The following is a 72,089-nucleotide window of genomic DNA, read 5'->3' on the forward strand; positions in this document are numbered from 1 at the left end:
GTGATTGAAATCTAAATACACCATTCTTAGTTCTCTCAATCTTCTCTAGATTCTCAAGGAGTTGTAATCTCAAAATCTCACTGAAATTTACTTGCTCTTTCTCAATACAAATCTTGTAGGCTACATAGATAAAGCCTACTGACAACTCATCACTCTTAGAATTTGCACAAATAGAATATGCAATGATTCTGCTCAATAATGTTACATCATGTTGTATGATGGTGTTGATCACCATTGCCTTGCCATTATAAACTACTTTAGTATTGAGTTTAACCTTCTTCTTAACTAATTTCTCACCAATGGGTACACTTCCTTGTTTGCTAATACCAGTAACCTCCTGAATAAGGTCAGAAGAAATGTCAATTACATTTTCTCCCATCCAAAACTTCCCATTACGAATTATGCTTAATATAATTTGAGTCCATTCTTCATTATCAAGTTCACTGTAGAAATAATATTTGAATAAATCTAAATCTTTTAGATGTTAAAATATGGGCTTTACAATCATACCATGTTTGAAAATAATTTCCATATCCTTGTTCATAAGTTCACCTCCAATAGTTTCAAACTTGTTAGACAAATAAATTCCTATGTCTTCCAAGTAAACTACATTGTTTGGAGTTATTGATAGAGTCAAATTAAGGTTTCCTTCTAAGGGTTTCATAGGTACAACCTCCAATTTGGGTCTCTCAATATTCTCAACATTGTGAACTATTGTCATATCCATGATTTCACCAAATAGAAATTTATCAAAGAAATTATGTTCGAAAAATAATAAAATAGCTTTTTCTGAAGTAGGGTTTTGCTCAAAATCGCTTTGACAAATCTCTTCTAAGTGCTCTAAGCTTTTGAGATAATCGCAATGTGGAAGTAATCAAGTTTTTACTCTATTTATCTATCCAACTTGAACTTTCATTAATTTCGTACTTTGCTAAATTGAAAAAGTTGTTAATTGCATTTTGAAATCAAATATCTGCTTAAAATCATTTGTCTTATCCTCAAATGCTACCCGAGGGTAATCATAGCTTCCTTTCATCATGATAATGCTCCACAAAACTTCACTCCATGAAATTTGTTGTGAAAACATAGATTTTATCTTCTATCATAGAATAAACTTTCTCTGTTGTAATAGTAACTCTTATTTCCTTTGTAACTTGTTCTAATAAGCTCCAAATTGCAGGTGAGCTTAACTACAATTTAAACTCATCTAGATACATCTTTTCTCAACCTCACTACTCATAGTTCAATCTCTAAATGTAGTTTTAAATTCTAGTGTTGTGAATGAGCTTAATTCAACTTGGTTGAATCAAAATCGATTACTGACTTCAATCTTCTTTTCTCTACATCATCTAACTTTTCTTCAAATCCACTAGTTAATCCCTTTATAAATGTCTCATCAATTTCTTCTCGAAGTTCACTAACTACATTTCTTTGATCTTCATTATCTTTGTTAGTTCTAAAGTTCCTTTCATGATTCCTTCTATCATTTCTAAAGTTTCTTTCATTGTTCCTTCTATTACCAAAGTTTCTTCCATTGTTCCTTTTATCCATTCTACAATACTTTGCTATATGTCTGAAGTTGTTGTATAACTGACATACTGGGCTTCTGCTTATATGATTCTATTGATCAATGGGTGCTTCACAATTCTGGGTTATGTGTCCAAAGTTGTTATACTTATAACACATGATCTTCTTTCTTTCTTTGTAAGGTCTTCTTTATCTTCATGTCCTCTCTATTGAAGATCTGATTGAAAAGATCATTATTGAAGAAGGGAGATTGTTTGCAAAGAAGGGAGATTGTTGATAAAGAATGTTTTCAATCATTATTTTGTCATTGATGTCAAACCTACTATTTGCTAGAATGACAATTGTTTATAAAATCCAAGTACTATCACTTAGTTGATTGATGAAGAGGATTTAATCAATAAGATGTAACAAAAGAACCTAAGGGAAAGGTTGAGTTATGGTTTTGTAATGAAGTATAAGGATTAGTTAAGACAATGGTAAAATGATGTATTGATAATACACTTGAAGATACAGAGGTTGGCTACACTTAGAAACTCTAGAAGAATAAGTTGTGACAAAGCTATCTACAAGGCTTGACTAAATTCATTAGTGGGTACCCAGCAAATTAGTTCATGCTGAGAAAATTATCAGTAAGTGCCAAGAAAATGTAAAATCTAGTGTGTGCCAAGTAAGACAGAAGGTGTCAAGCAAGTTCAGGTGCCAAGCTAGACTAAAATGTAATAGGTGTCGAGCATCAGTAAATTTAGTTGATACTGAGTGAATCCACAGTAGGTGTCGAGCATCAAAAATTCAATAGTGCCGAGTTGCTGCATTATTTGAAAAGTCAAATATTCACCAGATCTAAGCTGACAAGTTTGTTACCTTGAATTTTGTGAACCAAATGAAAGATAAGGATAATGAGTTGGTGGTACAGAATTCTAGGTAAACCATTTTTGGGTGAATATAGGTGGATTCTACATGACGTTTCTAGAAGAAACAAGATAACGGGTAGATTCATTGAATCTTACTTAATCCATTTGAACAAAAAATAAGAGCGAGAAGATTAGAGTGGGAAAAGTATTCCAGACTTCTATTTAAGGAGTTACAAGTCAAGAAGCAAGAGTGGTTAGAGAGTGTGTAGTGTCAAGGAGAAGGCATCGAGAGGGAGGAATAGAGTACAGAGACTCTGCTTCAATAGGAGACCACAGAAGTGATTGCATTGGCACAATGAGTGTGGAGACTCAAGAAGGACAAAGCTTGAAAGAAGGACAAGCTATTAGAGTTGCAGAGACTAGAGGCCAAGAAAATTTGCGAGCTGAGTTGAGATCTAGAATCTACAAGTTATGTTGTGAGTTGTATCAGATCAAAAGCCCTTATTGTTACTCTCTAGCAATTGTATCAAATAAGGAAACCTATGGACTTAGGTTGGTTTAATAGCCATTTGTAAATCCTTTAACATGGTGACATTCCAAGTGAATGTTCTAAAGTCCTTTAACCAGGCCCACTTCTAATAGGGTGGTTGAAATCCTTTAACCAGGTCACATTTAATAGTGTGTTGTAGCCTTTAATAGGGCAAGCCTTTCACAAGACATCACTTCAAAAGAGTGAGAAAGGAGTAGCATGTTATTGGTGGTTTTTCCCAAATTGGGTTTCCACGTAAATCACTGTACTATTTGTTGATCTTTCATGTCTTATTCTTGCATGATGATTTTTCAGTAACTTGCTAAAATAAATGTTTGGCTTGGATGCATGGTTAGTTTAGATGGGCTCACTATACTTAGTGAAAAAGTTTTATTATGACATTTGGACCTTGAATAACTGATTCACCCCCCCTCTCAGTTATTCTAAAGCATTTCTAACACTCTCATTTGATCTTTTTCTATCTGTAGGGTTAGTATTTCCAAACACTCTACTATTTTTTTTATCATTATCATATTTAGGTTTCTTACAATCAATTGCTTTATGACCAATTCCATGACAATTATGACAATAAAAATTTTTCACATGATTAAATGACTTATTTGCACAATCTCTTTTGATATGACCTATTTCATTACATGAAAAATACTTACCTTGAAATTCATACTTGGTTTCTTTAGGAGATACAATTTTCTTAGGTCAATCCAATTTCTCAGTTTCCTTATCTTGTTTAGCTTCTTTGGATTTGTTAGAAGATTGACTGGATTCAATCTTATCATTAGATTTTTCTTTTTTCTTTTAGATCTGATCCACTTTCAGGTTTCTTTGCAAACATGTTAAATAGGTAACCAAGACCAGTCTTATCATAGGTAGGTCTTTGTACTAAGATTTGTTCATCAAACTTTTCTCTGCTAGAATAAAACTTTTTAAGCTGTAGCTTGCTCTGATTTAGTTCACCTTTCACAATAGTGTTGTACTTTTGAAGTTCTTCATGATCTACTTTTAGTGCTTCAAGTTCAGATGTCTTCTTTGCTAGATTGGCTCTAAGATCAGAATTTTTAGTCTTCAAATTAAATTCAACTTTGTTAGGATCATTCTTCAAACTCAACTTTAGATTGGTAATCTTCAATTCATGCTTCAAGATCTTGTACGCTATCTTCAATTTTGAATATTCATCATCACCAATTTTAAATTCAATAGATTCAGGCTTGGATTTGAGATGTTCAATCTTGTCCTTCAGTTGTCCAATGTACACTTTGGAGTCTTCATATCCATCTTTCAACTTATCTCATTCTTCAGTAAGAAGATCAATTTGTTCAAGTGCCTCTTCAAGGTTCTTCATCAACTATTCCATATCCATAGGGATTTTACTCAAGCTGTTAAGCCTTTTCTTAGTAACTGAGCTCTGATACCAATTGTTAGAAATAGGGAATATTGGGGGGGTGGCAGTGGTGAATCAATATTCTACAAACTCTTGTTACCAATTGGATATTATTTATTACTTTGAACCATGCATAAGAGAGTAAACAAGTAATGTTAAATAGCAAGAGTAACCATGCACAAAGAGAACTCATAACACCATATTTTGTTAACTAGGGAAACCTTGGCTAAGGGAAAACTCTAGTGGGAATGATGCCCATAATGATATACTGATATATATATATTCTTTGTTAGAGGATGGACCCTTTTTGGAGTTTATAAATACATTTAGTACATAAGAGTCCGTATTAGGAGACTTTGAATCCCTATTAGGAGATTTTCCAACACTATTAAGAGTTGTAGTACAATGGATGCAAGAAGAGCTCACTACCCAAACAAGTAATTTATCCTCTAACTTCCTCAAGTATAGAAATATAGATGTTGTTCCTTCTTTCCAGTTGATCTCTGACATCAACTCAATCTCGAATCACAAAATTGGGTTATCAAAAACTCACTTCTGCATATGATACAAAACTTCGCATTCATATCTTTTGCACTTAACATCATAAATTACTTCATAATTAACTTTCTCATAATTTCGCAAGATTTCTTTGCATAAATACCATGTCTTTTCAAAATTTGTTGCTAGGTCATCTAAGACCAAAATAAACTTTCCAATTTAGAGTAAACATCTAGGATGTCATCCCTAATTGGTCAAGTAATTATTTTGTAAACAAAATAATTCCTTTACCTTTCATTTTGATGTTCTATAAATCTTAAATATCTCTTTTCCATACAGTTTGTACTAATGTCCGAGGTTATACACATCATCATAAACATGTATATTGTTTCCATATAACTTCTCTCTCAAAAATAGCATCATATAAACAAGTTATACTTCAAATATTGTTCTTTGTTCCTATCTGATAAACACACAACTGTATTCACTAGAACGTAAATAACAAGTGTTAGAGTTAGTATTCCTACAAGAAATGCTAACCACATGTTCATCTCACTTCATTCTACCTCCATGTAACCTTTCTAGTCATAATATGACATTGACCACAAATTCCATACAAAAAATACACCGCTATAAACTAGTTTCATACTTAGACAATTTTCTGAGTACCAAAAAGCTAAGTATCTTTATTTTCAAAGTCTACTACAAGCATGTACATCATGTGTTGCTATTAAAGAAATTTTTTGCATATCTACATATAGAAAATTTTCAACATTTCCTACATTACTTTACCTTACCCTAAGTTCAACATTCGTGAGTAAAACCCAAGTTTTTATTATGATCTTTTGAATTTACAAGGGTTACATTTTATAGTTGAAAAATGACTAGATTACGATAACCCTTGATCTTTCTGAAAGATCAAGGGTCATCGTTATGTCACTTTGACAATATGAAGATTTGACTGTAGCAACATGGTGATGAAATGACACATGTCTGAGGGACCCAGTGATGGTAAAGTTTCAGAACAAGTTCATCGTCGTCAAATGCATAAAAGATCAACGAACGTCATTATGTCGCTAGTAGAAGCCATAAATGTTTTAATAATAGTGACACGATGACAAGGAGACACGTGGCATGGTGGCTCATTTTCCTTTACAACTGGTAGAGACATTAGAAAAGGTGACTTATGTCCATTTCTTATTCAGCACTCAATGAAGTGGGCTATTTTCTTAACGTATATTTGTCCACCATTGATCTCAAAAGTGAATCCACAACTATCGCTTTGTCATTATGGAAATTTTGCAAGATTATTAATCATAGTGATATAGTGAGGAGTTGACACATGGAAAGTGGTAGGGCCAACTTATACAAAGGAGTTGTCAGGGGTTTTCAGTCAGAATATTGCTTTAGCTGTCAATTCCTTATTCACAGTGGGAAAAACATAGGGAAATTTTACGTTTGGTTATAACCATTAGATCTTCTAAATATTAATGGTCGTTGCTAGTAAAAATTGCACGATAGATGCTTATGGTGAGATAACAAAAAAGAAACATGTGTTCCAGTTGGTTCGAGGTAGTTTGTAACATGGTTCATTGTCATATTGAAGATTCATCAAAGGGTTGTTATGTTGCTAGCCAAAGTTGCATGATTTTTAATCATAGTGACATAGCGAGGGGTTGTCACATGGTATGGGTGGCTCATTTGTAATAAAGATTATAGTACTATCATTGATCATTAGATGCATAAAAGATCAAGGGCCATCATTATGTCGCTAGTGGAAATTGCTTGACTCTTAACCATAGTGACATAACAACGGATTGACACATGTCTTATGACATGTAATAATAACACATCAAGTGCTAGTAGGGTTTCAAGAACCTGTGTGTCAAGGTTTAATTGGTTTTACTGCCAAGTTAGAGGGTTTGAAGTCGAATCAACTTGCATTTTATTTCTTGATCATCATAATTTTGTGAATCAACGACCCCTTTTCAATTTTAAAATAGAATGCCACCCTATTTTTTGCAACACATGTATGAAAATTAAAAACTTCTTATACGAAATAATACAAAATTGTTACAAAGAAAATCAAAAAATTTGCTTGGTAAAGGAATTGTTAATACTTTGGAGTGTGATACCTACAAAAAATTGATAAATTTATTTAGCTGAATTGCGAATATTTCTATCAACAATCTACTACAACAGTCAAACAAGAAGTAAAGTATCCAAGTAAGTAGTTCTTCCGCCTACAAGTAGAATTAACATTTTTACTTGAATATCATTCATAATGCCTCCAAAGAAGGTTTCTCTGGGAAAATTGATTGTGCTAGTGGAAATATTCATGATGATTTTTTGGAACAATTGAGTGAATCTACCAATGATTCTATGCAAATAAAGAAGTTGGTCCCTACGAACCCTAGGTTAAGAGTCACAGATGGTTTGTATGATAAGGGAAATTAGACCCGAGATGTAGTGACATCTAAAATCGGGTTACAATTATTCAAGAAATAGTTTTCTAAGAGAAAATTATTTGCTCCTCATGGTAATGTCTAGAATTTTGACCTACATGTGCTACCTTATCAAGTACCCCTTAAGGTAGGGCTGGTTGAAATTTTGTGGCAAATAGGTGGTTCGGAAGAGGTAGAATTGACTGGTAGGTCAAGGGGCTCTATTTTCCCATCCTACATTGTGGCCCACCAATTCATAATTACAAAGGGTGGATGGTTATTCTTATATAAAGTGTTAAGCCCATATAAGATGGTAGTATCCCACCCTAGACACAATGATTGTGAAGGATTTTTTGAGATTTTTAGAAAAAGGGCTAAGAACAATGCTCGTAAACTGAATTCTATTTCCCCAAGGACATAGTAAGAAATGAATTCTCCCTCCAAGAACAATAAATTAAGAAAGAAAAATGGAGAGTTTATTCTAGGTTGTTGGAATTCATTAACCAATTTGAAAAAGACTATGGTCCTTTGAAGGATGCCAAAACATCAGCTAACAACGTAAATAAGTTGATGATGACCTTTGCAGAGATGATGGATACAATGAATGAAAAGAAAGCCCTTCTCATCACTGCTCATCCTGATAGAGAAAGGGAGGTAATGAAAAAAATAGCTTTCAATCCTATAGTAGGTTTGGGACAACTGATTATTCAGAAGAAAATGGGTTATAGCATAATTAGAACTAGGAAGCAAATAATTTCCAAAGGAAAAGAGATGGTTGGATCAACCAGCATTGCTGTGGCAAGAGGATTTAAATTGGAAGAAAGGCCTAAAGATTCAATGCCTAAGAGACATAAGATACAAGAGAGGCATGTGCCACAAGGAGAAGATTACACTCCATCATAATCTCCCTTGCATATAGGAGAGGAACAACTTACTGGAGAACAAATTGAACAACTAGGATCCCAAGAGGGGAGTGTTTATTACTGTTGTAGAGTTAGAGGAAGGAAATCCTCAGGAACCTCCAATGCCTAACCTTGAACTAACTATTGCTAATTTCAAAGGAAAGGAGTTAGATCATGTAGTAGAATAAGCTAGCCATGATTTTTTATCAGATGACAACTTTGTCAAATAAAGGGTTTTCTACTGGTTTGCTTGGAGAACGAATATTGAAAACTTTAAAGAAAGATGTATCAAGAGGATAGTTGAACAACCAGAAAAGGAAGATATAATTATACAAGACAAAATAAAGACTGAAATGATGCAAGAATTTAGTAGTCTAACTCCTGAAGAAGGAAGAAGAATGATTAGATCACCTAGAGTTCTACTCTTGCCAAATTGGGATATTGCAGATGCAATGGTATTCAATATTGTCACTAAGAAATTGAGTATTGATGAGAAAAAGAAAAGGGCACTCAGTAGTGCTAAATTTATTCAAGACCATGCCACCTTAGTCATCTGGTCTCTGAAAAGAGGATCCAAAACTAGCTACTCTCAGACTAGTGATTTAAATTGATGGGAAATTTGATTGTTAAGAGAGTAGAGGATACTCCAAATGATGAGGCAACAAAATTTAATGTTGAAACAACTAACCTCACATTAACCACTGCTAGGAAAGTGAAAAGGCATAAACTGGAGTTGCAAGAAAAATATGATCAAGTCTTGGATGCTTATAACAAGGAAGTGTAGAAGAGGATTGAGCTTGAAAATAAAATGATAGGATATAAAGGACAGTCTAGAAAACCTAGGATTACTTATCCTCCTCATCCTCCAGTAGCACCTTTCAACACACTTCCAATCATAGAAATCCCAAGTACTCCATAGTAACCCCAATTGTACACAACTAAAGAACTTGAAGAAGAAAAAAATTAATTATGGTCAATGCATGTGGAATTGGGTGTGATATATGAAAACAAGATAAGAGATACAATTATGTATCTAGTGGATAGGGTAGGATGGCTCACTTTTCATATGCAGTTGTCAAAATTAATAGATATGTGGAATGAGCTAACAAATAAGGAGGTAGTTTTGAGGCCAATTGTGAACAAATGGACTAGTAGGGAGAGTGACGTTACTATTTTGTGTTGTTCACTTACTAGTTTTTCTTGTGAACAAATAGAGAAGGTTTTTGATATGACTAATGGCCTTTCAAATTTTGATAGCAAGAGAAATGTGCTACAAAGGAGGATTAGTAATTATTTTTCAGAGTATCTTGGTAGAAGTTTTGAGATTTTTCCTCATGCACTAAATGTTATAGATAAACTAAAGGACAAAGAAGAATGAGCTAAGGAATTAGATGAATTGATAAGCATTAGACTAAATAAGTTCATAAATGAAAAAGACCACATATGGTCTGCCAAGACTATTGAGGAGGTTGTGATGGTGCTAATTTTCTTTGATTCCTTCAAAAAAACATTTTTCTAAGATAAAGAAGTTAGGAGAAGATATTTTGAAGAAACAACAGGAAGTGTTGAATTTCAATTGGCCAAAGGATGCACTTTCAAACAAATGGATGATAGAATTTTCTGAGACAAATTAGTTATTGTCTGAAGACACTGAAGAAGAGGATATGGATCTAGATGAATTAAAAATAATTGATACACGTGTTCCAATAAAGGAAAGAGAAGAGGAGCAACTAACTGTAGCAACAAACAGGTGATCCAACTAGAGAAAAACCAGTTGTAACTGTGGATATGATAGTTCAATCTGATGAGCTGGAGAGAGAGCAACAATCTATAATTAACTTTTAGATATCAGAGCTTGATACATCAAGTACAAATCAAATGGTCCCATAGTTGGAAGGACAACAAATTCAACCTAGCCAATCATCAATCAAAGTGACTCAACAACAAATTGTTACAATAGAAGTGGTCCTACCACAAACAGATCAGTGAGAAAAGCATTTTGTTGCAAGCAAGCACTTTGTTTTGTCTTTTTGTGATGGTGATAGTTTTGGCCCCTTTTGTAAAATCTTTTTGTCCTAAGGACAGTTGTTCTTTTCCCTCTAAGCTCATATCTTGTTGCATCTCATGCTATATAAATGAGATTCCAAGGCTAGAGGAAGGGTCTAAATTCTCTAGAATTTTTAGTATGATGCTATTTTTGCATTCGGTCGAAGTAGTTTTTGTAAAACTTTGTGATGTATTCATCTATACAAATTTAAGAATACATGGAGTATTGAAGGTTTCAGTTGTCTAGTTTTGATTTATTCTAAGTTACACCAATATATGTACCATTTTTAAGGAAAATTAATACAAGGAAATTTTTTCCATATCTGCATCCCTAAATTTTGTCTCTATTCTTGTGTGTTGGTTATGTTGAGATTGTATGAGAAAGGTTCTCACAATTTAATGCAACTAGGATAGGTTGTATATCAATTTGTTGTTGCTTTTAATTCAATGAATTAGATAAGTGCTTCAATAAATTGATAGGATTTTTAGTCATTTGAGAGGGATATTCATAAGAATAGGATTTGGGGTTAATTGCGATAAGAATTAATTGTAATGCAATTTATTAGGTCAATATTTTACTGGATAGACTCTATGTAGCAATGGATAAGGCATTGATCATTAGTTCATATGCATATTGAAGAAAGTCATAAGGTTTCTTGAGGCACAAACTTTTAAAATCAAATCAATAATTACTTTTTGTATGAAGAGTTTAATTGTTGGTCAGGACTTGTTTGCAATAAATCTCTATGTGTTGTAGTTAGCTGTTGTAACCAAGAGTTGTTTGTAAAACTAAGAAGAATTATGACCAATATCTGCTATAGGGGATAAGTATGATGAAATAATATCAATAAATGAGTGAGATGTGAAGAGAATATCAAGTATCATTTCCCTTTTATCCCTAAGGTGAACCCGCCTAAGCCCTATAAAGCTTGAAGAGTAGAGAATCCCTAAGTTTTTGTTCATGTTGGGTCTAGATCTAAAGAAATGCATTTTGATCATAAGAAGTAGCTAACCCTTAGGCTTGTCTTTGTCTTCTAAACCTTGGTATTAGGTATTTTGTTGCCTAGTAGTTTGAAATATGAAAAAGTCTGATTTCTAGTTCCAACTAGGTTTCCTTTACCATCCAGCAACTTGGCTTTCCCATTCATGAATTCTACCTTGTATCCAATGTTGTTCAGTTGTGCTACACTCAAAAGATTGTGTCTTAGTCCATCAACCCAGTAAGAATTGTCACATTTGATTCCATTAGTTAATGCAATGCATCCTTTTCCTTTTACATAACATGGTTCAGTGTTTCCAAATCTAACACTTCCACCATCATAGTGTTCCAAGTGTTCAAACTTAGTCTTGTCACCAATCATGTGATGAGAGCAACCACTATCTATTATCCATGTATCATTCTTGCTAACATGAGATATAAGTGCCATTTTTTTTACTATCCTCATCATCTAATTCATCTTTAATAGCAATATATACCATTTCATATTTATCATCATTGTTAGAATCTTTAGCAATATAACAAGATTTCTTACCTTTATCTTTGTGGTCTTTGTAGCTCTTGAAATCATTCTTTCCTTTGTAGTTGTTGAATTTTCTATCATCTTTGCTTTCTATGTTTGGACACCTTGCAAAAATGTGACCAACTTCTTTACAAGAGAAACAAATCAATGGAATTTTGTCTTTATATTTACCTTTGCCTTTTGGTAACCTTCTTGCAAGAAAGGCTTCAATAGCTTCAAGGTCATCATTGAACCATCTTCTTCTTCACTATCAATTTGTTTGCCTTCTAATTTTACTCCCTTTCCACCAAGATTTAGTTTGGCTTTGAATATTGATTCTATGTTGTGAGAGCTAGGAAGATAGTTATCAAAGTTATCCAACTCAAAAGTTGTCAATCTTCTCACTAGTGCATCCAAAGTTATATCATTTTTGGGATCACATCTCATTCTTGAATATCTAAAACTCTAATTGCAAAAATAGGGAGAAGAGTTCTTAATACCTTGCTAACTATTGTAGTATCATCTATTTTTCCTCCTACAACTTTGATTGCACACACACTTTCTTTGATTCTTTCACTATATTTTACAATGTTTTCATCTTCATCTGATCAAACTGGCTTCTTAGACTCTCTTCTTTAGATCTTTTCACATTTTCATCTCCTCCATAGATTTTTTCTAGTTTGTTCCACATGTCAAAGGTAGTAGGACAATATTTGACTTCATCAAATTCTAAATAGTTGAGAGCTGAAGCAATGTCAATCATCATCATGTTCTGATTCTTCATATCTACCATATGATCTATAGTTAAAGGCTTTGGAGGTGCCACATATTGATTCTCTAATAAATTCATACATGTATCTCAAATGATTCCCAAATATAGCTTCGTGAGTTCCTGCCATGCTAAAAAGTTATCTCTATTAAGCTTGGGGATCTCTCTTCTATAAGACATCTTTGATCTTTAGCTTAGGGAATCCTTTCTTGTAAGCACCAACAACTCTGATACCAATTGTTGGAAATATAAGAGGAGTAATTGAGAGGGGAGGGGTGAATCAATTACCACTAAAACAACTCCAAATCCCTTAGATGTCAAGACAAACTTCTTACTAAGTCAAATCCTTGCACAACTCAGTTAAAACTAGATAAACATTGTACCTCAGTTTAAAAATAAATCTTAAGATAATGATGTGTATTAATCTTTAGTAACTTAGTTGTAGAAAGATAAAGTAGTGAGCAAATAACATGAACACATGAGACACCAAAATTTAACACAGAAACCCAATTTGGGAAAACCACCAATTCAACTAGTTACAACTTTTCACTCTTCTGAAGTGAGCCCTGTTAGGAGCCAAACCTGTTAAAGGTTACAAAACATAATGTTAAGTGTGACCCTGTAAAGGATTTGAATCACCTTGTTAGGAGTGGCCTTGTTAGAGGTCCTAAGACACTTCAATCTAGAAATGCCACCTTGTTAGAGGATTTAAAAAATGAATGTTAAATCAAATCTATTAAGAGATTTCTTCATTTCTACAATTGTTAGAGAGTAATAATGATAGACTCGATTGATGAAGCAACTAATTTGTAGATTCATATCATTGTTTTGGTTTATCCTCTAGATCCTCCTTGATTAGAATATTATTTTCATCACCTTGGATGTTTTTCCCTTAATTAGATATCCTTCTTAATTCACATCTTATTATCTTCTTACAAATTCATATGTGAATCCACAACTTGACCTTTCATATATATGAAATCCAATGTCAATTTGGATCGAATACCCTTTCAAACAAATAATTAACATCCACTAGGTCAATTTGCAATAATTAGTTAACTGACAAAAGTGTTCTATTGTCACTTAGATGATACTAAAATTGAATCACTCGGTTAACACTAAGTTCCTTTGGTAACTAACCTGACTTGGTCTACACTAAACTCTTTGGTAACCAACCTAACTCGGTTTACACTACAATCCTTCATTGACCAACCTAACTTAGTTTACACTAGATCTCTGAACTTGGTTCCTTCTGAATTATGCTTGGTTGACACTGGAGTCTTCTAAGCTTAGTTACTACTAGCAGTGCTCTGATAGAACGTGACATTTGTGTAACATCAATGACAATATACAATTGAATAATTGTTTTCAACATTATCTTCATTGTTCCTTGGGAAGGAATTGATCCTTTCCTACATTTAGTACTTCGTGGATCTTCTTCTGATTTCTTGCTTGCCCGATTACTTGTCTAAGTTCAACAAGCGATTTCCTGCCCCTTTTTTCACTTTTTCTTGCCACATCTTGGCTTCGTTATTCCTTCTTGATTGCTATCAATTCCTAGTTTGTAAATGTTGTTGGTTGCATCAGTTTGGATTTTTGTGTTGGTTCCCTCTTCTTTGTCTTCTTCTTCTTCTCTTAATTCTTGCAAAAGTTCATTGCCTAATTTGATATCTTCATATTCCATTGTTTCTTCTTCTTTATCATTTGTTAAGCTACTTTTGACATTTTCCTTTTCCTATTCCAAAGTGTCTAATATTCCAAATTCTTCCCATTCTTGGCTCTTACTCAGGGTTCCAATGTTTCATATATCCATATTATTGTTGGTCTCTTCATTACTTGTCATTATCATCCTGTTCATGAAGGTTTCAACTCCTACTGGTATGAGATGTCCAATGTTGCTTTACAAATTCTCTTCATTCTTGGTTCTTCTTGCTCTTATTTCAAATTTAATAACATTTATCTCATTCATATTTCTTAATTTGGGATTTGATGTAACTATCAAATATTTTTATCTTTCTTGTTAAAAAAAGTAGAAATATTTTATCGGAATCTTGTGGTATTGTTATTAAACAAAGATGGAAAAGATAGTTGGATATCTCTTTGTATTAGTAATTTCCATGCTTAGTAATAATAACTTTAAAGTCATTAAACAAAAAGTTTAAAATACTACGATTTTAGTAATGATAATTTTTTTTAAATTCTTTTGTGTCATCTAAAATAGATTAGTGACTATACAAACCTTGGAATCAAGCTTACCAAAAGCTTGGACAACTATCAACTACACATTCTTCTCTCGTCTTCCACACTTCCTTTATACTCTCACACCTTAGGCAAGGACTCAAGTTGCTCACACAAAACTTGTTTATCTTTACTACTCTAAGTTTTGCTACCTTTGTTGGCATTCTCTTGTTTTGCATATAATTTTTTTTATGTTGAGTGAATGGTGTTATTATTATTTATTGAATCTTATACATGTTATTAATATTGTGAAAAGTAAATATTATTTTGATTCACTACCCCTCTACAATATAACCACGTGCTTGTCACTTTGGATCTTCAAGTGTTGTGCTATTTGGTCTAATTGAATTGAAGTCATCTTATTCAAAATTTCATTTATGCCTAGTTACATTTTGGAAGTATTTAGAGTTTCTATCACCTTCATTTTATAGGTTTCTCAAGGTATTTGTCTCCATAAGAGTTATTCTTTGGTAATAAATTCTTCATTAAAAAACATCAAATGTTTCTCTCTAGAATAACTAGTTGGGTTCATGTCAACTTCTTCACCTAACAATTGTAGGTCTTCTTCAACCAACCTTTTGGTTTAGAAATACAAACTATATTTTTTAATCCATGATATGAGCCAAACTTGGATCTATGGCTTTCACAAGTTGAGATTCCACATCTCCTAATATGTAGGAAGCACCCAACCATGCTTCAAATGCGAGGTATCCATATTCTAAAATAATATAATAATTATGTTTTTTAATCCACTATACGAGGATAATTTATGGTGTACACAATATGAGACTCCCCACACTACCAATATTCAGGAGACACCTAACTATACTTCAAATGTGAGGTGTATGTACCCTGTAATAATGTAATAATTATATTTTGTAATCTCTAATACAAGACAAATTTGGACTCGTGATTTTCACTATATGAGACTCCCCATAATTCCAATATGTAGGAGGAACTTTACTACACTTCAAATACAAAGTATTCATACCCTAATTTAATATAAGAATTATGTTTTGTAATCTTCAATATGAAACTGGATTGAATTTATGGCTTGCATAACATGAAACTCCTTATACTCTTAACATGTAAGAAAGTTCAAGTTCTCTAGCAATAGACCTATCCGTAAATGTTTTATCACTTTAAATTTTAGACATTAAGATGACTATATAGGCCAAAAAGAACAACAAAACACCTATAATTGAAAGATGGGAAGTATAATTATGTTGAACCCATCTTTGAATTTTAGAGGTACAACTCCCTCATGTAAAATATACAATTAATGAATGGCGGTACACTTTTACCAAAAAGTATAAGAAAGGAAGCTAGCACATATATACATTTGCGAAAATGAATCAAGCCTAAACAAGTTGGTGAGTAAAAATGAGAAAAAGTTGGTGAGTAAAAATGAGACAAAGTTTATTTACATAAAAACTTTCCACGACACAAATATTGAAAGCCTCAAAACTCCCACTTATTATTATTCAAAGATAACATAATGGATAGCTTTCATAATCATCTCAAAATTCAAGTATTTCGCACAAAACAATAAATAGAGGCCCTAAGAATGACAACACAAAATTCTGACATGGTATTCATGTGAGAATCCAAAAAGATCAAAGTCTTTACATTGAAGACAAACTAAAATTATGCATTTTTCTTGTATTCTCTCTCCCCCCTTATTGTATTTACAAGAAACATGCTTACATAACACTAACTATCATCCCCTACAATGATGATTATAAAATAGAATGAAAACAGTTATATTTCTATTATCAAGAAAGGTGGCACTTTAGATCCCATTTTCTACATTTTCTTCATCTTTTGCTTTCTTTTCCTTGTCCAAGTTTGCATGCAACAGGTTAAGGAGGTCTACCATAAAGTCTAGAGCCCTTTCCTCTTCCACTTCAACCAATGTAAATTTGAATTCAGCATGATCTCTTTCTCCTTGCAACTTGAAAATATCACACTCATAATGGGCATGGATGGTTCTCAAATCCCCGACTATAGTGAGCATGCTAGTGATAATGTTAAATTGTTCCATTTGTACTTCTATAAGACTAGGTTGGAGCATAGGCTTGGGCTCTTTGTTATTGTATCCTTATAGAATAGAAATTCCCATCTTGATAGAAGAGAATTTTAGCTGATATAACTTGCAAGATGATCATCAGAAAATAAGGTAGGCAAACAATGAGTCTATACTTTATTCTTAACCACTTCATTTAGCTATTAAAGTTGGTAGTTCATGAGAAATTTAAATCTTTTACTTCACTACCTTATGACAAGGTATGTTTTACACCAAGCTCAAAACTTTTTCCATTACAAGATTGTGTTAGAATTGCCTCGTTCAGTGCAAAGTAACATCATGACGATCATGCTTTGAGAAACCCACCATCAAACAATTTCTCACTTCACGAAGTTTTAAAGCTTTGGTTGAAAGTTTCTAACTTCAAGAAAAGGTTGATTAAGTGACTATATCACAGGGTCATGAGAATAGGAGGAACCTGACTATGCTTCAAATACAAAGTATCCATACCCTAAACTGATATAATAATTGTGATTTGTAATCTTTAATATGAAACAAGTTTGAATGTATGGCTCTCACAACATGAAGCTCCTTATACTCTCAATATGTAAGAAAGTTCAAGTTCTCTACCAATAGACCTATCGGTAAATATTTTCTCACTTTAAATTTTAGGTATTAAGATGACTTTATAGGTCCATGAGAATAAAAAAACACCTACAATAGACATATGGGAAGTACAATTATACTAAACCTATCTTTGAATTCTAGAAATACAACTCCCTCATGTAAAATATGCAATGAATGAATATCGATACACTTTTAGCGAGAAAGTGGAAGTAAGGAAGCTAACATGCACACACACAACCATAGAAATGAATCAAGCCTCAACAAGGTGTTTAGTGCAAATGAAATAAATTTATTTATATAAAAACTTTCCAAAACATGAACAAGTAAGATAACCTCAAAACAATAAAAAATTGTGCAACTTTGATAATCAACTAAAAATGGAAGTAATTCACACAAAACATAGAAATAGAGGCTCAAAGAATAACAACACAAAATTTTGATATGGTATTCATGAAAAACCCAAAAAGATAAAAGTCTTTACATTATAGAAAAAACCAAAATTATGCCTTCTTGTATTCTCCCCCTCCTCCTCTTGTATTTATAGAAACATGCTTATATAAAACTAAGTATCATCCCCTACAAAAATAGTTACAAAAAAGAATGGAAGTGATTATGTTTCCATTATTAAGAGAGGTGATGATTTAGATTTCATTGTAGAAGTTGTCAATCCAAATTTATGAAGCCAAGATCACCTGTATGTAAAGATAACCTGTCACCAAAAGAATTTAATAACAAAGCAAGGGTTTGGGCTCTGAAAATATGAAAGATTATATTATCCAATCAAACAAATGAATAAAGTATACAATGATCAATCCTAATATAAGAGATTAGGTAACCTAAAATAAGAAACCCTAAAATACAATCATTTAATAATTAATCTAATTATTAAATGTCACTAATGTATAAAGTGCTATCTTAAGTGAGAACTAAAGGTAACTTGATGTTCAATTCAAGATTACTTTGTTCTAACTCCCCCTAAAGATGAGTGACAATGCAACTACAAACAATGCATGAAAAGAAAAGGAAACTACAATGCAAAAAGAAAATTTGGGTCCCAACAACATGGTTTGATGAGGTACTCACTCATAACCAAATCTCTATAAATTAGAGAAATAGAGAAAAACAAATGGTTAAAACTCTACTCCAAGAAGAGATGGAAAGAATGTGGAAAACTAGCAAAGGATTGCAAAAGCCTCCAAACTAGAGAATGTCCCAGAAAATAGGAATAAAAAGATGATCAACACTGTCAAAAGATAACTACTAATAGAAGGGTATATTAAGAGAATATTAAGACAACATAACTACATAAGGGTATATGATAAAAATAAAAGAGGGAATAAATATAGAAGGGAAAATGGTAAAAACAAAAGATAAGGTGATAGAATTTTTTTAAGAGAATCTTTTATTCAAAGGAAAGTAGCCACTAATATGAAAATGAAGATGTTGATGATTCAATGGAACACCATTTGTAGCTATGAAAGTGGATGATAGTAAGATGTTCAATACTTCACATACTAATGGAAATAATGAAAGAGCTTTGATTTTGGGTTAGGTTCATGCAAAATCCTAGGTAAATTACAATGTATGCTCAAATCACATGACCGATGACAAAAGGAAGTATCTATATCTTGAAAAGTGGAATGGTGGATCTATTGAGTTTTGTGGTAAAGAGGATATACCAATTTGTAGTATAGGAACTATAGACATCGATGGTAAAACTCCTTTGACATTATATACTAAAATAACATATTCATAATGAATAATAATCATTAGTTAGCTGAAGTGATATAGGAGCATTTGGGTCACCCAAAAAGAATTCATGATTCTTAATAAAAAACATTGATATATTACATCATTTTTTTGTTCCATATAAATCACAAAATATTTATAGAAAGCATGTAACATAATTGTTATAGAAAACCACTTACAACAATTTTCTCACACTACTTTATTTTTTCTTATTTTGCATATGTTGAAATTTCTAAAATTTGTAAAATTTAATGGCAATATAAACTTAGAAAGTGCATTTATTATTTTTCTTTTCAAAGGCTTTAATTATTAGGATTTTTAATAAATCATTTGTGCTAAATTAAGGTCCAAGATAAAGTAGTCGCACTTCTAAAACCAAGTTAAAATGCCTGGTATTCAAACCTTCCTTGAAGAAGAGTAGTTCCTAACTATTCCTAACCACTCAATGTGGAAGCAATTGATGAAGTGGACAATTCTTGACAAGCAATGGATACACACAAAAAGCCTACTTTCACATTGGAAATGACAACCAAAATCAAAACCAACAACTCTGACCTAGAAGAGATTGACATACCTTTTTGACAAGAAACCCAAGCACAAGAGTGATTACATTCATCTGCAACTTTTCTCATCTTCTTTATATGATAATAGAAATATTGGGGAGTTCATCTCCAAGGTTAAAAAAAATTGTAATATAAGTACTCAATATCTGGATTTGGAACACTAAATGATCATCCCTCATCAATGCTTGAAATCTCAACCCACACTTTGTAAGATGCATTATGTATTGACAAATACCTGATCACTGCAGAGACATAGATCACAAGGTCACAACAAGAGATGAGGGTGTGAAATGGATGATTTTGGAGTACTTCATACACACACTCAACATTCAGTATGAACATATCATCATTCGAGATCGAATGGCTATGTGGGAGCCCTTCCTTTTCATTATCCCTTTCTTCCTTCTTGACCACTTAAAAAAATCACTGCAAAGATGCAAATCACAAGGGCACAACAACAACAAAGATGTTGATCACAAGGGAATCATAGGAGACAAAATACATATTCACTCCCAAATTCTAAATGACTAGAAAACAAATTGAAAAAAAATAATCGCATTTACATGTTGATGATGTTTTGGATGAATTGAAGAGGCATTGTCGATCTGGTTTTCGTGCGAAAGTGATTTCTTGTGGTTTTATTTATACAAATTGAAATGAGGGCCTTTTTCTTTTTCTTTGTAACTTTATTCTTTGTAACTTGGGTGGTAATGATTGTACTACTGATGTGGCTATTGTATGTGATAGAAACTAGTGTGCAAAGAATAACTAAGCATTCACAAACTAAGATCAAAGCAAACAAATATGATAAACCAAAAGGAAACCTAATAATACAAATGCAAACCTATGAATCTTTGTGTAGCCTCCTTGATGCTTTGATATGGTCTAGTGATCGTGGATGTATGCTTAACAATGGATGAAAGTGGTGATGAATGTATGGAAAATTCAAGTATAATAATAGTGCTTTGATAATAATTAGCTCTCAAAGTAGTATAATAATCAAAAGGTGAATGATTTGTGAAGGATTAAGGGTTCAACTTATAGGTAATTGGGTGAGGAGGAGATAAGAATTCTTGACGGATAGTTAACTAAGTGAGATGTGAGATAGGCTTCAATTTTTTGTGATAGGTGTAGGAGATGGACTTTTGCATTTAGACGTAGAAGATAGAGACATGGTAAGAGAGTGGACTTAGGCTTGAGTCAAGATGAATAAATTGTGCCTTGATTTGTGCAAGTGATCTAGAGAGGGATTTTAGACTTGGATAAGGAGGTGATGTGTCTCAATTAGGGTGGGTGAGGTGGCTCAGTTGACTGGATGATGTGGCTGGTGGGTGAATTGTTAAACAAAAGGTTAATAAAGGATTTTGAATAAATTAAGTATTAATTAAAATGAGTATTATTGGTGCATGAGTTGAGTTTGGTTAACTACTAGTTTAGGGGTGAGTTTGTGTTTGGAGGGATTTAATTAATTGAATTAATTATATGGAAAGGAGTTTTAGGATTAAATTAAATGGGTTATTCATTTATTCATTTTAATAGAGAAGGATGGAAATGATTAATAAGTTAAACTATTGATTATTTGTTAATTTATTAATCAGACTATAATTAATTAATTAGGGGATAACATTAAAATAATTAAATATTAAAAATTTATTTTAAAATGTCTTAGAAGATGACTAAATGTGATTACATATTTGTGTGATCATATTTAGGTGTCTACAACTACATCTTGACATGGTATACTCGCTTGGCAAGTGGACTGGCATACAGAGCTGGCAAGATTCGCATGGCAAATGGGCTAACATAGTGTGCATGCTTTGTCAACATTTTTTTTGATGAATAGTCCTTTTCTATTAATAAAAAATATGTTAAATTGCAATTCACAAAAAAGGGTCAGGGGATACAAGATCACCCATGAAAGTTCAAATGGCCTCAGCTGGAATCAACAACTCTTCATCAAAAAAAAACTTATAAGAAACAACCTCAAGGTTTAAAAGTAGTGCCAGTTAAGGGTGGTGGTTCATCTCAATCATGGAATCCCTAGTCATCCTTGGGATTGATAAGCATGTTGGGAATAGTCCAGCCATTAGTAGCATTGTTGAGGGCCTAAGCTTCGTCCTTGTTATCAACCTATGGGGGCGAGATGGCTAGATTTAGGCAAATGGGCCATTTACCAGATACAATATGTTGAGCACCAACTAGGGGAGCCACCGAGCCAAGAGACCACCCTGTGCCACCTTGGGGCAGAGAAATTGAGTGGCAACCCCAACCGCCACCACCACCACTAGGAGAGTGATGACAGGAAACCCATGAGCAAGGTGTGTGTGAGTGGTGGCCCCTGGGTGGAGTAGCATCAGCAGAGATATTAGGTGGAACTTTGGAAACTATACAGAGAGCATTACCCTAGTAGTTAAGTAGCTCTTGGAGGTGGGCCACTTTTAGAGCCACCTTGTTGGCTTGTACTTGAATATGCATCATTACATTATTACAAATGCATGCTTTAGTGTACATAATGACATTTATGTCAAGGAAACTATGAGTGAAAATAACAACATTCCTATCTTTCCATAAAGTAAACAAAATGTCCATACTAAAGGTATGCCAGATTTGGGTAAACTTCTTATGAAACCTGGGGGAATCACCCAAAATAACCATATGCCAAGAAAAGGGTTCTAGCTGAAAGGGCTAAAAAAAAACATAAATCCAGTGCCAATACTGTTGGGCACATCTACAGAACCAAAAGAGATGCAAAAATGTCTCCGGTTGCCCATAGAAAGAGCACCAAGGATCTGAAACCCCAATATGTTTGATTCGAGGCCTAAGGGGAAGGTCTTGAAAAACCAGACAACAAGAAAAGTGAGCAATCTTGGGCTCCTTAATGAAATTCCAAATAGTATCAAAATGCTTTCTCCACTAACAGAGAGAAGACTACAAATGCCAACACTGGTTGAGAGTATCCACCATTAACAAATCGGGAGAAAGCCATTGATATCCCAAGCTGGGCTTATAGCTGGCAAAGGGAGTAGCAGATACTATTTCTATTCAATCCACCAAGGACAAACAAAGTTAATACTCACCTTGTGAAGTAAATGATCTGGAATTGCAGCAACCAACAAATCAAAAGTATGATTATTTGAATGGGCAAGACGAACTGAACTTGCATATATTCCCATGATCTAAGGCTCGTAGTGACCCTGGAGAAGAGGTCCTTAGGGATCTTGATGCCACTTTTTAAAAAATGCAGAGCACATGCACCTTGACTCTTGGCCAAAGGGATACCCTGGGTGGCAAACATAGAAGACCACCGAATGTTCTATTGCTTTAAAGAGAGTCCATCCCAGAACTCATCACCAGACCAGCGAAACCAAGGCTTGACAGCTTCCCAAGCTTTCTAGATGCTCTTGATAACAAAAGAGCCCTATATATGTATAGGTTCCCACATGATGAGAAGGGTTTGAGAGCCAATCCCCTTCCATGTAGGTCTATTGGTAGGAAAGCCAGAAGAAATGCAATGTTGAACCAAAACTTTTCAGGCTTCATCTCTAGTAATGGCATGAATGATCCATTTGGCACAAAGAGCAAGCCCTTGCTTTTGAATGGAAAGAAGGTCGAGGCCTCTAGACTCTTTAGGGAGGCAACAATAGTCCTAAGCCACTCTATGGAAGCCATGATGGTCAAAGCTAGTAGACCAAAGAAAGTCATGAAGTAATCTCTCTAATTTCAAATAAGAGGCTTTGGAGGGGGCCCAACAAGAGGAATAATAAACATGCATAGCTGCTAGAACCTTTGAGCAAATTTAGAATTTCCTCACAAGAGAAAGGGTTTAGTAAGATAATAGTCAAGCTTCTTTTCAATCTTGATAAGCATAGTGTTCCACAAATCAACTAGCAAGGCTTGAAAGGCAAAAGGAATGCCTCGAAATTGAAAGATCTCCCTGTGAGTGACCCATTTCCATTGGAACTGGTCAAGCCATGGCAATGCTAGAAGAAAAGATTACTAATAACAGAGCATTTTGTGCCATTGAATAGCTGAGCTAGAAGCTTGACAAAAGGTATCTAGACATTGCAAGGCATTAGTGATGTTTTCCTCATCCTCCAAAAGAGTGAGAAAGGAATCATTACCAAAGTTACTAATTAAGAGGAGGAATTTGGTAAACAAATGCCATGCACCAAACCAGAAGAAACAGAGTGGGCTAGTAAGTATCCAAATCCTTCAGTAGCAAGAACATATAAGGATAGAGCTAGAGGGAACCCTGTTGGATGGAACGAAAGAGCATAAAGGCTTCAAATTGAGAGCTATTGATAATAATACAAGCTTTAACATATTCAAAAAGCATTTCCCCAAACTGAAGAAAATTGGGGCCTAAACCAAGATCTTGAAGCATAGCCAAAATGAAAGGCCATTCAATCCGGTCCTAAACTTTAACAAAGTCAATTAAAAAAATTAAATTAGTTGATTGGACTTGTGAGCCCACTCCATGCCCTCCCAGACAACAATGATGTTGTTAAGAATATACCTAGACTTAATAAAGCCAGTTTGCTTTGACTGCACAATTAAGGGTAGGAGATGGCGAATATTGAGAGAAATTGCCTTAGCAATAATCTTATAAGACACATTAAGCAAGGTAATGGGCCACCAATTATAGATATCTTTGATATATCCAACTTTATGTATGAATTTGATGTTTCTATATTAATAATAGCTCCTAGGCTCTTGGAATGATAGGCTTCAAGATAAACTTTATGCAGGTCTGGACCAATAGCCTCCTAAAGATGTTTGTAAAATTCACAAGGGAACTCATCACACCTAGGGGATTTGTCATCAACCATAGAAAAAATTCCTCCTTGAGGTCTCAGATGGTGAGAAGCTACTCACAAAAGGCTCGTTGCTCGACCGCTAGTCAGTTTGGAGTGACAATAATACACTTTCTGAGGGCTTCCTGCCGAGCAACTGAATTTCCCTACGAAGCAAACACATTTTCACAGTGGTGCACAAAAGCTTGTAGGATGTCAGGGAGACTGGAAAAAATAGAATTGCCTTGTTTAATATTTTTAATTCCAAAATTGGTATGGCAGGCTCTAAGAGCCTGAAAAAAATTCTTTAGAAGCCTTATCACCAACCTCCAACCAATGGAGGCAAGCTTTGATTTGGGCCCTGCGAGCAACATAATTATCTGTAACCTACTTGTCATGATGAAGCTTGGCAAGGTGAATTTGCAAATCAACATTAAAATGGTTGAGGGTGAGTGCTTCAGAAGCTTTTTTGAGAGCCATGGTAGTGGATTCATAAGAATGACATCTGAAAACTGCCAATTGTTGCCGATAGATGCACAAAAATCTGGCAGTTCTAGTGATGGCATCATTCCACCATTGAATCTAACTAGTCTGGGAATCCAGACATGGCTCCAAGTTATAGACATGTAGGATGTGGGCAATAGTGGAAGCATGCATTAGCACTGAAATATTGAGAAAAAACTAAGTCTTGACAACACGTTGGACAACTGTATGCCAAGAGATGGAAAAATAAATGGGATAGTGGTCTGATAATGTCACATCTGGGAACAGAATGGTAAGTAGTTCTCGATCCTCATAAAAAGGAGAAAAAAGATTGTGTAGTAATCATAGCACAATCAAAACATTTTAGAATGTGATCAGAGCCAGCTCAAAAGTTGGACCAAGTGTGCCAAACTCCACTATGCTAGTAGCAGTTAGAATTTGGATCACAAAGGCCCAATTTATTATGCATGTAGTAGCAGGCTTCCTTGTCCCCAACTATCCAATGAAAAGGCAAAATTCCATCTTTGTCAAAGGCCACCTCAACCATATTGAAGTCACCACACATAACCTAGATAGCTGGAGGCAAGTTGTCAGCCATCCAACCCCATAATTGAGATCTTTCCACAACATCATTGGAAGCATAAACATTAACTACTCCAAAGGAATGATTGTTGATAGAAAGCACAAGCCAAATTATTTTGTGTGTGGGGTCAAAACCATGCAAAATAATAGCAGAATGAAGACGAGATGATAACAAAGTAACTACACCACCTTTACCAATTTTGTGCTGAGAAGAAAACATAATGCCATCCGACTAAATGACACGACATGCAAAAGAAATCATGAAACCATAACTTTTAACCTCTTGCATGCAAAGAAAATCTAAATTACCAAATCTCTGATGGGTATCCCTAGCAATACTTTCTGGAGAGGTCTGTAAGACCTCTTACATTCCATGATTAAAAAATCATGAAAACTCTTCCATATCTTCCTCGTCCTCAAGAGAGGAATAGCTATTTTGTAGGAAGGTGGAAGCTTGGTTGAATCCAGTAGGAAAATCCTCTGGGTGGATGGCCCATCTTTTCTCTGGTGTCTTAGCACATTTGAGAGGACTGTGAGAATGCTGCACATTCTAGGTCATAATGGAAGAGGTCGCAAGAGGCGTGTGAATCACCACAGAAGTGCTAGCCCTTGTAGCCATCTTGATCCCCTGTGAACTTCTAGGGTTTAAAACTTGGGAAAGGTTAGGGTTTGAATCTAGAAAAATGGCTTTGATCCTACAACGACTGGAGTTTGCGCTCCTATGGCAATAGGAGGAACCAAAATAATGACCCCATATGTCTATTTTGGAGTTGAGGGAGCTTTATCCTTGCGCCCAACAACAATCCATTCATCTTTTTGTTTCCCTTCTACACATTTAGCCAGGGCCTCATTAAGCAGGGCTTTAACCCATGGCACAGCCAAAGGGCAATCCATGATCTTGTGTTTCATTGATTGACACCTATAACAGGTGTTGGGCAGGTTCAAATAGAGGACCTTCTAAGAGAACATTTGAGAACCAATTTGGATTTCCATAGAATCCTTGAGATCCTTGGAAAGATCAACCTCAATGCATACACATTTCTAAGGATGAGCATTGAAATTTTTTTCATGTTCCTTAGTGATAACTTTGCCAAGAGTATTGGCAATAGAATCGATAAAAGGCCAACATGACAAGGGTAAACTTGGGAACTCAACCCACATAGGAAGCCTAAGCTTGTTGTTGTTAGAGACTGTAAAGTCTCTTGACCATCGTTGGAAAAAAAATAGGTAAGAGTGCACAGACCAAAGGCCATTGTTAAACACAACGTCTGCTTGAGACGAGGTAGCAAAATGAAACCCTTTGGCAAGGTTTTGCATTGGACTCTATTAGGAGTCCAACTCTTGTTAACCCATTCTTGGAACATAGCTTTAGGAGGAGTCCTACCCACAAAATACCCTATCAAGGTGTGTTGTTCTAACCAATCACAAGTAGCATCAAATTCTTGCAAAGGAAGGATAATATCAGGATTACCTCGTGAAAAACCTTTGGGACAAATTTGAGAGGATGTTTGTTCAGAGATGGTGCCATGGCTAACTAAAGTAGCAACATGAACACCAGTATCAACAACTAGGTCACCACTGGTTGGGGCCGTTATAAACTAGCCTAAATAATCTTGTAGTAAATGCGGTTTGATAGGTGGAAAACACAGAAGGAAAGCTCAGACAAAGAGCCATACACAAGGAAACTCAAAGATCGCATGAAACCCTAGTAGAGCCAAAACCAAAACTTCTTTTGAGACATCAAAATTGCTTTGTCAACATTGACATAAGTACTGCACATGTTGCTGATAGAAAAGTACTTCTTAAACCCAAATAACACTTGCATGCATACAAAATAACCTATCACAAGGAATAATGGAGCAAAAGGCAAGGAGATGGCTCTGAAAATAGGAAAGATCTATATTTCCAATAGTAGAATTGTATTACAAAATTCAAAGAGTCAATCTTTATAAAAGGAGATCATAAAATCCCAAAGGAAAATATTTAATAATTAATATAATTATTAAATGTGACAATGTATAAAGTGAAACCTTAAGAAGGCCTAAGAGGTAACTTAATTAAACAATTAAGTTAAAACCTTTACCCTAACACCTCCCTTAAGATGAGTGACAATACAACTACAAATAATGCATGAAAAGCGAAGGAAACTACAATGTAGAAAGCAAACTTGGGTCCCCACAACAAGGCTTGATGAGGTACCCAATCATGACCAAATCTCTATAAAGTTCAGAAATAGAGAAAACCATATGGGAAAAATCTACTTCAAAAAGAGATGGGAAGAATGTTGAAAGAACTAGTGAAGGATTGTAGAAGCCTCTAAACTAGAGAATTTCCTAGAAAATAGGAACAAAAGAATGATCATGAAGAACATCACTGAAGCATGAAGAAGCTACAAAATATCTAAAAAGATAATTTTTAATTTGAAGAACCTCCATTGAAATATAACCTAATTATATAGAGAGGACTATAATCTACATGAGTTCCCTCAAATGACTCTACTCAAATCAGGGGGCAAACAAAGGCAAACAACTAAACTCGAAGATACAAATACATAAAACACCAAAACATAAAGAGTTGATGTATCGAACATGGAAGGTTGCACCCAAAATAGGAACGAAAAGAAAATTGTTCATATGGTAAATGATCTATCTCACTGAAATGCACATGTACCCAACCACTATATCTGTCTAATACATTGGAACAAATAGTGTATAGATAGATCTTTCCATCAAACCAAGAGAGCATAAGAACCAACAAAAGAAACCCCCCAAATACAAGAAAGGGTGAGGTGATAGGAAATTGAAAAAGTGGGCCAACAAGAACTACGTGTCAAAGAACCTAGAACAACAAGATGCACATAAAATACATAATAGTGTCATGAGGTGATCATGCCCTTAACATAGATCATGAGGCTATATCATGGAAGGAACACTCACTCGACAAAGGTAGATGATAAACAATGCAAACAGTAACCTCCCCATGATAATTTATCAATAATGCATGTATAATAAGGCATAAGATATGGTAGATCCCAAGAATACAATAATTTGTATGGGTGCCCTTAAATGACACTACTTTATTCAGAAGGTAAGACAAGGCAAACAACTAAAGTAAAAAATACAAATAGAAATATGACACATTTATCTCAGTGTATCTGCATAAATGCTTAAAAAAGATGTCAACATAGATTAGAAGAGAGATAAGGTTAGTACAACATAAAGTACAACCCAACATGAGTCATCCTATACAACAAAAATAATCCCAAACCTAAAATATCCAATATATCTATCAATGTGCAAAATTTCAAAAATATGAATAGAATATACTTGAAGTAGAATGTGAAAAAATAACCAAGGTCATTGGAAAGAGAACATAACAAGCTTTCCAATGATATAAAGTTTTCCCAAAATGGAGATTGAATGCTCAAGACATGTCTCCCAAAGCACAAACATGAATCCCTAATTTTGATAGTAGAAAAAACCATTAAAAAAGTATCAAAACTCAAAAATACCTGTACTACTATGACGGGCTTGGATGCACTTTCTAATGATATCTCATTTGCAAAAATTGGAGTTTGTATGCACAAGATGCAAGTAAAAAACCACAGGTAGGTCCAAATAGAGCTAGAAGGGCTAATAAGAGGGTGAGTGATACAATGCCAACATCGTCATTTCTTGAGATTAAATGTGATGGTCAAATGGTTGTCACCATAAAAAAACACTAGATGGTGGAAAAAATGTTAGAAACGAGCATCACATATTGGGAAAAATCCATGAACTGCCAAACAACAAGAAAAATGCATATGGAGGCGCATGAAATTGTCTTAAAATTGTCTAAACCACCTTTGAGCCGACAAAACCACCCGTTAATGGTAAAGTTGTCTTTCAACATAAAAAATCATTAAAAACACCACAAAACTAATGTAAGAAGTAGGAAACCACTAGAAAAGTCGAAAACTACCAAATAACACCCAAAAAAAAAAAAGTGGCATGAGTTGGCGCTATGTGGCCCCAAGGATAGGTAGAGGTGCATGAGCGATGCCCACAAATTTTGTAGCTCCCATGAATGGGTGGTACAAGGTGGGTCACATGACAACATAGAAGGTCGTGGTTAGAGCCATGATTTGTACAGGAGAGCACACACATATATTGTCATTGGTGGGAAAGCTCTAAGGAAGGTAGGCAATACAAGGTTTGTGTAGTGTAGTCTAGTGCTGTAGATACAGGAGCCTGTCACCTGTGGGTCCCCTTAAAAATTGCTCACCAGTGGGTCCCCTTAAAAATTACTCACCCTTTGCTCTCAAAGCGTGTGCTTCTTCCTCTAAAAAAACACATGCACCACTAAATTGTTTTAAAAAATAACCATGTGCCAGCGCTTTAAAAAATATGAAAGAGTTTTTTTTTGGGGAATAAATAATGAAATTATTGCCTCAAAAATCGTGCCCAAGGCTATACGACCTTGGGCCAATTTTTTTGCCTAAGATTTTAATTGGGTCCAAACTAGACATATTTTATATGAAAATGAAGGTTTTCAGGCGCTGTGAATCCAACCATGAGGTTCATTTGGGCCCAAAGTGCTATAAAAAGGCTCATCTTCAACTATAATAATAAAAAACCTTTGAAACCATCAAACCCTTAAATCTCCAAAATCCTTCAAAACTAGAACAAGCTACGATAGGTCAAAGCTCCGATACCATGTAAAAGTTGAGAAATACAACTTCACATAACCCAAATAACACTTGCATGCAAAATAACTTGTCACAAGGAAGAATGGAGCAAAAGACAAGAAGATGGCTCTACAAATAGAAAAGATTTGTTGTTCAAATAATGGAATTGGATTACAAAATACAAAGGATCAATCTTTATAAGTAGAGATCATGAAACCTTGAAGAAACCCTAAAGGGAAAATATTTAACAATTAATATAATTATTAAATGTGATAATGCATAAAGTGAAAGCTTAAGAAGGCATAAAAGGTAACTTAATAGAACAATTATGTAAAACCTTTTACTATAATGTCCATCCAAGTCCACCTTCGCATTCTCTTCATCTTTCACTTCCTCTTCCTTGTCCACGTTTGCATCTAATAGGTTAAGTAGGTCTACCATAAAGTTCAAATTCATTTCCTCCTACACTTTGGGCCAATATAAAGCCAAATTTAATGTGATCTCTTTCTCCTTCTAGCTCAAAAATATTGCTCTCATAATGAGTGTGGCTGGTTCTCAAATCCTAGGCGGTAGTGAACATGCTGGAGATAATGTTGAACTGTTCCATTTTTACTTCCGTAAGATCAGACTTGAGCACAAGCTTAGGTTCTTCATTATTGTATCCTTTTGAAACAAGAACTTTCATCTCAACAAAAGAGAATTGTAGCCGACATAACTTGTAAGAGGATCATGAGAAAACAGGGTGGCTAAAGAACAAGTGTGTACTTTATTTATAACCATTTTGTTTATCTATTGAAGTTGGTTACTCATGTTGTACTTCACCACATCATAACAAGGCATGTTTTATACCAAGTTCAAAAATAAGTCCCATTACAAAATTGTGCCAAGATTGCCTCATTAAATGCAAAGTAACATCAGGACGCCACATAATCAATGGTTGTCAACATGGGGTATATGTAATCTACTCCTAAAGAAGACCACTAAAAAATATTTAAACTTAAGGAAAAATAAATAAATTCACAAGACTTTTATAGCATTCACAAATTCAACAAGTGACGTAAGCGTCATAGTTCCTGCCATTTGAATTTTTAGTTTAAACAAAGTAGTAGCAGCAATATTCCCATTCAAACATTGATAATTACATGAGACGGTCTATGGTGAATCTTGATGTGAGTGACTTACTATTAAATATAAATTTGAATCTATTAAATTGGAGGGGTGCGAGAAAAAGAATAAAATAAGATATTTGGTGAGTAAGCAAGAGAGGAGGAAGAGAGATTTGATGAGGAGATGACATACGGTAAATATGAAGATAGGAAGAGTTGGGAATAGAGAGAGAAGTAGAATCCATGTCAACATTAACTAATATATGGTCAAATGGATTTAAATTTTTAGTTAGATTGGAAAATTCAAAGATGCATTAATTAATAAGAAGTCATCTCAGCTACTAGACCATATTAGGAACTCATTGACAAATGCAATATTTCACAAACAAACAAAAAGGAAAAAACACAGTGGGACAAAATTTGTAACTGCTCCGATTTCTATACCAAATTTATGCCAGTTTTCAATGTACAGGCCTTTCATCAAAACAGTTCATGCTCAACCTTTTGAAGAGTTTTCTAATTAATATGTCATTGCACCCATCTTAAACTTTAAAGTTAACATCAATTGATATATCTTTTAACTTCTACTCATCTGAATCAATGACTATCCAAAGCCCAATTATCTTGAAAACCTATGGCAGTTCCTTCCAATAGCTCAACTCTTTCATAGGCTGTAGTGTAGGTTGAAGGTATAATAATTCTTTTACCAATGATGATCTGTCCTGACAGCTTTGCCTGTCTTCCTAACTGCTATCTTGGACTAGATTGACTCTCATTTTGTTGCATTGACCACCCATGAAGGCTAGGTGGGATTTCTTTGAGCGTTGCACCTTTTTACTTGCATTGTTGATTTAAATGTCCAAAAATAATTAAAATAATTGTTTATTCTTCCTACTGTGACAGCTGTAATAAGATTAACAAAATATCATCAAAAAAATGAATCAACTCCCTCCTCAAGACCAAAACCTTCCTTCACAAAGCTTATAGAAGCTTGGAAATGTGTTTGTATGGATTACAGAGGGTATGGCTTCTCCACAATAGGCAGCGGGTAAGCTTGCGTAAGGCTAAAAAAGCTTTCATAACATAAATCACCCTTTTTAATTAGTCTTTAATGCCTCTCTAAATGGTATGGCCTCTTGGGAACATCAAGGTCTACAGCTGGGAATAATATAATATTTATCATTCCTTATTTAACTATTTCCTTGAATGCATGTATTGCAGTTATTCCTTAAAACTTTAACAAATATTAAAAAGACAATTTTATTATTGCCTACAAGTTTCAATAAATTTTAACTCCGAAATTCAAAACCTGCAACTAATTATATACCCATACTTACTGTCTCCCATTCCGTAGTTTAGTTTAGAAGAACTTGTGGCATCTTGCCAAAAGTGCATGTGTTATCCATGCTACACGTTTTGGATAGTGTTTTAAACGTGGCAGGTCAATTAATTCACAACATAGATACAACCTTATATTAGTTTAAAAAAACAAGTAGAGAGGAGAAAGAAACAGAGTTTGCAGAAGAGGTATGGACAGATGAATTTCATGTAGAAAAGTATAGATTGAAGACTCTAGAGGAAATTTAGAATATCGGTGGACTGGGGTTCTTGAAGGTTGCAGTTGCAAATGCCCTGGTAGTCTGTATGCAAAATGTGGAAGCAATTAAGGGGGAAGCCATTCATTTTTGTTCTGCACCGATATGGTGCTCTCGGGTCTTTCGGGCAAGCTGGAAGCTTCAGGAAAAAAAGAACACCCCTTTTGCATGGATTTGGTGGTGGATTTGTTGGGGGAGGATTATTTTTTTGATATAATGTGGTACTGCATTAAGATCATGAATGCAGAGTGGATTTTGTCGACGAAAACCTTTGCCTCTGTGTTTGGGATCTATGTGAAGGCGGGGTTCAGATTGACGAGACCATCATGACATTCGAGGTAATATAAAAAAATTGCTTTCTATAAACAAAGCATAAAAAACATAAAGCAAAGAGTTAATCCAAATAAAAGGGTAACTGTATACCTTGATATTTTCGAATCCCCTCTTCTTTTCTGAATCAATAACAATGTCGAACACAACATCTGGCGGCATTTCCAACTTGAACAATAGCCTTCAAATTGTAGAGAGTGCCTTTAGGGGTACTGCAGGCTCGTCAGAATTTAAAATTCCTCATGGATCCGATGTCGTATGAAGGGCCTATCAGATTTCCAGGGATTTTTATCTTTGTTATGGTTCTGTTATGCTTCAGAACAGTGCGGGCACAGGACCAGGGACAATCACGGGCCAAATGACGAGCCTGTCCAAGATGATGTTGATGCTGCCGTTGAATTGAAGATGAATGATTTTAATAGTACTCTATCGGTGGCTTCATCCTCTTGGGCAATTGTAGAGTTTTTCGCATACTGGTGAGCCAATTTCCTATTTCTGTCTCTTTGCCAAAGTTTACATACATATTTGGAGCAACTGTATTAAGCTACTATTTTTTTTGGTACTGTAAATTACCTTTTTATTTTTTGGTATTACAAGGCCATCTAAAAGTGTAGTGAAGGATATGACATCGAGAGGATGACGTTGAGATAAGGCTGAATGGAATTCATCCCAGGCCTTGTTTGTGTTTCCAGATTTGGGCAGTAATGTGTTGATTGAAGTGCAGAGATATGGCGGTGGATATGATTTTAATGAGAAGAAAAGATTTCATAAATCCCTAGATGGCAATGTGGTGAAATTGTGGTGGTGCTCAGAATTGCAAGCTGAATGTTTATTAATGCACATTTAATGCAGAATTTTTCGTTTGATTTTTTGTCTGGAAAAAATAATTTTCACCTTGCCTTTTTGGATATGACCCAATCAGAGCTCCAATAAATAGCTTTATACTAATTTTAAAAACATATAAAACGATCAACTTAAAATAACAAACTTTAGAAATGAATTAATTATAAATTTTGATTGGCTAGAATAATTGATTTAATGCGCTCGAACGAAAGCATAAGTATTCCTGTACGGCAGGAACTAAAAAACGATATTACCGCTTGGCTACGAGCATTTGTTTATTTTCAGGCCCGTTAAAGTTGTTAAGGCAGATGAGAATCAACAAAAAGCTTTTACATAGACGTCAAATTTAAACGGTCGAGGAAGCAACTTGGTATAGCTGCACAAATGCAAAGGCGACGGTAAAGCTGAGAACAGTTTCAATGGTGTACTTTCGATTCCCGATACGAGACGAAACTTATATATAATTGCCTACCAGAGGACATGAACACAGTTCGCGTATACCTTTCGAGCCGTACTAGATGGAATGGCATCCTCCGCCATTCTGCATTTACTCCATTCGCACAAAACCCTTGTAAAATCCTCACTAATCATACTGTTTTTCATAGTTTCTCCGCCATTTTATGCCGAAACAAAACCCCACAGCTCAATCCATAGCCGAAGGGCACTGGTAGAAGAACACCACGCCAATGCCGTCGACGTCACAAGCTCCGGTGCCAATTCCTCAGAATGCAGCAGCGCCAGCATCAGGGGGCCGCTCTTCAATTACGCTTCTCTGCACTACTGCTACCTCAAGGGCTTTACGCCATTGTCGGTGACGATTCTGGTCGGCGTTGTTGTTCTGCAGTTCTATGTTCTGGCGGCGGCCGCGGAGCTCCATTTCTCGCGCGTGGTCTCGCGCTTGGCCGCGTTGCTGCGGCTGTCGCCGAGCATGGGAGGGGTTACAGTTCTGGCGCTTGGAAATGGTGCTCCGGATCTTTTCGCTTCCATGGCGGCTCTGCGTTCAGACAATGCACGAATCGGGCTGGGGGCCATACTTAGCGCCGGCGCCTTCGTCTCCGCCTTCGTTGTCGGCAATGTTGCGCTTACCGCCGCGCCTTTCTCCGTTAAGCCCTTCCCATTCGTGAGAGATGTATTCTTCTACTTAACGGCCGCCACCACGCTTTTTTATATGTACCTCACCGGCGTCATTTTCCTCTGGCAGGCCGTCGGGCTCGTTTTCTTCTACTTTTTCTTTGTTGCCGTGGTTTTCTGGACGGATCGCGTGGAGGAAAATGGCGGTGGTGGTGATTCTGCAGTGGAGATGAGTGGAGGAGGGTTTGATTGTGCAACTAGTATTGATGAGGGTTTTGACAGGCCACCGAATTGGAAGAAGGTGATGGCGAATGAGGTTTCGTTGCAGGCGGATTTGGCAGAGGAGACCAAGGCCGGAAGTCCCAGTTCTTGTTGGATTTGCTGCAACTTGGGAAAGGTATGCTTTTGTGGAGAAAAATTTAAAATATCAGGACCGATTTTTCTGGAGTATAGTAGTCAAGTTTGTTTTGTTCTGTACTTTTAAAGCAGTTTTCTTTCAAATTAAATCATCTGAAAGGAGTGCTAAGTTTGACCAGTTATAGTAATTTGGTATTTTAGTATAGTGAAAGAAATTATAATATTAGTATTTTAGTAATGTGAAAGAAATTATAATATTAGAACTGATTTTTCTAGAGTCAAGCTTGTTTTGGTCTGCATTAGTTAAGCAGTTTTCTTTCAGATTAAATAATTTCAAACGAGTGCTAAGTTTGACCCAGTAATAGTAATTTAGTGTATTGAGCCTTAATATTGTTAAGGAATTTTCTTTCAGCTTCGAAGAAAAATGATAAAATGTAACCAAGCTCTCTTAGCTTCAAATTTAAAGAAACTGATAAAATGAAAACTTCAGGGAATGACTCTCACAGGGTTCAAATCCCGCTGGCAAGAGACCTGCATTCTCAGAGAACCCACTGTGGTTGAAGTCGTGCTGGGTTTAGTTATGGTTGGATTTGATCTCAAGGTGACTTTGACAAAACAGATTTGCTCTCATTGCGCAACCTCAAACCCAAACTGGGGATGAAACATTGCAATCACCTTGCATGATGCTCCTTAATGAAAACCTGTCAGATCACTAGCCTATATTGTAATATTTTGGATTCTCTTTCTGCTAGTCCCGGTAACAATCATGACCTTTCTGGTAATCATTAATCCTTAGTTCATATTCAACTAGGGAAATAACGCAACAATAATAAATATGTTTGAGACATTTTTGACCTTTTCAGCCCTAGAGGGGTTTCATCCTCAAGTTGTTTTGTCGGGGGTTCATATTCCACAATGGAAATAATAAAACAATAATAAATATGTCGTCCCCAAAAAACCTCTTTCACCTCGCTAAATTCTCTTAAATAGAATCTTGCTCCAGCAATCGCCATTCTTCTAATGCTGCTGGAAAAATAAACTTAAATTTTAACTCCATCAATTAATTTGAGGGCTGCCTCTAATCTTCTGTGATTTCATTTATTTGGAATCTTTTTGCCTGATAAGTAGGAGATAATTTCCACAACAAGTCAAACTGTGATATTGCTATTAGGATTTAACTGTGTGATTTTGAGTCAGACTCATTGACCCATGTTTCATGAGTAGTGATTCAACATGCATCCATCTCTCATTAGAATAAATGGGACACTTGGCACTCATTGGATCTAGCTGATTCTCGCAGGGGTGAAGCACTGGGACTTCCCGGGAGGTCACCCATCCTAGCACTACTCCAGCCTGAGCACCCTTAACTACGGAGTTTCCACCATGGTTAAACCCAAAGCTTGCAACTGCATTTGCAAAACCTTCACCAAGTGTTGTGCCTTATGAACGATTCATTAGAAAGCCCCTTAAGCTCATCAATTGATAAGTAGGAGATAATTTCCACAGCAAGTCAAATTGTGATATTGCTATCAGAATTTAACTATGTGATTTTGAGTCAAACTCATTGACCCATGTTTCATGAGTAGTGATTCAACATGAATCCATCTCTCATGAGAATAAATGGAACACATGGCCCTCATTGGATCTAGGAGACTTCTTGGGAGGTCACCCATCCGAGTACTACTCCAGCCTGAGTGCACTTAAACTATGGTGTTTCCTCCATGGTTAAAACCAAAGCTTGCAACCCCATTTACAAAACCTTCACCAAGTGTTGTGCCTTATGAACCATTCATTAGAAAGCCTCTTAAGCTCATCAATTGATAAGTAGGAGATAATTTCCACAACAAGTCAAATCCTAATATTGCTATCAGGATTTAACAGTGTGATTTTGAGTCAAACTCATTCACCCATGTTTCATCAGTAGCAATTCAACATGAATCCATCTCTCATGAGAATAAATGGAACACTTGGTACTCATTGGATCTAGGTATTGCTCACAAGGGTGAAGCATCGGGACTTCCCAGGAGGTCACCCATCCCACTACTACTACATCTTGAGTGCGCTTAACTATGAAGTTTCCTCCATGGTTAAACTCAAAGCTTGCAACCCCATTTGCAAAACCTTCACCAAGTGTTGTGCCTTATGAACCATTCATTAGAAAGCCCCTTAAGCTCATCAATTGATAAGTAGGAGATAATTTCCACAACAAGTTAAATTGTGATATTGCTGTCAGGATTTAATTGTGTGATTTTGAGTCAAACTCATTGACCCATGTTGGTGAAGGTTTTGCAAATGGGGTTGCAAGCTTTGGGTTTAACCATGGGGGAAACTCCGTAGTTAAGCGCACTTAGGTTGGAGTAGTATTGGGATGGGTGACCTCCTGGGAAGTCCCTGTGCTTCACCCCTGTGAGCATCACCTAGATCCAATGAGTGCCAAGTGTTCCATTTATTCTCATGAGAGATGGATTCATGTTGAATCATTACTCGTGAAACATGGTCAATGAGTTTGACTCAAAATCACACATTTAAATCCTAATAGCAATATCACAATTTGATTTGCTGTGGAAATTATCTCCTACTTATTAATTGATGAGCTTAAGGGGCTTTGTAATGAATGGTTCATAAGGCACAATATTTGGTGAAGGTTTTGCAAATGGGGTTGCAAGCTTTGGGTTTAACCATGGAGGAAACTGCGTAGTTAAGCGTGCTCAGGCTGGAGTAGTATTGGGATGGGTTGCCTCCAAGTCCCGGTGCTTCATCCCTGTGAGCATCACCTAGATCCAATGAGTGCCAAGTGTTCCATTTATTCTCATCAGAGGTGGGTTCATTTCTCATTAGAGATGGGTTCATGTTGAATCACTACTCATGAAACATGGGTCAATGAGTTTGATTCAAAATCACACAATTAAATCTTGATAGCAATATCACAATTTGACTTGCTGTGGAAGTTATCTCCTACTTATCAATTGATGAGCTTAAGGAGCTTTCTAATGAATGGTCCAGAAGGCACAACACTTGGTGAAGGTTTTGCAAATGGGGTTGCAAGCTTTGGGTTTAACCATGGAGGAAACTCCGTAGTTAAGTGCGCTCAGGTTGGAGTAGTACTGGGATGGGTGACCTCTCCGGAAGTCCTAGTGCTTCACCCCTATGAGCATCACCTAGATCCAAGGAGTGCCAAGTGTTCCATTTATTCTCATGAGAGATGGATTCATGTTGAATCACTACTCATGGAACATGGGTCAATGAGTTTGACTTGATAGCAATATCATAATTTGACTTGCTGTGAAAATTATCTCCTACTTATCAATTGATGAGCTTAAGGAATGAATGGTTTGTAAGGCACAACACTTGGTGAAGGTTTTGCAAATGAGGTTGCAAGCTTTGGGTTTAACCATGGAGGAAACTCCGTAGTTAAGTGCGCTCAGGTTGGAGTAGTATTAGGATGGGTGACCTCCCGGGAAGTCCCGGTGCTTCACCCCTGTGAGCATCACCTAGATCCAATGAGTGCCAAGTGTTCCATTTATTCTCATGAGAGATGGATTCATGTTGAATCACTTCTCATGAAACATGGGTCAATGAGTTTGACTCAAAATCACATAGTTAAATCTTGATAGCAATATCACAATTTGACTTGCTGTGGAAATTATCTCCTACTTATCAATTGATGAGCTTAAGGGGCTTGCTAATGAATGGTTCATAAGGCACAACACTTGGTGAAGGTTTTGCAAATGAGGTTGCAAGCTTTGGGTTTAACCATGGAGGAAATTGTGTAGTTAAGCGTGCTCAGGCTGGAGTAGTACTAGGATGGGTGATCTCCCAAGAAGTCCCGGTGCTTCACCCTTGTGAGCATCACCTAGATCCAATGAGTGCCAAGTGTTCCATTTATTCTCACGAGAGATGGAGTCATGTTGAATCACTACTCATGAAACATGGGTCAATGAGTTCGACTCAAAATCACACAGTTAAATCCTGATAGCAATATCACAATCTTTTTGTTCATTAATGCTGATGTGATTTGTGTCATTTAACATCTCTAATTCCTTTGGCAACTACTAAATTTAGTGGTAGTTTCTAAAAAGTAACCCTTCTTCGTCCTTTAGGGGCTCGTAAATGGGGCTTTCTTCAATTGCCTTTACAAATTTATAATTTAATAATTTAGTTTGGGTTTATCGAGGGCATTATATGCCATTTCCCATTTTTTCATAATGTCCATTTTTCATTGATCTCCATGAACCAAAGATGCAATTGAAACTTTTTAGTTTGACCAATCAATTACCATATAGAGCATAGTAACATGAGGATGCACCCCTCGCCCCCCCATTTCCCGGAGACGGGGACTCCGTTCCCTCGTCCTCAACAACACCACCTCCACTGAGGATGGGGGGATGTCTTGGTGTTGACTATTTGCCGATTTGACTATTTATGTTCAATGTTCCAATTCAATGCAACATTCTAGTATTTACTTTTTCACATCTTTATATCTTATAGTGCAATACATCTTTTCATAACTAGCATTTTAAGTACCATATGTATAGGATATACAACACCCCGTACCCCATTGCTGTCCCCCCACCGCCCCCAAATTAAGGCCCCTTTGTCCCTAGGTCCCAGAAATTTGTCCCCTTGTTCCATCGTCCCCTAGGGCCGTGTAACTATGATATAGACAGTACCATGTACGGTGGAATGGAGGACATCACTATCCCAGTGTTCATAGTATCATAAAAACAGAGAGCAGTTTGGAGAGGCAAATTACACCGGTCCCTCTAAACCTAAGCACATTTACCTCTTTGTATGAGAGTTGATTTCACTCAATACATCCTTAATATCCTCATCACAACAGCAATGGGAAACATTGATTCTAGCCTGAGGTCAGGGCTTTACTTGGAGACACTTGGCTATGTCCTCCATCACATGCTGCAGCCTACACATGTTTTCTTTCAGCTCATGGAAATGCTCTAAGGGAAAATTAGAGAAAGCCTCTCCTTGAGTCTCTGATCCTTCATGTCATCATCTTTCATGCAAGTTCTTGTTGCCATGGACAACATTGAAGCACAAACTAAAGATTGCAGTGTTAAAAACATTTGCCCTTGCAATTGATTGGCTAGGGTCTAGTAGAACATTTCTCCTTGTAACTGATTTTGAGGAACTATGTAACTCAAAAGAAAGAGAAAATGGCTATGTTCCTAATTTGGGCTTAGGTTTGGTGGTTTGGTTATTTAGTTTTTCTTGTATTTGGTATGGCTGGATATTCCAATAGTGAGCACTAGGTCATGGGTTCCAATCTTGGTTACCCATGATGCAGGGGAGGTGACTTATGCTGCCTCTATATTGTGCCCCAACAGTACACTCTTGCAATTGTAATTGGTTTAGGTTCCAATTTTTCTTTACCCATGGCTTGGGTGTTAGGCAACTTGTACTGCCCCAGGGCATCAATGGTAATTGTAATTGGTTTGGGTTCCAATTTTTCTTTACCCATGGCTTGGGTGGAAGGCAACTTGTACTGCCCCAGGGCATCAATGGTGTCCATTCTTTGAATTTTGAGCTGGAAATGAGATTTTCTAAGCCTGCTTCCGTGTCTTTGGGAGAGGAAGTGGATACAAATTTTCCTCAAAAAATACAGATGGAACAGAATCATGACCAAAAATTACTCCCAACAATAATTTCACTCTAAAGTATTGATATTTCAAAATTTCTCCTATTTCCTCCCTCAATTTAAAGGAGTCAAGTAGTATTAGGGCCCACAACCTATTACGCCCAACTCTGGACCAGCTAATATATAATTCATAACAAATGCTTCCCAAATGAATACAAATATCCTTTGTACAGTTGTAGATTCCATCTCGAATTCACCCCTTTTTTTAGAGAACTAGGTTTTCATCCAGTTCTACTATCAAACTCCTGAAGCTTTGTGTTTGCAGAAGTTATAAATAATTGATCGGATCCAAAAACATCAGCAATCCATCCATCAGTAGGAACCCCCTTATAATGGTCTCTAGAAAGTATCTAGAAGATAGGCTGACTTAGAGATATAGTTAATAAATATTAAGTGACATGATAATTTATTATTATTTTATTGTTAATAAAATTAATTAATTTTAAGTCATCATTTGAAAAATTTATACTTTTTTGACAACTTTAACAATTAATTTAATAGATTGTCATTTAAAAACTTGGGGACGTTACAAGGTCGAGTTATTTTTACCATAGCTATCAATAACAAAGAGTATATGTTGTCTATTGACTGAAATTTAGAATGGAACAATCTTTTGCTGCTGCAATATTTGAATTCAAAGATTTGGCAACATTGACAACTAGTACAATGTTCTTGTTTCATTTGCTAGTCAATGGAAGCTATTCTAAAAAATGCAGTGTTCCACTGAGTTTCAGGATAGGGGGGTTTGGCTTTAGGGGCGGGGAATGAAGGGCCTAAGCTCAGGGACAGTGGGGGGTGGTGCTGATATACATACATCACTTGAAAAAGTAGTTATGGAAATTAAATTTCAAATGAAACTATGGCAAATTAGTAAAATAGTGCATTTGCATATACTAAATAGTAAGATATGAATTGTATGTTTCAAATATGTCAAATTTGACTGCTGGTTATGACTGATATTATATGGACCGTGATACTGTCTTTCATCAATCTATATGAAACCCTTGTACATTTAAATCAGCCATATATGAAAATGGAATTGGATAATAAATTGTTGGATACATATGACAGTCACAATAAACATGGAAACACCAACATAGAAACCTCAGTTCTGGGGTAACATAATCAGCAATAATGTATGCAATAACAACTATAAACCCTCATAAATTGCCCATATTAGGCTTTCAAATGATCTGAAAATGTACTTCAATCAGCAATAGGTTGCATGCGGATACTTAGGATATGGGTGCAGGTATGGGTCCGTCTATTTTTCAAATTACAGGACGGGAGTACTTGGTATGCCATTTAAAAAAGATCAATTTTAATATTTTTAGAAAATCTGAAAATATGAGTCCTGACATTTCAAACCAAGAACAGGGATGAAGTTTGCAGATATAATATATTGTTTTCAGTTTCAAATCTGCAATATGTTTGTAATAATAGATATGCGAAATATTTAGATGCATAACAGAGAAGGCAATCTTTAAACATGAACGAGACAATCATAAAACATACAATGGCATATTACAAATGATCATACAATGGCATATTATAAATGATAAACTTCTGACTTGAACAGTCATAATATTTATTAGTTTTCTATTAATCAGTGCTGTATAGAAGTTCAAACTGATTACATATTGATTTAAGCTTGATAAACAAGAAGCTGATAAACAAACAAAAATCATACATCTAAATCTAGTGTCTAGCCTTATATGCCTTGATCGTCCCCAATAAGGTCCTGAACTATGATGCTGTCCAAATAGTCATGCTCAAGTTCCTTTGTTGGTAGAATAACAAGGGGTAAGTTAGTAAGGCCGTCTACTGCAACCTCTCTATCCGTCCACAAAGACAGAAACTTCTCCATCGGGCAGAATTTGGTCCCATTTTGTGAAGGGCCTTCATTGTATCTAGGATCTGCATGAGAGAGAAGATGAAGTGAGCTTTGAATTTACAACAGATTCTCTGCTTTTTTGACGCCAATCAGTTCCTTTTAGTGAATGAATGAACCCGTAAGTACTACAGTTTCTCTCACAAGATGAGCTAGCTATTTGTGAGTGCAATGTAGCAGCTTCACCTCCATTGTTCCACCACCACTGTAGGATCTTTCTTTACCTTCACATCATATAAAGCTTCCATAGAACCAAAATCACCTTGCCCATGTGAAAACTTATTCCATTGACTCCTCAAAATTGAAGCATCCTCACCTCAACCATAACTCCTTTCTTACTGCAGCCCAAAATCCTTTTATTACCTCTATATCTTGATATGGATGTGTATATCATACTATTTAGGATCAAGAGCATATGTAACACAATGAAGAGGTGTGTTAAGCTTAGTCCATCTTCCATTTAACTTCTCCTATATCAAAGGATATAGGGAAAGATCTTTTGTATTAGTTATTGTGTTGACTCTTTCACACGTGGAGACTGTTGCGTCATAGATTTCTCCCAAACATGCCTTATCTGAATCTGCAAATCTGATCAGCTCACATATGGGTGTAATAAACTCCACACCAAATTTTAAATCATCCCAAAAATGCTCATCAAGAACCATACCGCTCACATCAAATGCAGTATCTAATGTAGATTAGATCCGCTATGGAAGTATGCTGATCGTGTTGACAGACTTCAACATATTTCCATAAAAGATACAACTGTTGCTTTCCTCTGCCCAACATTCTATATGGAAAAATGAAAAATATTACACCATTAGTTTCAAACAAGAAACTCAATTGAGAGCATATTGTACTTAACTATTTTTTGATTATGCAAAGAAAATAATTAAATGGCTTTGTATTTGCATACTAATCAGAAATATGTGTTTTTATTGAAATTCAGCAGTGTCTGAATTTTAGAAAAGTGCATTCATGTAAAATTAATTAAAATTAAATATGAATATATCAATATAGTTTTGTGCTGTTGGATATAATTTTTTAGTTATTAATATTATTTTCTATTTAATAATACAAATTAAAAAATAACATTATAAACTATAAAGCATAGCTTAAAAATTAATTGTTTGATAATATTTTTTAAAGTTTTATTTTCAAATAATAATTAATAAATAATAATAATTTAATTAAAAAAAAAATCTGTATCGTAACTTACATTCATAATCCTATAAGTTATATTATAATGAATGTAAGTTCTGATATGAATTTTCAATTAATATATACTATTTAATCAATATACAACATAATATAACTATACAATATACAAATTGAAGCATTTATTTTACAATGAATCAATGTATTTCTAATTTTGAAATGCGAATGATGCAATATTATTGTATTTAGAAGCACAAATGCAAATGGTGGAAATAATTTTTTTTGTACAATTGAATGGTAGTCGGATTGAAAGTTGAAACCTACCTCTGTGCTCTAAAAATTGTTTTCGGTCTTTGGAACATCGAAAAGTTGAAAACCCTTTTTGTCTTTTTGAATGACCAAAACCCTTTCAGTTGTCTTTGCAATTGACGAATGACTTAATTTTGAAAACCCTTTAAATCTTTGTCATTGTTGAATGCCTAAAATCTTGTTATCTCTGGGCAAACAATAAAAATCTGTGTATACTGTTTTACTTTAATCTTACGCATTTCACCTTAGGTGTGCGTCTACGGTTGACATTTAGGGTTTTGTGGTCGCAATTTCCTAGTGCGAGAATTTTCTTCACTTTTGCCCTTTTTTTGAACAACGTTGAAATCAATGTATTTCTAATTTTGAAATGCGAATGATGTAGTATTATTGTATTTAGAAGCATAAATGCAAATGGTGGAAATAAGAAATTGTGTACAATTGAATGGTAGTCAGATTTAAAGTTGAAACCTACCTCTGTGCTCTAAAAATTGTTTTTTGTCTTTGGAACATCAAAAAGTTGAAAACCCTTTTTGTCTTTTTGAATGACGAAAACCCTTTCATTTGTCTTTGCAATCGACGAATGACTTAATTTTGGAAACCCTTTTTATCTTTGTCATTGTCAAATGCCTAAAATCTTGTTATCTCTGGGTAAACAATAAAAACCTGTGTATACGGTTTTACTTTAACCTTATGCGTTTCACCTTAGGTGTGCATCTATGGTTGACATTTAGGGTTTTGTGGTCACAATTTCCTAGTGCAAGAATTTTCTTCACTTTTACCTCTTTTTTTTTAACAATGTTGATGTGGTGTAATGAAGTCATGGATACATACCTCAACAAGTACTTGGTAGTCAGTATGCATCCCAACGGTTTGGGTACGGTACTTGTGCAACTAATATATATATATATATATATATGTGTGTGTGTGTGTGTGTGTGTGTGTGTGTGTGTGTGTGTGTGTGTATAAGGATAAACAACAATAAAGAAGAATAAAATAAGTGCAAAAGACACAAGATACTTATCCTGGGAAAACCCTTCCACTTGAAGGGTAAAACCCAACAACATTAGAAAATATCTTTTTTATTGATAATAAAGTGATTGAGTACAATGCTTTCCACTAAATACAATATATATAAAGAATTGAGAAACTCTTCATCTCACAAAACAAGGTCTCTTCAATTTCTAGAAATAGTTCCTTTCATATTTCCAAATGCATGCCTCTTTGCATGACGCATGACACGTCTTCTTCATATAATATTATCTTCAATAAATATCTTAATTATCTTCTCTAGTTGTAAATACAATATATTTGTATTATCTCTTTTTCAACATATAGCAAAATTAGACAAATAAGGGTCACCCTGCTCTACGACACTTTCAACGAAACAACCATTATTTATAGTGTTACCCCGGCGCGGGGGTGCGGGGGGACGTCGGGACGAGTTTCGGGTGCGGGAAAAAAATAGCCTCAATTTGGAGACGACGGGTAGACGGTGGGGGTGCGGCGGTGGGGGGGTAGGGGAGGAGGGGGAGTGGAGGGAGGGGGTTGCATAGTATATATATAATATATATGAGTGAAAATGCTAATTATGAAATGATACTTCAATATATTATATAACATTAACATACCAAATATAGTTGAATACAATGAACACAAAAAATTGAAATGTGATTCACAAACCATAAGTTCAAACTTGAAACTTGAAACCTCATAACTATTAGTCTATTACTAATGACCATTTAACAAATTAACTTAGCTCAAGTTGCAAGATTCAAAATTCATTCTTCAAATATGATTCTATGAATATCATATATCATAAAGATGCTCATGATGACAATGAGCCGAATAGCATGAAACAGTGAAATAATAATAATGTATCATAGCCATATCAAAGTGAGTACCCAAGAAGCACTCGGGAAGCACCCAGGAAGCACCCCATGAGCACCTAGGAAGTACCCGCGCACCCTGGAAGCACCCAAGCACCGCGTCCCCCCTTGGGTGCTTGACAGGTGCGGCGGGGGTGCGGCAGCGGGAAAACTCCCGATGGGGGTACTCAGGTGCGTGACGCACCTGCACCGGGTCTTATGCGCACCGTGTGCGTCGGGGTTTTGACCCGGGTGTGCGCACTCGGGTTACACTGATTATTTAACCAACTCACAAACATGTTAGTGAACTTTATGTAGGGTGTCATTGCTTAAAAAAATTCCTTTTAGAGAAGCTAAGAAACATTTAGGCACCATTTTACAATACATCAAAAATATAACATCATAGATAGAACTGTACTGTAGACGTCATCTATCAGATCTGATGCCCTAGACCTCCTAGCGAACGAATTAGATATTAAATTTTTTTTTTTTTGTCAGAAAATGGCCTTTATAATTTGGAAACAGAGAAGCGCCAAGAATTAACAGTTGTGGTGCCATGTCAACATAATCTCACAGATTAAAGATTAAACTCGTAAGGAAAATCATGAGGTTTAATAAAAATGATACTCCATATTTAGTAGAAATATTTAAAGCAACTTGGTGGGTTTAGCAAATTGCTGAACACTCCTCTTCAGGGATTGTGACGGGCCATGATTGACCAACTTCTTTAGACATTTGATGCATCTTGAACATCCTTCCTGTTTCCAAAATCTTCTTGCGAATTATCTGCACGATGTTTAAGAAGTCGACATTTGATTCTTTGATGCCATTGCTGTATGTGATGGTGCTCGTCCATTCGTCCGTTGACGACAACCTGGCAGTGGGGTTGGAGTGTTTGGCCTTGAGGAAGCTGCACCATGCTAGGATTTTTAAGCATGGAGACAGCTCTCAGATCAAATGCATGGAATTCGATCTTTAGTTTTCACAGAAACTTCAACATTTTACCTCCCTTGTTCTGCTTGCTGCCCAGTTTCGATTCCTCCCACAGACTGAGAGTTGAAAAGTCATGAATGACTTTCACAATGTCCACTGAACGACCACTTACAAGAATTTCTTTCAACACATGAAAAATAAAAACATTATTCTCAAATTCGTTTTTGTGTGTATGTGATCCAGTTTCGAAGGTCTACACCTTCTAAAAGGCCATTATCCAAATTTCAAACCTCCTGAGATTAAGCCGACAGACAATTAACAAATTTTTGATTGTTTTTGAAGCTGTTGATCCACAAGCTGGTGCAGATATTAATGCCTTCTTTATCTAAGGAACAAGGTTCTTCAGAATCAAAAGTATATTCCTGTTCCTGTTCCTATTCTCATAAGCATAAACCTTGTGACAATTATCTCTTCCTTCAAATGTGGAGGTTGTATAACTCTGCAAGAGATCTAATGAGATATTCAAAGACCTTTGTAACAAATTCTTGCTAGCTCTGTAAATGTCTATGAATCCCAAGCAAATGCACAGAGCCCAGATGGTGCATCTAGCTAGCCAAAAAGCTTGAGCCTAAATATCAATATTTTCATTCAAAACTTACGAAGCATGAAATGCCATAATATTATAGAAAATTACCACTGATTCTTAGTTATGTAAAAACCCCCAAAAAACTTTGGCCTAATATTCACTACTGATCACTGTATCGAAACATAAAAGATCCAATGCAGAGAAGCTACAAAATTAAACACTCTCTTTATTGCTGATATATAACTACACTTTGATGCTATGTTAATGTTTTGCCCATAAAATAAGGATAAACAACAATAAAGAAGAACAAAACCCTTCCATTTGAAGGAAAAAACCTTTTATATTTCCAAGTGCATGCCTCTTTGGATGACGCATGCCACATGTCTTCATATAATATTATCTCAAATAAATATCTTAATTATCTTCTCCAGTTGTAAACTATATGATTGGCGTGCAAATATTAAAAAAAGACTTTAAAAAAATACATGTCTCAGATGGTGTTGACAAGAGAGTTTCAAATACTTGAGGGCGGTTGGGCCTCTTGGAAATGCTTGGATGTCTTGGTGGTGGTGGCGCAGCAGGGGGATGCCTTGTCTCCGTCGTAGAGATGTCCCCATCTCCAAAACATGATGATCATAGATGGAATACATCCCCAAGTTTCACAGATTTTTCTGTAGGACTCTGGGATTTTCAAATCAGTAAGTTAAACTCTCTGGGATTTTCAAATCAGTAAGTTAAACTATGAACTAGATGGGTCTTGACCTTGTCAAGTTCGGGATAATTAATCATACCCTCCTTATAAAACATCTTTAAAGGAAAAACTGAGTCTAAAATACAAATGCCAAATCAATAACTAATGTGTAAATAAAATGTAGTTTGCAAAATTTCGTTATCCAAGTGATGAACTTTGGGGTTTTTAACTTAATAAGGAGGTTCAATCAAGTTATATCCTCATTCAATGGAACCCCAAAATAACCTAGTGTTGTCTCCTCCTCATCAACCTTGGTCCACACTTTGAGGATCAACATCCCACCAAAAGTTAGAGTCTACCTTTACTTTTTGAGTCTGATGATCCTGAAGTGGAAGAGCACTATGCATGATCACTAGCTTCTCTGCTCATCTAGAGGTAAGTCTTTTCCTTTTGAGGGAGTTGATAAGGGCATTTGTAGACCAATTCCTTTCTACAACAAAGGAATTGGCAACTTGTGCAAGTGGGGGAGAGACAATCACCTTTAATTGTTCTGTATCTTTCGCATGCCATCCCCACCACACAATAGGATCTTTTTGTGCCAATATCACTATTCAACATTGCTTGTGGTTTACTTAATGAGGCCACAAAAGTTTGTGAAGTCAAGGAGTTGTGTGTGAAGTATGGAAACTTACTTGAAAAGATCTTATCAATGCCTTGTAAGAACCCATCTAATACCTTTGGGTTATTACATGGAGGCACTCTTCCATCCATTTTTGCACACTGTTTGGGATTTGGAGTGTAAGGTTGCATATGAAGTGGGGTATTCATTATGTTCTACCTCCTTGTCACAATGGGCCTAATGTGCTGCTCATATAATCCCAAAGTAGGATTCCTAGTGAAATTTGGTTACTTCATCTTCCCTAGCATATTGTCAAATTCTCATATATCTCTTCAAGACTAGGAAATGACAGAGCAAAGATATCTGCAAAATGCAATCAAAAAGTTGAAAGAATTATAAATTTTAATTCAATATGGAAATCATCAATCTAAAGATTAACATTTAATTTTAATTTGTAAATAAAATCAATAACTTACCTCATTGTGGTACACTAACTATTATGAGGTAATTGGTAAAATACTTGCTTTATATTAACATAGATTGAAAGGTCAATATATACAAAAGAACAAGACGATGTTTCTTTAGGAAACAATCGTAAAGAATAGAAACATTCTATTTTAGAGAAAGCAAAAAACGAAAGCAAATTAAAGCTTAAGATATTTACAATAGATAACCATTAACTAATAATATATGACTTATCTATTTATTGTAATGCCCTCCCTTAATGGTTAATCTATCTAACACACCAAGCTGTCCTTTGAATTTGACAAACTTATTAGGACCAAGACGCTTGGTGAGAATGTTTGTAGTTTGATCTGTGGTAGGAACATACTGCAAATCTATAGTCTTGTCTTCAACCAGCTGTCGTATGTAATGATAGTGAACATCCACATGCTTGATTCGTTCATGGAAGATTGGATTCCGTGCTAACTTGATAACGCCTTCGTTATCAACAAACAGAGTAGTCGGACCGGCTGGTGACATCTGCATACCCCCAAGCATCCGACGAAGCCAAACAACTTCACATCCTGCTTTAACAGTCCCTTTGTATTCAGCCTCTGTAGAAGAGAGAGAAACTGCCTATTGCTTCTTGCTGGTCCATGTGACTGCACCGTATCCCAAACTGAACACATATTCAGATGTTGACTTTTTATCATCAACAGAGCCTGTCCAATCTAAATCTATGAACCCACTAAGTTTAGGATTAGAACTTCGAGAGTACAGAAGTCCATAATTTGAAGTGCCCTTCACATAATGAAGCACACGCTTTGCTGCTATCCAATGATCAGCCTTAGGAGCTGTCATAAAGCGTGAAATATAGCTGACTGCGAAGTTGATATCATGCCTAGTAGTAGAGAGGTAGATGAGGCTGCCTACTAGTTGCCTGTATGTAGTATCATCAATGGAAGGAGAACCATACTTTGCTGACAACTTGAGACCTTTCTCCATAGGTGTAGATGTAGGTTTGCAATCTTGCATTCGGAATTTGTCTAACAGGGCCCTGACATATTTGGATTGAGAGATGAATATACCAGAAGACTGTTGCCAAACTTCAACACTTAAGGAATAATGCATGAGCCCAAGGTCAGTCATATCAAAAGACTGGCATAAATTCTGTTTGATTCCCTGAATCAAAGATGCTGAATTGCCAGTGATGATCAAATCATCCACATAAATAACCAAAAGGATGATATCACTGTCAGTAGTCTTGATGTACAGATTTGAGTTTGAGGAACTCTTCTTAAAGCCTTGACCACTGAGGTACTTATCAATCTTGATGTACCATGCCTGAGGGGCCTGCTTCAAGCCCCTAGATAGCTTTTACTAATCTGAGAACCTGATGGTCTTTACCAACAACCTTGAAACCAGGAGGTTGCGTCATGTAGACCTCTTCACGAAGATCACCATTCAGGAAAGCACTCTTGACATCTATCTGATGGACCTTCCAACCAAACTGTGCTGCCATGGCTAGGACTAATGTGATGGTGCTCATCTTTGCAGTAAGAGCAAAGGTCTCCTTGTAATCAATGCCCTGACGCTGAGAAAAGCCCTTAGCCACTAAATGAGCTTTGTACTTATCCAAAGTACCCTCTGATTTGTATTTGATTTTGTAGACCCATTTGTAGCCAATGGGTTTCTTCCCTGGTGGAAGATTAGAAAGGACCCAGGTGTTGTTCTTCAGTAGGCTTTGGTGTTCAGATGTCATGGTTTGTTCCCACTCTGGAATTCCTTTAGTCTCAAAATATGTTTGAGGTTCAAACACACTGTGAATGTTGGCCATGAGAGAAGTTAACAGAACTTGTAGTTTTCCTCTTTTTCCGAGCAGTTCTCCCATCAATGAGGTCATCATCACGAAGATTAGCAAGTGTCTTAGCCCATCACTTAGGTCGGATAGGAGAATGACCAATAGTAGTACTAGGAGATGCTTGATCAGCAGGATCCTTATCAAAAGAAGCTAGATCAAACTCAGGTGAAGCATCTACAAAGCGAGGTGATCTTGCAGGAGAAGCCAGAGGAGTCTGTACAAGTATCACTGGAATAATTGGAGCTGCAGGAGCTATTGGAGCCCTCCCATCAGGTGGACCTAATGGAAGCCGAACTCCCAAATCGTGAGCCATCATAGGCTGGTCTGGTGGATTAGGAACAGGAGAAACAAGCATGAATGGTCCTCGCTGCTCATGGAATACTACATCATGACTGTAGATGAGACGAGATGTCTCAACATCGATTAGGCAGTAGGCTTTGTGAAGACTGCTATATCCAACAAGCATTAGTTTCTGACTCTTGGCATCCAACTTGGTGCGTGAAGCATTAAGGACCCAAACAAAAGCAAGAGAGCCAAAAACCTTCAGGTGATTGATTTTGGGCTTGCGACCTGATCAGGCCTCTTCTGGAGTTTTACTTTGACTGTCACTATGGGTGATCGGTTCAACAGATAAACTGCAATGTTAACTGCTTCTGCCCAAAACTGCTTCGCAACATGTCTGTGTTCAAACATGGAACGAGCCATCTCAGTGATTGTCCTATTCTGATGTTCAACTACACTGTTCTTTTGTGGCATGTGGGGTGTGGTTAACTGGCATTTGATGCCATGTGTATCCAAGAATTTGGAGAAAGCATTAGAGCAAAATTACTCCCACTGTTTGATCTAAGAGTAATAATAGATTTCCCAGATTGTTTTTCAACTAAGGGTTTAAACTTCTGAAATTCAGTAAATGCATCTGATTTTTTTTTAAGGAAATACACCCACATTTTTCTACTGAAATCATCAACAAACAACAGAAAATACCTGGACCCAAGAACAGACGGAGTGGCCATAGGGCCGTAGATATCGACATGAACAAATTGAAGTACCTGAGAAGCTCCCCAAGAATCGCCACTGGTGAAAGGTGTGCAATGTTGCTTCCCAGCCTGACATGCATCACAAACTCCAAGCTGTTGAGTCTGAATCTCTGGCAATCCAAGAACAAGCTCATTCGGAGCAAGTTGTGAGAGATAATGCACATTTAAGTGCCCATATCGCTGATGCAAAAGTGTGTTGACAGAAGATTGCCAAGCACCCATAGCTAAGTCCTGAGAGTCACCATAATCAGTAAGTCTGAAAAGACTATGATCCTCAAGACCTCATGCAACAATAGACTTAGTTGCCCGATCAGTGATAGTGCATTGATGTGAACTGAAGGAGATAGTGCATTGATGTGAACTGAAGGTGACTGCCAAGTGTGGAGAATGTTGCAGCAGCTGACTCACTGAGAATAGATTTAGTTCCATCCCTGGAACGTAGTACACATCAAGGAATATGAGATTCCTCCCAACAGACTGAATCTGAATGTTGCCTTTATTGGCAATCATGTACTCTTCTTTGCCACTAAAAATAACAGAATCTGAATAAGGTTGGTAGTCAGTAAACTAGTCTCTGCGGTGAGTGAAATGTCGAGAGGCACCTGAATCAATGTACCAGGCATACAACTTCACATGATTTGCAGGTCTTTTAGCCATGAAGGCGTAAAAGGCAGATTCCGCTTGCTCAGTGTTCTTTGCATTGTTCACTTTGGGTTGCGAACCTGACCGCTTAGATTGTGCAATTGAGCGTTCTCGATATTCAACCTTCATGTGACCAAACTTGTGGCAGTAGTTGCATTGAATGTTCTTCTTTTTGGAACCATTTGAAGCTGGAGCAGAAAACTTTTGCTGAGATGGTTGCTAAAGCTTGCCTTTATTCTTCTGAAAGGATTTCGCAATAAAAGCTTGCTTTGTGGAGGTGGAATTGGAGCTGCTATCGAATTGTTGTTTTCACCGATCTTGTTGAAGTAGTAGGGTGCAAAGATCAGTGAACTTCAGATCAACACCAGTAGATGTGATGTTGAGAGTCTCGATAAAATGCTCATAGGATTTTGGTAAACTCCGAAGAGTGATAACCACAATATCCTCTTCCTCCATCTTGCGATTGATGGCAAGTAACTGATCATGAATTTTTTGAATCTGATTCAGGTGTGCTTGGAGTGAGGTGCGCTCATCCATGACAATAGAAAACAGAGTGTTTTTCAAAAAAAAGGCTCTACTCTTGTCGGAAGTCTCATGAAGACCTTTGAGATGTCTCCAAATTTCGGTAGCTGTCTTGCCTGATGGAATCTGAGAAAGCTGATCATTAGCCACGGATAATTTGAGAAGCATCACTACCTCTCAATTGTTCAGATCCCATGTATCTTGATCAGGACCTGGAGAAGTCCGACGCTTTGTAACACCCAGAACAAGCTGATCGGTATTCCGATATTCGAAAATTGTGATGATGTGTTGCTTCCAGGGCCATAATTGCGATCATTGAATTTGGAGTTATGCTCAAGCAGAATATTTGTCAGAGATGCCATGGCATGTTTTTCAATGAAAAATTGTGAACATCTGTGAAGGCATGTTCTTCGAGACAAAAATCTGGAAGACCCTAAAGAATCAGAGTGACCTAGAAGTGAGCTCAAAAAACCCAGAAGGAATATGCTGTTGGTTTTTGTATCCGCTGGCTCGAAAATTGAGGCATGAAAAACGAGACACCCAGAAAAAACGGATGACAACCCAGTTGATCTCTCCAAAAACAAGAAAAATTTCGGACTCCAAAAATTTTTCCGACCCTAATTTTTGGCAAGCATTAACCCCATGGTATGCAATACGCAAAATGTGTGACTTCACCCTTGTATAGCTGCCCCTAAACTCATCATTACAAACATGACATTCCTACACTCTAGTCCCTCCTAATTTTTTTTCTTTACATCATGTTAAAAAATAAAATCCACTACCATAGCATTGGACACTGAAAAATTGGTAAAAAGAAAAGAATGTCTCAGTGATAATAACATGAAGCCAGTAATTATATCTTTTAAAGAAAATTGCAGCAGGTCATACTCCAAAATACTTCCTGAAGAAATTTAGGACAGATGTAAATATGAGGAGAAGCTTTTGGAAGCTATGATTCCATTAACAGAGAAATGATTGTAAAACTGCAGTGGCACCATTTGTACAAGTCCCTTGCTATTAAAAGAGAAACAGCAAGATATGGCAATGTTTCTTTATAATTTTTTTGCTTGTAAAATGTGAGGGAAAACAGTCTGTTTAAAAACGATAAAATAATCTAAAAGAGACATTTTTCTGCATGAGTACTGTCAGATTCATTATGGGTCTGTTCATTGCAGGTGCTGACACCCAGGTCATATATCCTCTTTTCATGCAAGACCTAGATTCAGAGTGGGTATCAACCGGAGCTGGATCTGGGCATGTCCCTTGATGAATGGGCAACTTAGGTTTTTGTACTGTTTAATTTGAGTAGAATGCTTCTTGATTTTTTTGTTTGATTTGTATTAAACATTCACAGGTTTTCCAGAAGCATTTTGCTCAATTCTCATGAACTGGGAAAACCTAACGTTCGTCTAGTTATTTTTTAATTCTGTAAGTTCCCTTTTTAACATTTCAAGCTGCTGACATCCTCATTAGTAGTTTTCTTAATATGTGTTTTGAGGTGGTGATATTCTGAATTTTGATTGTTGTGGCCTTTTTGCTTTAAAAATTCATTTTCATTCAGTTTATTTTGCTTATTTGATCTTGGTCTATAGCATTTGAAATTAAAAAAGTAATCCATATTTGCATCTCCTATAAAAAACACCCTATTTGTACCAAGTGCAGAGAAGCTGTGAAAACTGCACATTATTGTTGTCCCTGCCTTCTCTGCTTACCTTTAAGGATATCCGTCTCTGACATATCAGCCATTGCTTTGTAAACTTTATCATTGATTTTTACATGGTATACTATTTATATTTTGAGATACAAGGTTGGCTGATATGATGTTTTTTCTTTTGTACCAGTTTACTCAATTGTGGGAGCTGCCAGTTAAGTTGGTGCTGAAGCTTTTAATTCCATCTATATGTACATCAGAATGGAGCCGATTTTACTCATCAGCCAACATTGTATTATGTCCACTTGCATTGTTGTACTTTTGTAGCTCGTTTGTCCCTTTGGACTATCCTTTGGTGTTTATAATACCAAAATTCCCTTTCCCTTTGTGGATTGTGGTTCTAGCACAAAGTAGTTGTATAGGATTGACACATTATTTAATTGTTGATGAACCACCAGATGGAGAGCAGATATTATCAATAGTGGTGGCATTTGTGATGAGTGTTTGTTCAATCTCGTTTGTAGCTGGAGAGCTTCTAGGTTGCTTGGCAGCACTTGGTATCATATTAAAGTTGCCACCAGCTTTATTGGGTTTAACCGTGTTGGCATGGGGGAATTCTGTGGGGGATCTAGTGGCAGATGTTGCAGTTGCAAAGGCTGGACAGCCAGCCATGGCAATGGCTGGTTGTTACGCAGGACCAATGTTTAACATGCTTATTGGCTTTGGGCTTGCACTTGTGATTTGCACAGCCCACACCTATCCTTCTGGCTATTATCTTCGCTTTCATGTTAGTATTGTTGTTGCATTTTGTTTTTTATTCATGAGCTTGCTTGGCTCACTACTAGTTATCACTTGGTCAAGATTTCAAGTCACTCGTTTGTGGGGATTTTGCCTCATCACTTTGTACATTATCTTTGTTGTTGTAAGTTTAATGATTGCGAAAATGATATGATAAAGCACTCCTACCTACTTTTAATTAGTTCATTCACTGTTGTTGTAGTTTGGTTGCCCTCAAGATGCTTGACATTATATTCTGAACTTATATTGCTTGCCCTGCCTGGGTTCGTTAAATAGCATGTAAGGAAACCATTTGAGAAATCTTCACTTCTAACTTGCATCCTATTTTTCTTTGGATTCTAATATCAACTAGATAATATCCTGGTTCACAACAGTGCCTTTTTTGCCCTTTTGAAAAGTCAGGACTTGAACATCTTGTCTTTTAAATATATGAATCTACGATCTGCTCGTTATTTCCAGTTGTGGGTTGATTGAATGCAATTTTGATGGCTGTGCATTGGTATCTTTTGTGGGGAAATCATTATTTAGTTTGTATCCTGGACATGTTGATTCTGTGGCTATATTTCCTGATAAAACTCTCATACCAGGGCATGTATCTTCTGTATGGAAAGCATTATTTAGTTTGTATCCCGGACATGTTGATTCTGTGGCTATATATCCTGATAAAACTCTCATACCAGGGCATGTTTTTATCATTTGCCTAACTGGTAGATCACTCTGGACTTCTTATCTTCCATTGACATGGATCTTAGAGAGGTGCTAAAAGCTTAGTTTCCTCAGGAAAAAAACAGATACGTGGCAAGTCTGAATCATTTGAAATGCATACCAGAGTTAAAATGAGCAAAAGATGCTCTAATGGCAATAAGGCAAAATAGGGTGAGCAAATCAGAAAACTATCTAAACTGGATTGGAGATCTTCCAGAAATGTTCATTATGAATTTGACTGGATTTCTATTTTAAGACAATGTGGGTATGTTTTGAAATCTTACAAGGATATATACTCAACAATGTGGTTTTTTTTCTTTCTGGTAATGCTGCATTTTTGCACACATTTCTTTTAGTACACTGGGTGTTACTTTGCAGTTGTTGAGCGATCCATGTTTTGGGCTATTCAAAAGTTTTTTGACTTCTTCACTGACGAAATTGTGAATGGGAGTTTTTAATGCATTGCTGTATTGAGTTATTTGGTATGTATTTGAAGAGGGGCAGTTTTAAAGTTACTTCTATTGCTTTTTATAGGACATTTTTAATCCACCAGGAATATTTTTTCGTTTTAACTAAATAAATGGGTGACAGAATCTGGTGATTTCAGGGTGGATTTATTTGGAAGCATGATTGAAATTTTATTTTGATGATTGTTAACTTCCAAACTCTGGTGATAGCAATATGCAATTTTCACAGAATGGAATCAAAAGCTGAAGACCAAGAATGAAATTTAATAAAGGTAAGTTCTATTTGCAAAATGAGAGGACTGAGTGGGAAGGAGATGCTGAATTATGTCTCCCTACCTTGAACCCATAAATACATTCTTTTGAGGATTCAAAAGCTCTGCTGCTTGCTCACTTGACAGTTAGTTGCACAAGATAAACAAGATGCAAGATGCTATTGATTCCTGACAATGACTGAGGCGATTGTGTCCTTTTTGGACCCATTTGACCTTGTGGTTATTACTAATATGAGAGTGAAAGGTTACACTCAAAGAAATGCTTACTATTTGAAAAATAGTTGCTGGAAGTGGCGACATTAGCTCTAAAAAATTCTTCATAAATTGATATCCTGCGGAAATACAATATTTTGAACATGAGTTTCCAAAAGTAGTCTTCATGGACAGCTTTGCATATTTTGCTTTGGTAAATAAATGACAGGTGGAACATAATATGGAGAGAATTACTTCGTAGTTCTCAGAAGGTGCACATTGTGGTAGGAATAGGATGCATTACATATAAAAATTAAAATTTGATGGCAAGGCTTACAAACCAGAACAGACAAACAGAGATTAGATATCTACAGACAAAACAAGAGAGGGTTTAGACAAAGGAACAAAGATAAATTGATTGATTGAATTCTATGGTTAAATCCAACTGTGCGCTTATTGATTCTCAGGTCTACGGTGCACAGGATCAGATTAGCAATCAGTGAATGATTTCTCAGAGCACAATACTCCTAACAATTAGTCCCGGCAACAAAATTGGGACAGAATAGGGATACAGAATTTCATTTCCAGCTCTACAGATATCTAGAAAACGTTTGATCATTCAAGGATCAATTTCATTTTCAAACAGTCCCAATATCCATCACACACTGGCTATGCCAGTCCACAAGTGGCGACTCAGCAAGGAACTATTAACTTTTCCTTCTGTCTTGCCAATCTGTATGCTCCCATTTCCTACTGCCACATTCCTCCCAAGATTTGTTTGCTGGCAATGATCTGCCCTCTCCTGTCGAATTGCTTGGTCTTAACAACCAATGACAACCAACTAGTATCTGATGGTCAGTTCTGTAAATGGCGGGTTGGTTGTACCTTCTTTCCTGTCTCTGCGGCAACAAGAGACTTTTAACCTTAAACAGTTGCTTTATTACAATTAAAAAATGTAAAAAAAAACCTACAATTGAAGATCAAAACAAAGAGCAGAGAACAGAAAGAAAATGAGGGAGAAAATGATACCCCTATATCAAAGTCCCAGGGCACAATTGCAAGAGCAGCTCATGAGCTTGGTGATAGAGGAACCCATCTTCACAATATCATCTTCAATGATTGCTCTATTTCACCAAGTACCTTCAATAGGGTGATTTCTCTATTTCACGTGGTAGTAGAAATATTCCTCTAGTGAGTCGTATTTACCAATTGCATGTCTAGAATACATTCTATTTGGTGCAGAGTAGCGGTTGTTCCAGACAGATTCTCAACAGATTGGTCTGCTGTTTCTGTATTGCCTTCTGTATCTGATTTGTATGGATACAAATCTGCTACATTGATTATGGGAGAAATGTTCAAATCCGCAGGCAAATATATCTCATATGCATTAGCAGAGAATTTTCTGAGAACTTGGCAAGGACCAATCTTTTTCATCCTTAGTTTATTGTATGCTGTTGGAAATCTCTCTTTCCGAAGGTGAGCCAGTAGAAAGTCTCGAACCTGGAGTTGTGGTTGTCTCTGCTCTTTATCAGCATATTTCCTGTATTGCTGACTACTGTAATATATTTTGTTTCACTTTACTCTTGAAAATAATGCATGACTTGAGCAAAATCTTCTTTATTTTATGTCCTGAACTGCAATTGTCTATTCTTTTAATTAGCATATTTCTTGTATTGCTGATTGCTGTCTGAAATATTATGTTTCATCTGCTACTGAATATCATGAATGACTTGAGCAAAATCTTCTCCATTTGCACTTGGCTTCTCTATCCCAAAAAGATCTTGGAGTTCATACACACCTTGTGAGTGCATAGAAATGATTGAAGCCTATACTTTTATTCAGAAAGTCATTATGCACAAATTCAGCATGTGCCAACATGAGATCCCAATCTTCTGGTGAACTACCAATGAGACATCTCAAACTGTAACCAAGGCTTCTATTTATCACCTTGGGTTGACCATCTGTTTGTAGATGGTTAGCAAGAACTACAATTCAGTTCCCATGTCCAACTTCTTCCATAGTATCCCACAAAAATAATCCACAAACGTAAGTGCTCGTCAGAGATTATACTTTTTGGAATTCCATGTAACCTTATTACTTCCTTTGAAGAACAAATTTGTAATGTTAGTGGCATCTTTGTTGTTCTTTCAAGTTATAAAATGCACTATTTTTTGAAAACCTATTGACTACAATAAAAAGTCATTAGATCTCTATGACATACATCCATGGGTATTGCATTATATAAAACACTATCTTTATATCCACCAATCTAAGAATCAGCATGAGCATGTTCACTTACTAATAATTGATGACCTTTATCACGACTGTGATGGTGGCTACTAGGGCTTGTGCTGGTGGGTTAGTTGGCGCTGGAACTGGTGTTGGCGTCAGTGTTGGTGCTACAGTTTTGTTTGCTGGTTTTGTTCTTGGCTATGGCATGGCTAGTTCAAGGGTTGGCACAGGTTTTGGGTCGGCTACTGGTACTGGTGCTGGTGTGGTTGCGGGCACTAAGATTTTCTCCTGTTGGCTTTGGAGCGAGTAATGTTGTGGTCATTTGTGGTAGGGTTTTGTTGACCACTTGAGCAGTGGCACTAGCAAGTGCTAGGGTTCAATTGTGTGTTGCTGGGTTTGGTGCGACTGGTTTGAGTTTTGGTGCATGTGTTGGTGCGATTGGTTTAAGTGTTGGCGCAGGTGGTGCTCGTACGGGGGTTGGAGCTAGGGTTTCTGGTGCAATTGGATATGTTGTTGGCATGAGCATTGGGGTTGACATGGGTGCTGGCCCTAAGGTGTTTGATGGTTCTTTCTTGTATGCTACTAGGGTTGCTGCTGAGCCTTTGACTCCTCTTCCTAATAGCGGATCAAGCTTTAAGGTGAAGGATACCTTTCCTACTTGTTCTCCCTTCTTGCTCCATTTGGAGGACATTGTGGATGCTTCTAGCAATCTTTCAGAGCATGTTGTGATTTGTCGCTTTCGAAGCCTATCACTGAGTCATTCAAATTTGCACGTGTGGATCTCCACAGAGTGGGAGCCTATTTTATCAAGTATTGTCCATATTTTCCCAATGGCAAAGGGTTTTATTATAGGGAAGTTTGATGATAGTGAGGATTGAAGGAAGATCCTTTGTGGCCCTTCTTTTGCTTGGTCAACTTAACACCACTCATTGATGGTGAAATCATGCCATGCTAATTTCTCCCCTCATATTGAATCTTTTACCAAGTTCTCGATTTGGGGGAGGGTTCCTTACCTTCTACTTCATCTTTACGCTGATTCCCTACTCAAAGGCGTGGGCGAAGCGATTGGTGATTTCTTGATGGTTAATGAAGACTCATCAAATATCTTGCATTCCACTTACGCAAGAATCTTGTTTTAGCCCTAAATTGAAAATAATTGATGACCTTTTTGTAACCTCAAAACCGTACAAGGAAATGGATGCTTAATTCTTGTGTGGGCCTATCTTATCTACCAACTTAGTTTCCACAATGTTGTATGTACTACTACTATCTGTAACAAGTTTACAAACTTTACCTTTGGACTTACATTTACTTTTGAAGAAGGCTTTTCTCTAGATTGGTTTTTGGCTTTCTTTCTAAGCATTGGTGATTCCCCTCAATTCTAGTTCCTTATTGTGTTAAATAGGCGACTACACACTTTCTTGATTAGCATGGACAATTTGACTATAAATTCATGTGGCTATATTGGTTAGAATTGATACATTTTCTAGCAAACCCTCTACCTCTGCTTTGAGAACCACCACATCCATAGGATCTTCCCCCTTTGTTTTGGTAACTTCCTATATCATTATTGGCTAGCCACTAGGACTTCCAACTCCTTTTTTTTGATGTTGTTGCACTCTATCAGTTTGCTCTTCCCTTTTTCTAAAAACTCTTCCTCTTTTCCTCTCTTGTGACTTTGCCTCTATAATTTATCTTCTTCTTTTAAGGTAAGTTGATAATTCTTATCAAGGCTTCTAGGGGTCTCAAGAATGTTAGAAAGACTAGGGTTGTCGTTGCACCAAAAGATCGACCTGTCAATGCCTGATACAACCAATAGTCTTATAGAACCATAGGAACCGGTTATGCCATGTCTTATTGAACCACAGGAAGCAGTCGAGCCATGTCATGAATCCTATGGGGACGTTGGCCCATTGCCAACAATTCGCTCCCAATGTCACTCATCGTGGCTTGCGAGATTTCAACATGTGACTAAGCTCTGTTGCCAATTGTTAGAAAGGCTAGGTTGCCGTTGCACCAAAAGATTGACCTGTCAATGCTTGATACAACCAATTGTCTTATAAAACCACCAAAGGTAGTTAAGCCATGTCGCGAATCCTACAAGGGACGTTGGCCCACTGCCAACAAAGAATTAATTTGTCTTGCAAACTACACTTTGGACCATTCATATATCTAATTATTTCTCCTTATTTTTCTCACTATATAGTAAAGTTGAATTAATAACATATAGAACTCTTTGGTGTAATTTTTGATTGTTATGTCTTTCTGTTCGAATCTTGTAATCTTTTGAAGAAATGTATTTGATAATCTTTAGGAAAAACTATACCTTGGACCATTTATATATCTAACTATTTCTCCTTATTTTTCTCACTATAGCCAAGTTGAATCAATAACTTATAGAATCTTTGATGTAATTTTTTATTGTCATGTCTTTCTGTTCGAATTTTGTAATCTTTTGAAGAAATTTATTTGATAATCTTTAGGAAAGAACTTTTACTTAAGCTTTGTCTCCAAATAATCCCCATGATTTGATCTTCTCCTTATTCTTCTTTCATTTCTCCACTCAGACAAAATCTTACCATATTACAACGTGGTCACTCAATCTCATATAAGCAAACTTGACTTTCTTCTCTTCTACCACTTCTTTAAATTAAAAATTGATCATATTCATTAATCCACTCTAGGAGTTCTTCTCCATTGACGCTTCCCGAATATATAAAAATTTCCACCTTAGGCTTGACTCCTACACATGATTGCTCTTATCAACCTCTCATGATTGCTTTGCTACCAATTTTGGAATGACTCCATTAGTTTGGGGTTCCTCTTCTTCAATCACCGCACTTCTTCTTTATACCCTTTTCATGACATCCAACCTTTCCATTATGATCTACATCATCTCAAACATGCTCTCTTCTTGGCCTTTTCCTCAAGCTCCTTCGCCCCTTCTCCTTAGATGTATTTTGTCCACACAACTCAAGCCCAATCTCTTTCAAGCTTTGATACCAATTTGACAGTTGACAGAAAGGGTTACAAATCAAAATAGAAAACTTGAAAAATAAATAGAGATTAGATATCTATAGGCTAAATAAAGAGGGTTAAAATAGAACACCAATTGAAGGTTGATTGTTGGAATCCACTATTAAATCCAAAAATTTCCTTATTGATTCTTAGGTCTCCAATGCACAAGATCAGATTATCAATGAGTGAATGATTTGTTAGAACACAACATTCGCGATAGTTAGTGCAAACAAATAACATAACAAGGGTACAACTCTTATTTCCAAGTACACAAATGGTTATAAGATCTTTCATCCATCAAGGATCCTTTTCAATTCCAAACAATCATGGTGATATATGTTTTATGACCTACCAATAATAGAGAAAAATATTTAGATATCCTATCTTCTGTTGATCAAAATCCTATGTATTCTTAGATTGTAAAAGATGATACAATTGTATTGCTGATTACTTTTCTATTAGGTCTTGATTGTGGATAAACTCAATGTTTTATGTGATATGTTGGTATCGCGAGGGCCTTATGCTATATTCCTCAAGTTGACTTCAAACAATATTAGCCATTAGAGCTTTCAAACGATACTGCAATAACAATACTTTCTTTTGGATTTCTCACAAATATGCTAAAAGTAAAAGAGATTAGAGAATGACTCTCTTCACCTCTGCATATGGTTGTATCAGATTGATTGGAGTCGAATGAGTCTTTTGAAAAAACATAGAAGTGAAGTAGTCTAAAGTTACATAATAAATAAGTCTTGCTACATCATCACCTATGCGGTAAGGATCACCCAATCTTGAATAAGCTTTTTGAAATTTGTTATTGAAGGCATCGATTGGGTCATGCTCTTGTCTCTTATCTCAATGAATTGCCAATACAATTTAGTTGGGGTGATTGGTAGCCTAAGCTTTCTTAGAAATGCATGTTTTACCAAGTTCAAATTGAATTGGCGGGCATATTGATGTATCGGTGAAATGCTTTATCACCCAATGATTATGGAAAGAGTCTATAAGCAACATCTTCTACTTGAATAATTTTGTTTTGGAGAATATCTTCAAAAATCTTGATATGTTCATTTGCTCTATTAACATTAATGACAAGGAATTTGGAAAAAAAGAAGCTCAAGATTTTGTGACATATTATGATAAGTAGTAAATGTTGTGAGCGAAGATGCATTTTATGGACCCAACTGCTAGAATTTGATGTTGAATGACTATAACTTCTTGTGCAAGTACTTGAGTTGTTACTTGTTGAATTTGTGTTGCACTTTGTTGACCACTTCTTTGAGTCAATCCTTGTTGAGCGGTTCCTTGTGCTTGGTGTTGTTGTTGTGAAGTTTAGAATATTCTTGTAAGATTTGCTACATTTGGCGAACTTTGACTCATTGTGCTTATTTGTTGCTACACTCTTGATCAAACATTTAACTCTTGTATTTCTTTTGCTATGAGTGTGGATCTCATGACCCTTCAATGTACCTCTAGAGATAATGAATTAATATGCTCCTATGTGAAGCTTTAAAAAAAATTGTCATAAAGGTTTCAGAGGCCGTTGATTCCCTTAGATAATCAATACTCTTTGAACAATTGCCTCAACCTTTTTAACTCTCTCTTCTTCTTCCTCTAACACAAATTTCACTCGAATATACTCGATCATGTTTCTCTTATTTCCAAGTGAGAGTTGAATCTAGTGATGATTTCTTTTGGTTGTCTTTAAATACAAGATTTGGTTGTAGAATTGGTATGATCTCTCTTGAGTAATACCTTTGCATTGGGTTCTCCTAGCACTAATCTTTGTTGGTGGCATGGTGATGGAGGGTGCGTCTTAAAATAATTTATAACTTTGAGGGTTCATCTTGTTTTTGATGACGTGAGATGATCCATTGTTGATGTTCATGACCTCCTACTAGCACTAGTTTGTTGATGCATGTTTTATGACCTACCAATAATAGACCAAATTATTGAGATATCCTATCCTCTCTTGATCAAAATCATGTGTATGCTAAGACTGTGAAGATCATACTATTGATTTGGTCCCTTTTGTATTAGCTCGTTATTGTGGATAAGCTCAATGGTTGATTTGATATGCTAGTATAACAAGGGGCTTTACGTTATGTTCCTAAAGACGACTTTAAACAATATTGGCTATGGGAGCTTTTCAAATGTTACTGCCATAAGAGTACTTTTTTTATTGGTTTTTCATGAATATGTAGAATCTAAAAGATAGCACGGTTGATGAATTCTAATCTACTACAAATTTGAAAGACGAACATTACTATTATTAAGTCTACCAAACATAGTTTTGCTAAATTCTACAAGTACACAAAGTTGGTGCAATATTCAAGGGTTGTATTGAATACCCTATCCTCCCTTGATCAAAACTATGTGTATGCTAAGATTGTAAGGATCATACAATTGATTCCAAAGTTCCTTTAATGTTAGCTCTTGATCATGGATAAGCTCAATGGTTGATGTGATATGTTGGTATTACAAGGGCCCTTTTATATTCTTAAAGATGACTTCGAACAATATTGGCTATGAGAGCTTTTCAAATGTTATTGTAATAAGATAATTTTTTTCCTTTCACGAATATATAGAAAGTAAAAGATAGTAATGTTGAGGAATTCTATTCTACTCCTACAAATTTGAAAGATAAATATTGTTATGATGAAGTCTACCAAACTTTGTTTCACCAAATTTAACAACTACACAAATTTGGTGCAATATTAAGGGCTGTGCAAAAGATTTTAATGTCCCCATGAATACTGTTATAATGAACAATATGCATCAAAGATAGAAGTAAAGTATCCACTCAAGGGCTCAAAGCCAACCTTACATTGTGCTTAAGAATCCCTTAAGAACAAAAGTTATGAGCAAAGTGACTTCATCACAACAATACTATCAATCACATTCATCTAAGTACTTGAAAACAAATTTAGTCCAAGGGAACAAAGAAACATGCAACCACCAAGATACATCAAGAAATCACCAAACTTCAATGACAACTTTATTAGCTCAATAACTCACATCAACAATCTCCAAATTTCATACCTTGCAACTAAGAAATTAGGCTTTTATATAGGCTTTCAATTACAATGAGTGGTGTGAATTGAAACAAAATTGATGGCCCAATTTGTGCCACCTCAAGATCTAATTAGGGGTAGGGATAAGAAAGATAATATACAATTAACGCAAGGGTCCACACAAACCAATCAAAAGAAAACTACCTCCTTTGTGGGGTAATAAATTCTAACTATAGTAGCCCATTGAAGAGGAAATGGGCAATACAAGTGCACACTACGTATTAAATGCTCATTCGTTGAGAATGACATGTTCTTAATTTTGTTCCCTAAATGCTCACAATTTGGATAACACTATCTCCAACTCATCTACATTGACACTTACATCGATTCTTGCTTGAACTCCAAAATACTTATCTCTTGTTCACACTTGCTCAAATTGTTCTCCCAATAGAACAATGAGTCTTGGGTTGTGTGCATGAGATTCAAGAATATGGAACATTTCTCAAGCTTATCCTTCCTAAAATCTATTTATCGAAAAAACTCCACCAACTTACTTCTTGGGTCATCTATAGTCATGTCATTCTTGATTACTTTCTAATCTATTTATCAAAAAAACTCCACCAACTTACTTTTTGGGTCATCTATAGTCATGTCATTCTTGATTACTTTCTATGTTAACAAGGTTGCAACCATGTTGGAGATTCTTTGCTGAATTGATATAGAAGCATTTAGGATGTAAGACTAATCTTGCATCACCAAAAATATTGTGTTTTCAACAAGGGTTGTCTTTTATGAAGGGTTACTATTTTTGGCAATAGTATATTTTTAGCAAGTTGTTCATTTGAACACAGATTGTTCTAATTGCTTCCTCAGAGGTTCATTTTGTATATATAAGCCCCTTGTTAAAGGTACATGGCAAGATCAAGTATGGTTTGAAGATATTAAAATTTTGATTATGGCAAGGTGGTACAAAAATATTGGATTCAATTTTAAAGGCCTTAGAGGCTCTAAAAGGGGGTCAAAACTTGATTGGCTAACAGTTTGGAAGCACAAAGCTATAAAGCACATTGAATGTTTTTCAAGAAGTGGTTATAATTGCAAATCATGTCCATGGTTCACAAAACATGGCCCACGAAAGTTGTGCTACTTTAGGAGGAAAAACAAAATCCCTTCAAATACTCAAATGAGTGTCGAAAAATAATTGGGGCAATATCCTCAATATATTCCAACATAAGGAAAAATATTATAATGGTTTTCGACCAGTCAACTTCTCAACATAAAAATGATAACTAGGGTTACCAAGGGTAGTTTTGATGGTGCATATGGTGGCTCTGGCTTGTAGATTATTATAATGAATATGCTCATATGGCTATATCATGTTATTTTTTGAATATTGTAGTATCATTTAATTGGAAATAATAGAAAATAAGTGTTTTTGTTCTTGCAATTGTTTAGTTCTCTTATAATTCTCTGTATATCTCTTTTTGTGTTTTTTGTGTTTGTGTTATTGAGGGGAGTACCCTTAATCAATTGTATCAGAGTAGAAGTTCTTGGGTGTGTAGACAAACCATTGAATGTGAGGCAGTTTACACTAGGACCATGGTTGTGGGTATAAGAGACAAGTACATACTCCACGAGGAACCTGATGAGAAAATAGGGTTTTAGAGGCATTCAATCACAAGGGCAAGTATTGTAAGAGGAGTTGCATAGATGAGTTGACATTAGGGCAAGAGGTGAAGGTGGGGATGATTTTGAATGACGACTTGAAGAAGAGCAATAAGTGACTAGAGACTTGAAGGAAGATAAGTTTTTACGGTCATTTCTAAGATTTGAAAGAGATCAAATAATTGAAGTTTTCACATTTCTTGTAAATCTTAATCTAGAAGAATTGATCGATTGGATCAACGATATGGAAGAATATTTCGAGTATGAAGACATATAAGATCTCTAGAGGGTCAGTTTCCCAAAGGACAAGATGAAAGGTCATGCTAAAATTTGGTGAAAGAGGTTTAGTTAGAGAGAAATATAAGAGATAAGGAGAAACTAACAAGATAGGATTGGATGGTGGAAGAATTAAAGAGACAATTCATTCGTGTTGACTACGAGCTTGGTTTATTGAAGAAAATGCAAGGGTTGAAACAAGCTGGAAGATCTATTGAGGCATATATAGAAGGATTCTATCAAATTCTTATTAAAATAGGCCATTCTGAAGCCATTAAGGAGAAGGTTCCTTGTTACATAAATGGGTTGAGATTGAGTATCAAGAAGAGTTGACAATAGTAAAAATGTACCATTGAAGATGAATATCATTTTTCTTTGAATTAGAAGAAAAATTGACCAACTTTGTCAATAACGTTCATTGAGTGTTGATTGGTTTCACGTTGATGTTTGATACTTTGTGTTTCAAGAATGAATTAGTCGTATAAGATCAAGTTTTTTGGTTTCAAGTGTATTTGTCATTGTATAAGACAATTGATTGATGAGATATTGGATTGTTGATAAGACGAGTCTCATGAGTCCATTGTCAATTTGGAAAGCTCATTATTTCGATATGAATGGTTGTTTGGTCGTCAGAGATGATTTTATTCCAAAATTTTTGATGTGATTTGGTTTTTTTGATTGTTGATTTGTTCAGGAAAAGTTCTGATATTTTTGGTCCATCAAAGGTTTTATATATTTGGAGTTGAGGTATGTGTTACTGTCATGAAAATGATGCCTATCACAGACACCGCATGCATTGTCGCCTTTGATGAATTTTTGACATCTTATTGACTTTTTAGGATTATTCTAATATCACATATGATGTTTTTGATCTTTTTACCTTGACATTTTGCAATGTTTTTATATTTTTTTAAGGCTTGTTTGTTTTTGTTTTTTAGGACTTTGTCTAAATATTTGTGACTATTTTAAGAATATTTTCTGAATGTTTCTGCATTATTTTCATGATATTTTTCTCTTTTAAAGAACTTTTTCAGGACATTAAGAATGCCCCAGTGCCTAGTAAGGCAAGTAAGTTATTGATTGATGGATGAACCAATAGATGGAATAAGGTCTAAGGATTCTTAGCATGTCTTGAAGCTATTTGGATGCTAAGGACTATCCACACGATGTGATAACATGTTTTTACCAAGTGTAGGGATTTTGCATGACAAGATAGGGTAATGATATGGTGCACTGAATGACATGTGATGCATAGAAATGGATATGTCAAGAGATTCTTTGGAAACTTATTTATATTTACATTATTTTCTATTAAGATAAGAAAGGGGTTCAGATAGGATATGAATAGGGAAAGCAAGACCAAGAATGGACAAGGGCAAGGGATATAGATTGAAGGGTGTGATAAGATAGGTAATATTAACCAAAGGGATATGGATAAGATAAGAGATATGGACCAAAGGGATGTGGATATGATAAGGGATATTTTTAGCCTTATCAAGATCAATGTTGGGGAAAAGGAAATATGGATGTTGAGAAGATACGAGATATGACAAATATAGGATAATAGAGGAAATAAAAGGGATATGATATGATAGGATAAAATGGATGAAACCTAGCCCAAAGTATGAAATGCAAGAAGTTCATAACTTCCAATGACACTTATTTGTCAGGTTTTCAGTATTGGATGGAATTATTTCTCTTTACTCCTTTTTGTGTTACCAAGATGCTTGATTGTTAGGTTTTCACCAAGACAACAAATATTTTATTCTTTTTTTGACTTTTTTCATTTATTTGACTTTTTTGTATTTTTTTCTTATTTTGTTTGACTTTTGGTGAAGATGATAGACCCGTGCTACAACATGGAGGAGGGACAAAGCATCTTTCTCTTTATGTAGTGCTCTTAAAAGATACATAATAATGGACCATGGATTTTAATGATACTCAAAGATGTTGGCAGGGTAATGACAATGGGAGATTAAATATGTGGGATGAAGTGGGATAAGTGTTTATGGAAAGGAGTAGAAATAAGGTGATTTGGAGAGTTCTCCAATGTTTGGGAACTCAAAACATCAATTTCCCCAATAGGTTCTGCTCTAATGCGGATATTGTGGCCATGTTTATAGCAGTTGCTAGACATTTTTATGTTGATAATGACCTCATCGCTAGCCTTTGCTGAGAGCTATTTGATGAACAACTATTGGGGGACCTTGACATTGTTCTTATGAATATTAGAGGGGACCTCCCAACTTACCCATTTATTTTCACCGAAGACCCATCTGGTTTATGGGAAGTTAGGGAGGTTTACCATAGAAAGCTTTGATTGCTCCTCTTCTTCTTTTCCATTTTAGACCCCATTGAAGAAAACTGGTTGGAAAGTTACTTTGAGGAGGAAGGGATTCTCCATAGATCCCATAAGAGCTGCCATTGAATATTTACGAGAAGCTTTTAGGGAAAATTAGTGTCTGTAGATGTTTCTTTTTGAAGACTTGCCATCTTTTCACTAGTTTGCTTTGAATCTGTAGACTTTAAATTTGGGACAATCACTCAAATTTTTTGAATAATAAAGGAACTTATATACAATTTATAATCTTAATTAAACAATAGTAATTTAACTTTGGCATATTTTCTACTTGTTTCGAAGTACTTAGTCTTTAAATTTTGGAAAATCGTTAATTTCAAAGTGTGAGAATTTTTCTAATTTAGCAACTTCTATTTCAAGCGGACCTTTTAATGGGTTAAACTAGTCTGCTGGTACGAGCATTCTATGAAGATGCAAAGAATAATCTTCAAGAGTAGAAAGCTGATGGGCTTTTAATTTTCTTTTGCATCTTTGGTTGCTTGGTATGATTTTACAGTTTCCATGACCCTTAAATTTGAAAGACCAATAGGCTGGGGACTAGGCCATCTTCTTTATGGACACTTCTATGAAAAATGAAAGTACAATCTTTTGAACATATATGGGCCACGAGAAGACTTAATGCAAGGTTGAGACTATCGCTTGCTATATTAAGTTTTAATGTTCAATCCTCATAATCATGTTATTAAGATGAAAATAGCAGTTTCCATACTTATCTTTACATTCAATCATCTCTCTGGGGCTGGAAGGTCTAGCTTCTAATATTGGTTCTTTAGCATTATGGGAAGTTGGTATGTTCCCTGCTCTTGTTTAAATCTGGGCAGTAATAAGGAAAGGGATTGACTGTGGGCCTTAATAGAGTAGCAAGGCTTAAGTCTTGACATTTATCTATTAAATGTGGTTTTCCTTTCCAGTATATGTTGTGGATATTTATGCTCTATTTTTTCAATTATAAGTTCCTGAATTGTTTATTGAGCTCATAGTTCTGAGATGAAGAAACACAATGCTTTTTTTAAGATTATTTTTACAAGGATGTAAATAGAAAGATGTTTCCAATATTAAAAGGCACCAACATCATCTCCCAATCCAGAAAAGGTTTGTTGTGGTTGTTTTGGCAGGTGGAACTAATTTATAGTCAACTTCTCTCCGCAACAAACTCTCCAATTTCCTCTATACAGAAGGGATGGGACTTTCCCATTTTCATTGTAAATTTTTCTATTGAGAAAGTATTTGTAATCTCTCTACCAAATGTGTAATTGTTTAAATCTCTATAACTCTATTCTAAAAGTTTGTAAAAGAGGGCATGCTTTCTTCAAGACCCTGTTTAGGCATTTGTACGCATACAAGACTTCGGTAGCAGGCTACACTCAAGATTTTCTTAAACCCGTTATTTTCCCCCAGTATCTGCACTTAAATGTGGTTTTGTAAATATTTTTGAAATTAATAAAAATGGACGCTTGCCTCTTACTGATAAAAAACTACACAAAAAAAAATTAGATAGTGAATTTATAATTAAATTTAATTGGTGGAGATTGATTCAAGAAAATCATTTAATCACTCAATAACTAATTAAAGTTAACAATTTATAAATGTTAGAAAATTAAAAAACCTTAAAAATTCTTAGTCTTTTAACAAAAATAAAATAAAAAATTCATGCTCTTTATTTCTGAAAAAGGACCTCAAATTTTATTGCTGAAAAATTGATCTCAGAGGCCTAATCATATAATCATTTTTTTAAA

At 35.8% G+C, this 72,089-nt stretch overlaps 1 protein-coding gene across 1 annotated transcript; it reads left to right on the forward strand.

Annotated features, from left to right (window-relative positions):
• The first annotated feature begins 34,342 nt into the window (after positions 1–34,342).
• CAX11 (cation exchanger 11) lies at positions 34,343–56,339 on the forward strand. Its single transcript, XM_089812855.1, has 2 exons — positions 34,343–35,533; positions 55,546–56,339. The coding sequence occupies exons 1-2, from the start codon at positions 34,589–34,591 to the stop codon at positions 56,305–56,307; spliced, it is 1,707 nt and encodes a 568-aa protein (XP_089668981.1). The 5' UTR covers positions 34,343–34,588; the 3' UTR covers positions 56,308–56,339.
• The last annotated feature ends 15,750 nt before the right edge of the window (positions 56,340–72,089 follow it).

This window comes from Cupressus sempervirens, chromosome 2 (genome assembly GCF_028749045.1).
Source record: "Cupressus sempervirens isolate cs-2001-9-10 chromosome 2, ASM2874904v1, whole genome shotgun sequence".
In the NCBI taxonomy this organism is placed as follows: Eukaryota; Viridiplantae; Streptophyta; class Pinopsida; order Cupressales; family Cupressaceae; genus Cupressus; species Cupressus sempervirens.

Coding starts and splice junctions, on each gene's coding strand:
- CAX11 (XM_089812855.1), top strand. CDS start 34,589: ATGGCATCCTCCGCCATTCTGCATTTACTCCATTCGCACAAAACCCTT. Junction 35,534..55,545: donor TTTGCTGCAACTTGGGAAAG/GTATGCTTTTGT, acceptor CTTTTGTACCAG/TTTACTCAATTGTGGGAGCT.